The following is a 70,649-nucleotide window of genomic DNA, read 5'->3' as shown; positions in this document are numbered from 1 at the left end:
TCTAGCAGATTTCAAACTGTAATGAAATGCTAAAACACATTACATTTTAGCAGATTTCTTCATACATATTTTTTCAACTAGAGAATTGAATAATAAAAAGGAAAACCACATATGGCATCTTATCATTCTTCAAATTTGCATAAAAGTTAGCCATACTTATAAAACAAGTTCAGCCATAATATTCAGCCATAATATTCATAACTAATTATAAAATAAGTTCTTAAAATATTCAGCCATACTTAAATATGTTCATAAACCATCATTCCAATACTCTAGACATATGGATGTAGCATCTTGCAATTTGCATATTACACACATCAAAAGAAAGTTTGATGCTACATCTAGTTAACTACAGATATATATTATCCAAAGCAAAAGACACCAAAATGCAACATCCAGATTCAAAGACATATCTGGTTCCTGCATGTCCTTAATCAGATATTTCTGGAACACTTCTTCATATCCACCTCAAAACCTTGAGATGCTGATTGCAATCTTCATAGAATGGCATTTTCTTCACACTCCTCACTAGGTCAAAGAAGATCTTCTCTTGCCCAACTTAAACATAGCGACCATGAATGCCTTGTGCAATCTGACTACATAGCGACCATGAATGCCTTGTGCAATCTGACTATCTAGGCAAAGAATAAAACCAAACCTGCGACCTGAACAATAGAAAATTGTTAAAAACTCAGGACAAATAAATTTATTTTGCCAAATCAAACTCTAAAAATTGGTAAATAACGGAAGATTACCTGGATCCACTGCAATCTTGAACCTTGGAAGATTTTTATGACCAACCAGACTCTCCAAAGCACGGACTGTTGTCATCCACTTGTTCTTGTTCTCATCAGTTTGTGACCAAGCTAAAATCAGACAGTCTTGAGGATCATTAGTGATACCAAAGTAGCACAAATTGTGACGAGTCATAGGAACTTCTTCCCTTGCAAAAGCGTGAAAAGAAAGAGAACGATGCTGCAACAAATGTAAAGTGTGAAAATTCTAGAAGAACTTGTGCAAGAGCTAAGATAACAAATTGAACAGGAGGAAAAACCTAAAATCATATTAGAGCATGACCAATGGAAGAGTCTAGCAAAATCAAAATTCAATGTATTTATAAAAACTTAAAATTACACATTATACGAATTGAAATTACAGTAACACTGACACTGTAAGTTACTTACTAATATAGTGTAAATAATTAAGAATCCTAATGTATATAGAATTATGAATGTACATGGCATGCTAATGTAAACGGATAAACAAAATTTTACCTATAGACACTTATAGAATAAATTTAGACTTTTTGATAAAGCAAAACCTCATATTAAAATAAAACCACTGCATCACTAAATTTAGAATAAGTGCATGAATAAATGAAAGATAACAAATAGAACAATAGCATAAAGTATTATAACAGCTAAGATAACAGTTGCATAAACTTCCTGTCCTTTACAATTGTGGAAAGCTGAAACAGATTAACAAGAACTCTACAAATGTGCACTAGCTACAAACATTTGAAATTGAAAAAAGTCTCATATAAATAGCTAAGATAAGAAACTCAACAGTAGCATAAAAAAATATTAACAAGACAAAGCAAATTAAACAGCTAAACACATTTTCTCTATGGTTAGCCAAAGAACAAATAATTTGTTAGTGGAAACCCTAAAGATGCAAACACAACATGCAAATTTACACAAATTAAAAACTACAGAATATACAAATTGAAATTACAGGAACAATATCAGTGTAAATAATTAAGAAACCTAATGTATATGGAATTACAGTAGTAGTCGGATAACAAATTTATTTTTCCTATGAGAAACCCCTCAAATGTAAAAATACCATTCAAATTTGAAAATTAAAATTTTTAACTCGTTACGGAATATTTTTATACAATTGACAGGCACTAAAGCGTTGTAAATTAATGAAGTTTGAACGATAAATGGTACAAATGACTAAACTAAAATAATCTAAGTATATGTCTAATGATATCTAACTGATGGCATATAAACTTATGAATAGAATGGATGACAGATATATTGATGCAGATAATAGTCAAAAATTTACACAGATATATTGATGCAGATATATTGACACTATATGAATTTTTTGTATAGTTAGTGAAGGCACAAATAAATTTTTACTATTAGAAACCCCTAAATAGTTAATGATCTATGAACAATGCATACAAGTAAATAGTTAATGATGACTAAAATATATTACTGGAATCATATTTACTGGAACATATCAAGTTAGGGTTTACTGGAACATATCAAGTTACTAGAATATATCAAGTTAGTGGAATCAGACTTACTGGAACAATGCATAAAATACATCACTAGAATCAGACTTAATATTACTTACAGGAGCATACATCTATAGATTTACTAGAACATATCAAGTTAGGTTTTTAACACTGTAACTCATACATGTAGCATTAAAATATGATGAAATCAAAAGAACTGAAAATATTAAAGAAGATGTTGACGCCAGATTTTGACACGTGTGAAATTGGCATCAAGAAAGGAAGAAATCAGGAGATGCGGCAAGACACAGAGGTCACGATTGGAAATCGGCCGATTGATGCTACAGTTGAGGATCGACCGATTGGTGCTTCAGTGTTTCCGCGGATGGGGTTGGTGGAAATCGGCCGATTGGGAGGCTGGAGCAATTGGACCGATATGGGCTTAAAGTGAACTATGAAGATAAAGAGGTAGTACGGGTATCCCCAACCGGTACTACCTTTAGTACCGGTTATTTCAACCGGTACTAAAGCACCCCCTAGTACCGGATTGCCAGTACCGGTTGCACAACCCGTACTAGAGGGTGTTACGGACCGGTACCAGAAGCGATTTCTCCAGTAGTGCAAATACGAAATACTAATATAGAATAAAGAAATAGAAAAGAAAATGTGAAAAGAAATAGAAAAGAAAAAAGACCTTCAGTATTGGTTGTTTATACCAGTTAGTACTAAATTGGCTTCGGCCACGCGCGACGTGGCAGCCAATTTAGTACCGGTTGGTATAAACAACCGGTACTAGAGGCCCCCCTTTAGTACTGGTTATTTGATCCGGTACAAAAGGATCCCTTTAGTTCTAAAGTAGCAATACCGATTGCACAACTAGTACAACCGGTGCTAAAGGGGGTTAGGAACGGGTACTGAAGGCGCTTTTCCCATAGTATCTTGAGCAGCCGACATAGCCAATACAGATATGGGTCGACACAAGCGTGACGAAGACGGCGGTCACCCGCGCTACAATATTTTCATATTGCCATCACCAAGATTATATTATCGTAAGATTTGTCAGTGTTACTGTAGATTTTTGTGTCTGTCTCTGAGTTGTACACATGATAGATCTGGGGAGAAAGGTATTGACTGAACTAGGAGCCTGCTGGCATCGGATTTGGCGAGCAGCATCAGCGCTAGTTCATAGTCGGGAGTGAAGAAGGTGGCCAGGAAGATAGGGTTTAGTTGGAGAAGAACTAGGCTGTTAGATCAAGAATGAAGATGAATAAGCGAAAAAACATATACTTTTTTCCTTTTCAAAGTCGTGTTTTGTCCTACCAGTAACTATAGCGTTTAAACACTGCATTGAAGGTTCAACTAAAATACAACACACATGTTTTGAAATATGAATTATTCAGGCACCCATCACAGCCAAGCAAGAAGAGTACAAATGAATGGCTTGCACTGCCTCCGATCTGTACCTCATCACGGTAGGGTCAGACACCCGGTACGAGTGGCTGTGCACTTGCAACCGGCTCCTTTTTTCCATCCCTGACCCAGACCAATCGAGCAGCCTAGGGCTGATTGATTTGCACATATTTTACTATATAGTGAGCAGTTAGATTATATTAATCATAGCTGCAATTATTGGTTGTTGGCGACGATGCCCATATATAGTATCGAACACCTCCTACGTGGCAATCTTAGCTCCACATGTATGCAAGCCATGCCAACGGTATTGAACACCTCTGCGGCCACCCAATCCTCACTGCACGTCGGCGCAATGTGTATGGATCTCACCAGCCAATTCACGCTCGAGTAGCCACTCTACAAGCCTCACATGACGGCAGCGCGCACAGTCTAGTTGTTGCACAAGGCTTGAAAACATGTGGCTCGAGGCTGTGGATTTAGGAAGGCGAGAGTGGAGGGCAGAAATGCGCAATTGATGGAACATTATATTGTAGTCTAAACAAAAGTCACTCAACTGGGGTTAGAAAGAAAAGTGGATGATACGGTAGAGGCGAACATTATGGTGGTCCCAGATACTCCCTCCGTCCCAAATTAAGTCATTCCAAGAATCTTGGAGAGTCAAAGTATCTCAAGTTTGACCAAATTTGTATGATAATATAATAACATTTATAATATCAACTAAGTATTATTAGATTCTTCATCAATTATATTTTCATAGTATACCTATTTGATGTCATAAATTTTTATAATTTTTTCTATAATTTTGGTCAAACTTGAAATGCTTTGACTCTCCAAGATTCTTGGAATGACTTATAATTTGGAATGGAGGGAGTATGATTTATGTCTAGACATCATAGTTATAGAAAGTGGAGAGATGATAAGGTAAAGTATAAATAATGATAGTATTAAGGTGGCAGTACATTACAAAATTGTTAGATTTAACAGATGAATAATTAATTGTCCATACACGGGTAAACATTTCGTCGTTCAAGCAGTGGAAATGCACCTGAACAGTCCAGAGTTTAGAGTTCAGACTTGAGATGGAGCGGCAATGGCTTCTGCTGCACTTGCGCAGCATCACCACCGGCATCATCATCACCAGCACCACCAGCAGCAATGGCAGCTTCATATTGGGCACCAGCTAAGGAGAGCCATCTCTGAAAACCCTGATTGACGTTCTCACTGTAGTCGTCACGGTCCTGGAAGGTTTCGCGGTTGTCCTTCTTGTTCCCTAAGGTAGTCAATAACAGCTCCATCTTCCAATCCTCCATGTTTGGGAGGTCCGTGTACCTGTTGACGAACTCGAGGATCTCCTGACCCAAGATAGAATTAAACATATCAGCGCTACTATACAGAATAGCTCATTTGCATCTAAGCATAAAACTGTTCAAATTCTCTTGTATGTATCACAAGGTCAATTTTTTTTCTAAAAAATGTTTAATCCGTATCATACAAAGGTTGGTAAGAATGGTGCGTACACTGGTTTTGAAATTGCCGATGTCGTGCGAGTACCTCGCCGGGAAGCCGGCCATCTCCCTGGCGCGGTAGTCCTCCTGCACCGCCTGCAGCATGTCTTGCTCCGGCGGGAGCGCCGCCGTGCCGGACAGAACCCGCGCGATCCATCTGGCCTGCGCCTCCAGGAACCACGGCACGAACACCTTCATCGGTATTCCCACGAACGACAGCGACGGCGCCAGCGCCGGCGGGAAGGTGTGCTCGAACAGGGGGCCCACGCGGTTGTCGTCCACGGTGACCACCCCTCCCGTGTCGAGGAACGGGAACGAGTACAGGTACCCGGTGCTGTAGATGAAGGTGTCGGCGACGACGGACGAGCCGTCGGCGAACACCACCCGCCCGTCCTCGCACAGGCGGTGCACCTGCGGGTGCAGGTGCATGTCGGAGTGGTTGGCGAGGATCTTGGACACCGCCGGCGTCGTGGCGTCCCCCACGGTCTTGGCTGAGAGGTTAACCTCCTTGGCGACACCGGAGAGATCCAGGGCGATGTCCAGGCCGCTGTCCCCGCAGCCGACGATCACCACTGTCTGCGCTCCGTCGCCGGAGACGAAGACTATTGTCAGGCTGCCAAGCAAGCAGAGCATAAATAATGAATGGCTTTTGCTGTGGATTCTTCCTCCGTACCTCGTCGCGGTAGGGGTCCGGCACCCGGTAGGAGTGGCTGTGCAGTTGCCGCCGGCTCCATTCCCCCATTCCTGATCGAGATCGATCGAGCAGGCGAGAGTTGGTTTATTTGCAAATGTAATACTATGTAGTGAGCAGTTGGATTATATTGGTTTAGGTACCTTGTATCTTGGGCAATCTTGGCTGCGAATAATGGCCGTTGGCGACGACGACGGCGTCGAACACCTCCTCGGCGGCCACCCCGTCCTCGTTGCCGTCCGGCTGGACGTGTACGGATCTCACCAGCCATTTGACGTCGCCGCCGGAGGCTTCACGTGGCGCCGGCGCCGCCATGGCGACGCGCACGACGCGGGTGTTGAGCCTGACGGCGTCGGCGAGCCCGAACGCGGCGCAGAAGTCCTTGAGGTAGCAGTACACCTCGCGGCGTCCCGGGAAGCGGCGCGCGTCGCGACCGGCGGCGCCGGGCCTGGGCACGAACTGGAAGTCGGAGAAGCCCATGGTCTCGCGCGTGCTGAGCAGCCGCACGGACGCGTACATGCTGCTGTGCACATTCACCGGCACCGCGGCTCCGAGCGGGTCGTCGGCGTCGGTCCGAGGGTCGTAGAGCCACTGCCCGCCGATGTCGCCGCACTGCTCCAGGACCGTGACGGCGAGGCCCTCGCGCCGCAGCTCGCGCGCCGCCGCCAGCCCGGACATGCCCGCGCCGACGACGCATACCTTCTTGGGCTCAGCAGGCGGCCTCATGCTGGCCATGTCCATGACGATGGATCCAGGCATGCGCCCTGGACGTTCATCTATATTATGTACACTGTCGTAGTAGGTCCAAACTAGGATTAATTTGTTGCCCACGCGCAGCGCGAGCTTAAGAATAGGTTATTTTAATGTAATATTGTAATGTCTACCTAACTAAGGTGTACATCATGTTTTGCTCTAGTGATTTGCTAGGTGCACTTTTTCCCTTGGAGAGGAATAGATGCTACACCCAACCCACCTGAGGACAAAAGAAATTGCACTCTAACAGCTAAGTGCTCCATCTAGTTCATATAAATTATTTGAGAATTGAGATGCGCGATGAAGATAGCTGAAGTGTCCGTGCTACCCTCATTCATTAAGATGCGCGATGAATTGAGATCACGTCCCCGTCGCAGCTTCACCAGCCAGGGGCTAAGTGGCTAACACATTAAGGAACTGTTTGGTAAGACTTCTCCCAAAATGCCAAAACAGACTTTGCCTGTGTAGTTAAAATTGGTGAAGTAAAAAAAAAAACTGATTTCACTCGACTTCTAGTTCATTTTAGCTCTAATTTACAAAATAGCTTTACAAGATAGCCGAAATATACCCGCTAAATAGGACCTAAGATTGCTCACACTGCAGGAAACAGGAAGACCAATGTCGTTCTTACCGGTGACCTCACTTCCGCATCCTAGTATCACTGTTCTGTTCAGAAGGCAAAGCCCCACAGTCTACTGCAGTGATCGATCCTGCAGGAGAATGGTTGGGACTATATGCGAGACACCATGTCAATACGTAAATAAATAGTCTAGGTAAAAATAATTATGGATGTCAAGATGAAGGTAAATAGCCATTATGCAAGGGGATCCCAGTTTATGGAGGCCGAGCTGAACAAAAAACAACTAGGGACTACACGTGCTCAGGAAAAGCGGAAGTGCATTATTGGTGTTCATGAGGAAGACACCACGACAAAAACAACTTAACATATATGATGTAGATGTAGGTCATCATTGTTTGCCAAGAAAAAAAATATTTATTATTAGGATAATTAACATGACAGTTTGAAGTCATACTCATACCGGTTGTGTTATTGGCACAACCTACTTTTTAGTTTTATGTGCGTGGTTGATATTGAAGAGAAATCTATTACGGAAGTGTCTACTGCTAACCCGGATATTTCTTAGTCCACAATCACCCGGGTGATTTGAAGGTGAAAAACACCCTGTTTTGAGAGAAAAAAAAATCCAGATGCTACAAATACATCTGTCGCCTGAAAATTATGACCCTAGGATACTGATCAGACGATGCAGAAAGAAAACAACTACGCTGAGCACATATTAACCAAACTGATGAAGAAAAGACAAGGAAAAATAAAATGCAAAAATACATCTGAAAATGCTGAGCAAAATTAAAAACTGAAACAAATTTTTTCTATAGTCAGCCAGATAACAAATTATTTCTAACCATGAGAAACCCCTCAAATGCAAAAATACAAATCAGATTTACATGACAAAATTAAACAAGATTTACATGACAAGATTGAACAAACTACATGCACTAAAGCACTGTAAATTAATGAAATTCAATGTAATAGTCCGATTTCTAGCAGATTTCAAACTGTAATGAAATGCTAAAACACATTACATTCTGACAGATTTCTTCATACATATTTTTTTCAACCGGAGACTTGAATAATAAAAAGGAAAACCACATATGGCATCTTATCATTCTTCAAATTTGCATAAAAGTCAGCCATACTTATAAAACAAGTTCAGCCATAATATTCAGACATCATTTCAATAACTGATTATAAAACAAGTTCTTAAAATATTCAGCCATACTTAAAGATGTTCATAAACCATCATTCCAATACTCTAGACATATGGATGTAGCATCTTGCAATTTGCATATTACACACATCAAAAGAAAGCTTGATGCTACATCTAGTTAACTACAGATATATATTGTCCAAAGCAAAAGACAACAAAATGCAACATCCAGATTTAGAGACATATTTGGTTGCTGCATGTCCTTAATCAGATATTTCTGGAACACTTCTTCATACCCACCTCAAAACCTTGAGATGCTGATTGCAATCTTCATAGAATGGAATTTTCTTCACACTCCTCACCAGGTCAAAGAAGATCTTCTCTTGCCCAACTTCAACATAGCGACCATGAATGCCTTGTGCAATCTGACTATCTGGGCAAAGAATAAAACCAAACCTGCGACCTAAACAATAGAAAATTGTTAAAAACTCAGGACAAATAAATTTGTTTTGCCAAACCAAACTCTGAAAATTGGTAAATAACGGAAGATTACCTGGATCAACTGCAACCTTGAACCTTGGAAGATTGTTATGACCAACCAGACTCTCCAAAGCATGGACTATTGTCATCCACCTGTTCCTGTTCGCATCAGTTTGTGACCAAGCTAAAACCAGACAGTCCTGAGGACCATCAGTGATACCAAAGTAGCACAAATTTTCACAAGTCACAGGAACTTCTTCCCTTGCAAACGCGTGAAAAGAAAGATAACAATGCTGCAACAAATGTAAAGTGTGAAAATTCTAGAAGAACATGTGCAAGAGCTAAGATAACAAATTCAACAGGAGGAAAAACCTAAAATCATATTAGAGCATGACCAATGGAAGAGTCTAGCAAAATCAAAATTCAATGTATTTACAAAAACTTAAAATTACACATTATACGAATTGAAATTACAGTAATACTAACACTGTAAGTTACTTACTAATATAGTGTAAATAATCAAGAATCCTAATGTATATGGAATTATGAATGTATATGGCATGCTAATGTAAATGGATAAACAAAATTTTACCTATAGACACTTATAGAACAAATTTAGACCTTTTGATAAAGCAAAACCCTCATATTAAAACAAAACCACTGCATCACTGAATTTAGAATAAGTGCATGACAAAATGGAAGATAACAAATTGAACAATAGCATAAAGCATTATAACAGCTAAGATAATAGTAGCATAAACTTCCTGTCCTTTACAATTGTGGAAAGCTGAAACAGATTAACAAGAACTCTGCAAATGTGCACTAGCTACAAACATTTGCAATTGCAAAAAGCCTCATATAAACAGCTAAGATAAGAAACTCACCAGTAGTATAAAAAATATTAACAAGGAAAAGAAAATTAAACAGCTAAACAGATTTTCTCTATGGTTAGCCAAAGAACAAATAATTTTTGGTTAGTGGAAACCCTAAAGATGCAAACACAGTATGCAAATTTACACAGATTAAAAACTACAGAATATACAAATTGAAATTACAGTAACAATGTCATTGTAAATCATTAAGAAATCTAATGTATATGGAATTACAATAACACTATGTATAGTTAGTCGGATAACAAATTTATTTTTTCTATGAGAAACCCCTCAAATGCAAAAGTACCATTCAAATTTGAAAATTAAAAATTTTAACTCGTTTACGTGATATTTTTATACAATTGACAGGCACTAAAGCGCTATAAATTAATGAAGTTTAAACTATAAATGATATAGATGACTAAACTAAAATAATCTAAGTATATGTCTAATGATATCTAACTGGTGGCATATAAACTTATGAATAGATTGGATGGCAGATATATTGATACAGATAAAAGTCAAAAATTTACATAGATATATTGACACTATATGAATTTTTTGTATAGTTAGTGAAGGCACAAATAAATTTTTACTATTAGAAACCCCTAAATAGTTAATGATCTATGAATAATGCATCACTGATCTATGAACAATGCATACAAATAAATAGTTAATGATGACTAAAATATATTACTAGAATCAGACTTACTGGAACATATCAAGTTAGGGTTTCCTGGAACATATCAAGTTACTGAAATATATCAAGTTAGTGGAATCAGACTTACTGGAACAATGCATAAAATACATCACTAGAATCAGACTTAATATTACTTACAGGAGCATACATCTATAGATTTACTGGAACATATCAAGTTAGGTTTTTAACACTGTAACTCATACATGTAGCACTAAAATATGATGAAATCAAAAGAACTGAAAATATTAAAGAAGATATTAGCAAAGAACGTACCGGTGGGATCATCTTGGAAAACTTGAGAACCTAACAATTGAAAAAGAATGCAGATTAGATATCTGAGAAACTCAAGTACATAATATGTAACCAAACAAACCCACAAAAAACCCTAACTTGAACCTGGATTAGATAAACAGAAACCTAAGATGAACCTGTCTGTGTCTTCAGCAACTACAACAGGAAAAACCCAACTCAGCAAATGGAGATAGAACAAGGAGAGGAAAAGAAGAGTTTTAGATGGAATCAAAGATTTTGAAGCAAGAAAAAGAAAGGGAAGAGAAGAGAAGGGAAAAGTTACCTTGTGTTCTTCGGCTTCTCCAAAGAACAGCCAAGAAGACAGAATGGTGGCGTCAGAGGAGAAGGAATGAAATGTGTAGGCAGGGAACCGGTAGATATGCAGCCGCGGGAGTTAATTCGGCGCGTCTTTTGAGAAGTTGGAAAAAAAGAGACAAGCAGAAGTTGGAACAACCGGGAGGCCATGGGTCACCATGGGAGGCCATGGATCAAGTTTTCAGCTGGGAAGGCCATGGGCAAAAAAACTGACAGACTTATGGGCCAAAAAAACAACTAATTCAATGAAACGAGAAGGAAGCCCAAAGAAAGAACAAATCGGATACGGCCCAGAGAACACCTTGCACGGACACAATCACAAATTCAACGGTGGAAAACAAGGGTAAAAGAGGAAAGATAAAATAGGAAGCAAACTTGACAGCTAAGCAGCTTCTTCTCCTGCAGACGTGCTCCTTCAGAGCTCGTAGCAGATCGGGAGATTCAAAACAAGAAGCAAAAATAAGATAATGGTGACCCGAAAGGAAGGAGATAGCAATAGGAAAAGACTCAACATATCAGGAATTGCACAGGTAAGCAGATGAATTACTTGATCTCGTTTGCCTTCTGAAATCCTTGGATAAGTTTCTGGATCTGAATCTTTTGAGCAATTTTTTGACAACTGAAAAATAAATACAGAGTAGATGTACACAAAGTTGTACACAGAGTAGATGAATCTTTTGAGCAAGTTGTACATGTAAAATTATTTACTAACAAAGTGCAATGTAACATTTGATGAAACAGGAAGAAGAAAGGCAGAGTAGATGCAAATTTCAATCAAACTCATCGAAAAATTATGGCTCCAAGAACACAACAAATTCAGGGGTGGATTATACAGAACAGGTACATCAATATGACTAGATTCTATTCACTATTGTTAACACATAATTGAAAATGAAAGATAAATAACAGATGAAAGATCATAGTTGAATGTATATCTGAATATGATAAATATGGAATTATATCTGAATAGGACAACAAAGAGAAAAAGATGTTAAGTTGCTTCTATGGATAACATTGATATCATAAATTTTACAAATGCCTTGAACAACTAACCTTTGTGCTTTAACTTTAGGAAGAACGAGGGCAAGATAAAGGCAAACATGGTACCCTACATGTATCAGAAGAAAATTAGCAACTACAAATACATGATGGAGCCGGAGCTTCACAAGTAAAGCAAATATACTTTACTAAAATCTAGATATAAAGATTAATGAATTACATTAATACACAGTGAATCAATTGTCAAGTTGACAGAGTTGATGAAAGAGAAAATTATCATTACTATATGAACACAATGCTTAGCATTGAACATGTATTATTTTATTATAAACAAGTACATTTAAAGTAATTTATACAAGAACAAAATATGTTGAAAATAAAATTCTAACAACTAAATGATTTGCATTGATCAAAATAGGGAACATACACTGGATTATTGATGGAACAAATCGGGAACTCACAGGAGATGACAGCATATGATGATTCTCAATAGCAATATTTAGAAATAGTTATCTTAACAAAATTAATTACAAATGTATGGAAATATATTTTTACAACTTCTATTAACTAAAAGTATGATGCTATGATAGGAACAAAGTACATCATTCATGGATTTGTTGACTGGAAACTATCGATTCGAGGTACAAATATATCAACTTATATTCAGATTAGGACTTGAGACATGAAAAATGAGTTTCATACTCAATATATTTTTCTTCTTGCATAAACAAGAAATACGACTGCCAGATGAACTTTTACAAAACCCAATGGATGATGACAATGAACAAGTTGTGGTAAATCAGAATTGAGACATTGAAGAAATATATTCTTAACATCAAAGTATAGGAGGACTTACTAAAATTTAATTTTGAATGTAGATTACCATGATTAGCTTGCCCAGTGAAGACGATATGACAAATATAGAAGCAGCCAAGGAAACAAGTTTAGAAGTAAAAAGGTGAATTTATTTATTTTTATGTGTACTTATAACAGAATTATGAAATGAAAAGTACTTACAAACACAGGAAAATGAAGGAAGAAACCAAGCAATTGAAGAATTCAGTGCACAACCCTGCAATGAAACATCAGATTGCATAATAAAAAATAATGATGTAAGAAACGACGTATGGAAGGTTGAAGAGTGTGTGTGTATACATGCATATAATAAAACAAAATTATGAACAATTACAATATTTACCTTCTCTGTTGCAATTTGCAGAATTCAGTGCTGAGCAATCTGAATGAAGGTTCATCTAATAGTGAGGATACCAACTTGAGGGAGGAATTGTTCCTAAACATGGATGTTGAACAGGTAAGAATTAAATTCGAAATTGATATTTCTAGACTGCAGAAAACGGGTTCAGTAAGAAAAACTAAAAAAACTAAGAAAATTTACTGGTACAACAATTAGAAAATGGAGAAGAACATATAAATGCACAAAGAGAAGGTGCAGAGAACAAGGAAATCATTGAGGAAGAAGCTAATGAAAGCCAAGAACTTACTAAAGAATAGGTTGATAAATTTTTACGCAATGAGCAGCTAGCATCATCAAAAGGAAATAATGCAGATATAGATAGCAAATACACACCGCAAATAGGTATGCAGTTCAAAAATAGGGAAGATCCTCACCACTTCTTATTCTTTTATGGGTTCCTAGCTGGCTTTAAAGTAGTGACAACACATATATATAGAACATCTAGCAGAAAAAGAAATAATGAAGTTTACAAGGTGGAAATGAAATGTCACCGCTATGGAAAAGAGTTAGATCAGAAGCAGAATGAAGAAGAACCAGAACAAGAACCAATGCCAGTTGATGATGAACCCAATGAAGCAAATGCAGAAGAAGTTGAGAAAAGGAACACAAATGTGCAGATCAGAACTAACTGTCCAGTTGTTATGGTGGTGAAAGAGCAGAATGGGATTTGGAGAGTGATAAGGCTTCACCTTGATCACAACCATAAGTTGAGTCCAGGAAATAGAAATCAACTATTCAGCGGCAGGAAATACATGACAGATATGGAAAAAGCCATGATCCGAACATTGAATGACAACAATATCCCAACCAGGAAGATGATTGCAATTCTATCATATCTGAGAGGAGGTATCCTAGCTCTACCATACAAAAACAAGGATGTAGCAACCTACAGGACCAAAATCAACAAGGAAGTGAAAGGCAACGACATGAAAAAAGCTTTGGAATACTTCAGACAGAGAAAATCTGAAGATCCAACATTCTTCTATGAGTTCAGTTTTGATGAAGAAAAGAAAGTGAAAAATATATTCTGGAGGGAAGGATGTTCATTGAAGTACTATGCAGAATATGGAGACTGTGTGAGCTTTGATGCTACTTACATGACAAACAGATATAATCTACCATTTGCACCATTTGTTGGGGTCACAAGACATGGCCATACCTGCATGTTTGGTTGTGCATTCATTTCAGATGAATCAACTCTTTCCTTTGCTTGGATATTTGAAACATTCCTCAAATCAATGGGAGGCAAACAACCAAAAACAATAATTACAGATCAAGATAAAGCTATGAAGGCTGCCATAAAGATGATGTTTCCAAACATAGTTCATAGAAATTGCTTCTTCCACATCAAGTACAAGTGCTACAACAAAAATGGGATACAATTAGCAAAGAAGAAAGGGCTTGTACAGGAGTTTGAGGATATTGTGAACAACTTATTGACAAAACAAGAATTTGAGTTTCTATGACAGAGGATGATTAAAGATTATAGTTTGCAAGACAACAAATACTTGAACAAGATGTGGGAAGATAGAGCAAATTTCATACCTGTGTGGTTCAAGGATAACTTCTATCCATTCCTACAAAGCACAAGAAGAAGTGAGGGAAGTAATGCAAGGTTGAAAGAAAATGTAGGACTGACTTACAGCATAATCAATTTCTTAAAGGAGTTCCAAAGAATGGTAGATGCAACAAACATTAGGGAAGATGTGGAAGACAAGTATAGCAAGGAGAAAAGACCTAAACAACTATTGCATGGCTACAATGTAGAAAAACAAGCTAGTGAGCTATATAATAGAAACATTTTCAAGAAGTTTCAGTACCAACTTCAAATAACAGAGAGGCTGAAATTCAAGGAGATAGAGAAGGGAAAGTGCTTTGAAGTTTGACAAAAACTAACCAGATATACAAACCACACAGAATTAGAAAATATGTTGTGTTGACTAACCTGACAGAAGGAAGACAAGAATTTAGCTGCATTTGTGGGAAGTTCAACAAAGATGGGATATTATGTGCACACATCCTTAAAGTTATTCTGGAGGAGAAAATAAATCAGTTACCAGAAAAATATATAATAGACAGATGGAGGAAGAAGGACAATAAAATAAATTTGCAACTACGAGAAGAGGTTCCTAAAACAAATGAGATGCTGAGGTTCTAACATACTGTCAAGAAAATCAGTACAAATTAATTCAAAGGCATCAAAGAATGAAGAGGCAATGCAGTACCTTTCTGCGGAATTGGACAGGATAAACTACAACCTTGATTTGATCCTATCAGGTTCAGAGATAGGAGCAGCTTTATGTGGGTCAGTACAGGGGGTAGATAATGATGAGGGGCAGAGCAGCGCTGCAAACTTGGATGGAATTACAAGCACAAGTTAAGCAAAAGGGAAGACCAGCTCTACCAAAAAGACTAAAACCACTAATTGAAGAAATCAAGCAAAAGATTATAAGGCAAGAAAATAAGAAAATTGTCAAAGCAAAAAAGACAGGAGGTAAGCATTATGAATGAACAAATAATTTTTGAAATTAAAATAAATTAATATCAGCTATATATGAAAATGATTAACTATTTTTTTTCTCAGGTCCAAAGTCAAATACTAATAAGAAAATGAAGACAATGAAAGTGAAAGAAGGCAATGAGGAGGTTGTTTCTGCATGAGGAGGCAATGAAAGTGAAAGAAGGAATATTTTGATCCGAAAAAAACTTGAAATTTTGTTTTGTATTAATTTTAGCACCACAATTACAGCATGTATATGAACAAATCCATTACAGCATGGATGTGAACAAATCCAGAATTACTCTACTATTTGAGAACAAGCAGACTATATAGTTATATATTGCATGTTGTTGGACAATATGTTGAGTGTCTCCCTGCATGTGAAGAAAGGGAACTTTATAAACAAAAAATGTTTCTATAATTTAATTAATAAAAAAACATGTCTTACAACTAAATAAATGATAAATATAGTAATTACCTTAAACATCATATTCAAGAACACGACTCTTCATTCCAGAATTACCAGGGACGAAGATAAGATCATTTGCAATTTTGACTCTAATGCTTGGAATATCTGTAGAGTTAAAGACTTTGCACAGAACAGACCTAGGCGACTTCCAATGCTCGAGAAACATCATAGCATATATTCTAGAATCAACACTATGAATAAAAAGTTTGGAAAATATATAAAAATAATCAATGATTGAAAATCTTGATGCAGATTAACAGATGTACAGAAAAAAATGACAACATCAGAAAAAATTACAAAACATAATAATAATATTGATAGTAACTCCAACACTGTAACTGAGTGAACTTAAAACTGTAAATGCTAAAGCAAACCAATTCAGTTTTAAGTAAAATGAGAAGTACCAATAAAGGAAACCTAATAAAAATATATATGTGCAATTAATAGGGTAAAGGATAGGTAGCTAAATTAGGATATATGAAAACATCAGTGAAGTAGTGTTACCCCTGTATATAAATAGCAAAACCAAGCACACCAGAATTGTATTCAAACTATTAGATTTGAACAAATTAATTTATTTGTCTTTAAAATGATATACTTTAAAATTTTACAAAGACTGAAGCAAAGTAAATAAAAGGTACTGTTGGTCTAAAAATTAGTACATGAAATGAAATTAATTGACAAAAAAAGAACCATACGTGTTGTACAGTGGTTGCTGAGGAACAAGAGGAACACAATATCATATTCATCAAAATTCATATTCACTTGAACATACCGATCCCAATAAAGCTGAAATGTTGGAACCTAAATAATGGAAAGGAAATACATTTATTAGAAATTGTATTTTGAGTTATTAATAGTAAGAAAATAAAAACCAACTGAAACTATTTCAAGAAATTCATGATCTTTATGGTGTAGGAATCAAGAAAAACAAAATTATGATCTTTGATATTGACCACAAAGACAAACCAATGGTTGTTGTAGAGAGTTGGGAAAAAGAGCTGAGAAGACAAAATCAAAAGACAGTGAGCTTAAGAATTGTAAAAAAGAAATTATAGCAGAATATAATAAACATATATTTAAAAAATATACATTGTTTGAATGATGCCGAGGTCGATGGATTGATGATCATTTGAAAGGTCGAGCCAAAATTTTCTCATTCACCTGTTCCGATTCTTTTAACAGATTTTCCTATAATTGGGAAAAAAACTTATGTTAAAGAAGCATAAAATTCTAAAGAAATATAACAAAGAGTAGAAAATTTAAATGCATACTCACACCAATGTTGGCAAAGAAATGTGATTTTGAAGTATCAGAAGTACCGGTGGACTTCACATAGAGACTGTAGCAATATGTTGATATGATAAAAGGATTTACAAAACCTCCAGGCTTTAAGGACTCTCCAAGAGATAAGAAAGCACATCTAACTTTCCCAAGACATACAACATCCTCACTAATGTATAAAAGAAACATAGATTAATAAATAAATTACTGGATCATAGAAATAAATGAATTAATTAGTATGATACAGAAAAACTGATACAGGAAAAAACATACTTGCTGAACTTAGAAGAAGCCAATGAGCAAAGAGATTTATAATTCTTCAACTTTGAATTTGAAACAGAAATCTTTTGCTTGGCAGTTTGAAATTCTCCATGAAATAAAGTAGACGGCTTTACAACCCTTCTAGGACCATGCAAAGGTAATTTGCCACCAGTAGGGGAATCTCTTGAAAGATAAGGCTGACGAGCAGAAGGCTTGTCACTGCTTGATTCAGGTCCATGGAAATCAGAATCAACAACGCGAATTGGTGTCCTCAAAGAGGCACCAGAAGCACAAAACTTCAAATTGCACATCTCATCTAATTTTCTTATCATGTCACGAACATTTTGAGTTAATGTTTTTTCACCAAGTACTTTGATTTCTAGAGATTCCTAGAAGAGAATGGAACATAATAAAAAATTAAATTTAAGAACTATTGAATGAACCATGAAATCAAAATATTACTTGTGCTATGAAAAAAACTAATAAGAACAAAAAAAAATACATGATACATATTAAAAAATTAAAGGAGAAAAGTAATTGTAAATTTAGTATGAATCAATTGTAAATAACGATCAGTGACCATACATTTGAATTTTGAATCAAAGAAATAGAGTGAAAGCTCACATTACACTTGTTCGACAACTGAGAATGCTTCTGAGATAATTTTGGAGTAACCCTTAGCAGGGTACCCTAAAAAAATAAAATGATAGATGAGCTCATAAACATATGTAAATATGAGATGAAAAACCATCAAGTGTAGATAGAAAACTTAGACTCTGGATCAGCAAAGGTGAGTTGTTAAAAAGACCTTTATTGCTCTAGAAAAATTAAATATTAACTTAGTATTATAAAAAAATAGAATGGAAAATACAATTACTGATATGCATGAATAATAAAAAAAGTAAACAAAATAAGAGATGAGTATAATATCAGAAATAGCTTGAAAGCAAAAATGAAGAACATATACCTTATCAGATTTGGATCTTGAAAATGGAGAAAAGGAACCTGATAAATCATCTTCTTCACCATCATCAAGAGGTATAACATCATTGACAAACAAATTAGAAAAATTTCTCAACAGTGGCTTGGATTTTGAATTGGTCAGGGGCAAATCAACATTAGAAATATCAGAAAGAGGTTCTCGTACAGAAGCTATGTCTGTTTGAGTGACACATTTTTCAGAATCATTCAGCCTACACCTGGGTTTCTTATAAATAGGATCTGATAAAAAAACATACCTATAAGAAAAGAGTACATAAAAAAAGTTATGAAAATTAATAAAATGGAAAAATAATGAGGTAGATGCATACGATCTTTTGGATATCCACTTGCGGGCATAACAAATGATTTGTTTTTCTATATTCCAGTAGATGTAGTATGCTTTTGCAACTTTTCCATAACTCTATCAACTTGTTCCTGATTAGGCTGAAGGTAAACAAAACAATGACTAAAACCAATAGGGATTTTGTAAATAAAAAAATAAAATAAGAAATAGAATATAAATTGGACCTTGTGGGAATTGAAATTTGATGAAGATGGTAAAATATTTTCTTTGGTTGGAGCAATAGCATCATTGGATGATTTCAAACAAGATTTTAGGACAATAGGAGAAATCTGAAAAAATAGAAAAAAAGAGAATTTAGTAAAATGATATGTAATTACTATTTGTTGGAAACAATAACTTGTGAATAATGAACCTGTTTATTGTTAGAATAAGGATTAAACTCCTTAGATTGAGTAAGAAGTAGACCACCTTCATAATCAAAATCATCAAGAGAGCCATGAGCTGTAATTGGAAATTAAGGTAGAAAATTGTATTAGCTATGTATATAACTTAACAGCAATAAAGAGAATAGGCAGCATATTAAAAAATAGGAGAAGAAGAGAACACCTGTAGTATTGTCAAAATTCATAAGATTTTTTGTGAGGAGCAGTTTGAGTTATTTGGATTACTATTTTTCAGAGAAGAAACTTGGGGAGAAGCAGAAGCAGATTCATGAGGATATTCAGTAACAAGTTTGAGAACTTCCAAAACTATATTTTTTTATTCTAGATTCAACACTTGAAGCATGTTGCAGGAGCTTCGTGAAGAAATTGATGTGACATCCAAATTGACCTGCAATCCTAAATTGAAGGTATGCTTTTCAATGGCTTTGCAAATTGACGTCTTTAAATCAGTTGGAAGCTTACATCCAGAAACAGAATTAATCTTCTCCAAAAATTCAGAATCATCGGATATAGATGATTTAGAATTGAGAAGATGAATACTCTGCAGAGCATAAGAAAATAGTCATAAATAGACAAAAAAATTTTGACTTCGTAGGAACAATCTAGAGATAGGAGGTTCCAAACCTTTACATAACAGGTTTCAGAAAAGTCCAGAATTGGCCTAAAACCATAAACACCTGGAGATTTTAAGTCAAAATTAGAATAAGTTTGTATCATATTGCCTTTCCAAACAGTGATCCTAGGCAAAGTATCATCAACACATCGGAAACCAAAATCAACATGATCAAAATACATTACCTGGAATAACAAATAAAGAAAAATGGTATATAAATATTGATTTCTCTCACTAAATACTGATATAGAATAGGTAGTTGCAGAATAAAGAAAAACTTACAGCTAGGTAATAGAGACATCCACCAAGTGTTCCTGGTTGTTTACCAGCTTTAGTTTTACCCTCATTGAAAGTTTTAATGTGCTTAAGCAACCAGCTTAAAATATATCCACACCAATCCAACTCTTTGTAGTTGCTAATATCATCAAAAATACCAAAATATTTCTGACTTGGTATCAAAGAAGCATTGGAACATAGAAAGGAATTCAAAGCAATCAGGATGAAACAAATAAATGTGTCCTCATCAAACATAACTTCTTCTTTACTTTGAAGTTTGTTGGTAAAAAATTCAACACTAGGGATAGATTCCTTGTTAAACTTCTTCAAAACAACTGACTTGCCATTAGCTATATCAGTTGGAAAAGATCTCCCACCGAGTGGTATTCCAAGAATATTATGCATAGACTCCTTAGTGAGAGAAATGATTTTACCATTAACAACAATAACACCAGATTTATAATCAACAAGTCTTGCTACCCACTTGACAAAGTTGTTTGGAACAAAGCACTTGTCGAATAGCAAAAGAGATCCAAATCCATAATTTTCAATAACCTTCCTCTGATTAGAAGTCAAATTCTTAATAACCTTAGCAAAACCAGTTACTGAGAATCAAGTGAAAGCATATTTTGGCTTCTTGACATACTTTTTATTGATAAGCTACAATGGTGTATAATTACATAAATTAGGAGCTGGAGGTGCAGAATAGTATAATGAACATGTAAGATAATAAATAAGGCAAATGATACATACCTAGTTAGTCAATTTACTCTTCATTTTGTTTTGCAACATCTTAAATTTCTTGTACTGAATTTACAAAAAAAGAAAGTCATGATATAGCAAGTTAGATGAAAATTGAAGCTGCAAACAAAAAGGTTCAAATGCTTACATCAGCTATCACTTCTTGGTATAGATGGATGTTAAAGTCATTTTGATCATCACTTGAAATAGTATCCTAAAAAAATTCATGTGCAAAATTAAGAAGCAAAATTAATATAATAAAAATACTTAAATATATAAATCAGCTAACTAAATTAAATGTAACAGAAATAGGAAACAATGTAATCCACAATGAAACAATGCACTAAGAGATTAAAAAAACTAACTAATGAAGTAAAAAAAGCTTACATCAGAATGATTAGATTCATCATCAGTATCATCAGCGCTAGAAACCTCAATATATTGTGCTTCAGGTAAGTTCCCTTAAAAAATATGGGTATCATCATCTTCATCAGATTCACTAGAGATAAAATCATGTACACCTCTATGCCTCTTACCGGCCATCTACTTAACAAAGATAAGGACATATGTCATCAAATAACAATAAACATTAGCTAAAAAGTTTACAAGAAACAATGTTAACTAAGAAGTCAAAACTCAAGGGAAATAATGAATATCATGGCACTACAATTACTTATGATCGATGCTCAGGATAGACATTCACCAGGACAATGGATGAGATACAAAAGTTCAACATCATGTAACTAAATCACAAAAAAACATATTACCACAAATGCAAACCCTAAAACAAAGGAGCCGAGATAAATCAAATATTCAAACTTCACAGAAACAAAGGAGCCAAAATTTGACATACTTAACCTCAAAAGGGGATAAAACGAAGAGGGAAAACGGCAAGGGAAATCGAAAATCAAGCAACACTAAAGGGAATAAATCAAGAGTTCATCCAAATTCACGCGACAAACAAGCAACACTGGAGGAAAAAAACATTGAAATGCGTATATAAATCGAAGCGAAAGAGGGCGAATCCACTAACATCGGGAACTTGCCTGAAGAGAGCAAAACAGAGAGGGCAAATGAAATCCAGTAAAAACAAAGGAGAAAAACAGCAACTCATCCAAAAATCACAAAACAAAAACGCATAGGAATTGATGAATCAAAGGGGAAAGGGACGAATCGACTCACATCGCGTCATTGCATACAGAATGGAAAAATATAGAGGAAAATTGAAATCCAACAAATCAGGAGCAAATCAGCAGCTCATACAAAAGATCACACAACAAATAAGCAGGGGATCGATGAATCGAAGGGGGAAGAGCCGAATCGCCTTACCTCTAGACCTCCTGGCGAGCGCACCAACAGAAAAAGTGAGAGAGGAAAAGTGGAAGAATGCTTCAGACAAGCAGACAACGGGCAAATAAACAAAACGCGCGGTTAAATTACTCTCCAGGACAGCCTGTCAAGTGGGACCACGATATCAGCGAGACAAAAAAAACAACACCGCAGAGCAGACCAATCAGCAGATCGGACGGAGCAAATCTAACAAAACAGCAGATTGGCCAGCGCCAAAATAGGGTGACGGGAGAGCCAGAAACACCCGGGTAATGTATAGCTTTTCCCATCTATTAACACGTGATTAGTCTCTATCCACGTGATTACTTGCATCCTACCATTAATTTCCATGGTTACTTACATTTTAATACCACTCTATCTAAAAATCTTGTTGAGTGCCAAATGCAACAATAACATACACAAAATCGGCGCATGCGATCCACGAGCTTTAAAAAAAAAAACAAAGCTTATACCTAGCTACTGTCCCGAACACAATTCTGATAAAATGTCAGAGGCAATAGTTGCATGCATGTGTGAATCCATCAATCTCGTGGATCGATATGGCTACGGACAGGCCCAAGGAGAAGGTGTGCGTCGTCGGCGCGGGCATGTCCGGGCTGGCGGCAGCGCGCGAGCTGCGGCGCGAAGGCCTCGAAGTCACGGTGATGGAGCAGCGCGGCGACGTCGGCGGGCAGTGGCTCTACGACCCGCGCACCGACGCCGACGACCCGCTCGGGGCCACGGCGCCGGTGAAGGTGCACGGCAGCGTGTACGCGTCGGTGCGGCTGATCAGCCCGCGCGAGTGCATGGGCCTCTCCAACTTCCAGTTCGTGCCCAGGCCCGGCCGCGACGCCCGCCGCTTCCCGGGCCACCGCGAGGTCTACTGGTACCTCAAGGACTTCTGCGCCGCGTTCGGGCTCGAGGACGCCGTCAGGCTCAACACCCGCGTCGTGCGCGTCGCCATGGCGCCGCCGCGCGAGGCTTGCAGTGGCGACTTGAAATGGCTGGTGAGATCCGTGCACGTCGAGCCGAACGGCAGTGAAGACGGGGTGGCCGTGGAGGAGGTGTTCGACGCCGTGGTCGTCGCCAGCGGCCATTACTCGCAGCCACGGCTGCCAAGCATTAAAGGAATGGAGTCCTGGCGGCGGCGGCAGCTGCACACCCACTCGTACCGTGAGCCGGAGCCCTTCCGCGGCGAGGTGGTGGTGGTGGTGGTGGTCGGCTGCGGCGCGAGTGGCCTGGACATCGCGATGGAGCTCTGCGGCGTCGCCAACGAGGTCTACCTCGCGGCCAAGTCCGTGGAGGACGCCGCGAGGCCGCCGCCGGCGGTGTCGAAGATGCTGGCCAACCACGCCGACATCCGGCTGCACCCGCCGGTGGACCAGCTGTGCGACGACGGCACGACGGTGGCGTTCGCCGACGGCTCCCGCGCCGCCGCTGACGCCGTCATCTACTGCACCGGGTACAGGTACTCGTTCCCGTTCCTGGACACGGGCGGGATTGTCGCCGTCGACGACGGCAACCGCGTCGGCCCGCTGTACGAGCACACGTTCCCGCCGGCGCTGGCGCCGTCGCTGTCGTTCGTCGGCGTGCCGATGTGGGTGTTCGCGCCGTGGTTCTTCGAGGCGCAGGCGAGGTGGGTCGCCCTGGTACTCTCGGGAAAGGCGGCGCTGCTGCCGGAGGAGGAGATGCTGCGGGCGTTGCACGAGGACTACCGCGCCAGGGAGATCGCTGGCGTGCCGGCCTACCACGCGCACGCCATCACCGCCGTCGATTGAAGTGTATTGCATTCTGCATTTCTGCTACGAGTCACTGATGACGACGACTAGCCGTTCTCTGTTGCTAAACAATCTGTAGCTGACAAGAGCTTCTCGTACGTGTTTCAATTCTTTGGTCATCAGGAGGTGTGGGAGTTCGTGTACTGGCACTCGGACCTGCCGCGCATGGAGGACTGGAAGGTGGAGCTGTTCACGACCTCAATCCTGATGAACTTGAGGGAGGACCGCGAGACCTTCCGCGACCGCGACGACGACAGCGAGAGCGTCCGCGAGGGCCTGCGGAGGTGACGCCGCGTAGCTGGAGCTCAATACGAGGCTGCTCTTGCTGCTGCTTCCGGTGATCGCTTCCACGCTGAGGCTGACACCGCGCAGGTGAACAAGCCGCCATTGCCGGCTATTCCATGTCAAGTCTCGACTCTGATGACCTGAGCACGCAGTTAGCACCAGACAACATGGCACGATGGCAAATAAAAACGTTCCGGATTTGTTTTTTGAGACAACATTATTAATGTTATTACTATCGGAAATTGTTTGGGCTTGAAACTGTAATTTTGTCAAACATTTTATTAATGGGGTCATTTAGGTATATACTTGACAACTTAGTATCTCGGAATCAAAAAGATATTTTTATTTGTCAAATTTAAAATAGGCGGTGTTGAATTTACCAAATTTCTAGAGCTGAGCACGTTAATGTCCCTGGCTTATTCAATCATCCTTCAAAATGTGTTGCCCTCAGCCTTTCTCTCTGCTCGTCATACAATGTGATGAGAGCCTCTCTTTTTTGGGTTCTTTCATCAATGCCTGCATGCCTGAAAAATAAAACCTAGACGTGAACATTAGATAGTTGGGAGATATGATCGTTAGCTTCTGGTGGCCTTACACAGTTACACGTTAGCAGCTGATCGTGGCAATAATTAGCATGTAAATTGGCATTAGTCTCACGCCACAATTGTGAGGGCTTATAGGATCGAACCCTTTTGTTTTCCCCCTCGAGCCGATCCATACGGTCGCTTTTCCACGATTACGAAGTTTCGATGCACGGGTGAGCCGAAAGTTACGTCTCGGCAAACATCTGTAAAGGTTAACGCAGGCTAGCAACATCCACGAACGGCATTTGACACTGGTGCCTTAGTGGAAAGCAGACTCGATCTCGAGGTGTGAATGTGTCTGATTACGAACCGTGGACGCGGCAAGAACAGGGAACGGTGCTAAACGCGTATACTGGCACATGTTTTCTTCCACCTGCACTAAGTACGGATCGGGCATGACATGACGCCATCGGTGGGCCCTGCTCTTGTTGACACTTCAAGATATGTTCTGCTATCTCCACTTCTTCATCATCATCATCAGACCCCTGCTTGCAACAGCAACAAATTGTAATAATCAGAGGAACATCACACAATTTGAAATTCAACATTCAGAGGTTCATCACACAATAATAAAGTTCAACAAACATTCAGATGCTCCGCACACAAAAAAGGTTTCACATAGATTAAGCTACAACATCAAATCAATTAAAGTCATCACTCAGTCCTGTCATTGCACTATCTCTTCAACCACATGAACCTCTCTTCATTCTTATTAAACTGGTAAAAGACTTGTCGATTGTATTCAGAACTAAACAACTTAGTAGCCATGAAGTATTCCTCTGTATCCATATTTGCCCCACATTCCACAGCCAAGTTCAGACATCTTGCTATATCTTGTTTCATCTCTTCCTTCTGCCGGCTCTTCTTGTTTGTAATTTGAGCTAGTGTTTCTTCTTCCTTATTTATGGCAATTTGTAACTCTGTAATCAACCCCTGAAACATCTTCAACATTGGACTTTTGCTTTTCTTGGGTGGACTTTTGGCTATATCTATAGTGCTGCTTGCTCTCTTGCGGCTGTTACTACTCATTGGACTATTCAGAAAGCCTTCTCTATCTACATCTTCACCTTCCTCATCACCATATGCTCCTTCAGAGTCATGAGGTACTTGTCCAGGGATGCATGAGATGGATCCATCTACTGTCACCCCACGGAACATTTCAGCTAGTTGCTCAACGTACGTAGGTACGCCCCATTGGAACTTCTTACATTCTGGTTTTTTCTAAAACACACAAATAAATAGACAAAATAAAGATGAATTAGATCACAGACATGAAGACATAACCACAGCCATGAAGATATGATGACAAGGTTCAAAGATAAATTACCTCTGTTTCTTTTTTCCTGAAGGCAACCGATGCTATGATTGTTCCATCAGGTCTTCGGCCTGAAGTAGTATGATTATTAAGAAATACCTAGAAAGTATATAAGGTCTTGCATTAGGTCCATCTGTTCCTCAATTGTTTGGTTGAATGTTTGAGGCCGGTCTTTGTGAAAAATTGTTGTCGCATCTCGTTGTAACCTCTACTTAAAATCATCCTATTCAAGCAATTCCCTGCCCTTATTTGTTCAATAGCAAGATCACAGAATATGTGTGTTTTCTTCGGTCCAATTGACCTTGCCATGGCAAATCAACTCATGACAAAAGAGCAAAGCTAGAAATGGAACATCTTATCAGAGGAAATCAAAGCACGGATTTGGATCTTACCGACTGGAAACAGCCTTCAAAGCCGTTGTCATCTTCGTCCTCGATTGCACCGAGATGCAAGCCCCGGTTGCATGAACATCCTACGTGTTTTGCCAGACTTGCGCATGCCTTCTGCAACATGCTTGTGCATTTACGTATAGGAGTTGTGTGAAACCCTAGATGCATGACTTAGTCATCCCAATGATCTGAGTACTAGCTGTTGGACCGAGTAGTTGCATTGCTTAACTAGGAGACGGTAAAAGTCGAGTGATTGCCTGTCACTCGCGAGTTGTAGGAGTTGCATGTTTGCTCTCCTGTTATAACTATAAGAACGATGGACGGGGCAGGGTTTTGGTAACTCTTTGGTGGTTGGATGGTCGCCCCGTCTGTCTATGAAATCTTGCTAAGGCCCGACAGTGGTGGTGTTCGTGATCAAGTGTTTGAAAGTACTAGCCTCATACTTAGTATGGGATGAGGAAGCCTAGTACCGGATTGAACCTAGACGTGAGCGGTCGCCCCATTGTTCTTGGAACGGAGTTTCCCCTGCTGGTTGTCGCACGTGGTGGCAAGCGTGGTCACAGAACGGCAGAGGCCGGGTCTGTGGAACCTTGCACCAAAGGAAATGGGCCCGACACGGGTTAGGGGATTGATGGGGAAGGCCGACACAGGAAGCGACCTCCGGGTGCGCGGATGTCGTGAGGCTAGGTTCACCATGCATGGTTAAAGAACTCGAATCGATTCGTCTGCCTCTCACAGTCTGAGATTGCTTGATCGCTATGTCACCCTGAGTAAATGAGGAATCTGATGATGGCAATGTTTGTTGTTATATCTACACATCTTGTTTGGTTCTATGAATGCTTAGAATAAGTGGCACAACCTAGACTGGTAAATGAACCTAGAACCGGAGCTAAAACTTGAAAATAGGGTTACTTAGTGCTTTTGGCAAACAAACCCCTCAGCCAAAAAGCCCTGCATATCTAGAAGAAGGAGTAGTTTCACTCCTATCGGTTAAGTCTTGTTGAGCTTAGTAGCTCAGCCTTGTTGTGGCTCCTGTTTTTCAGGTGAGGTTGCTGTGCCCGACCCCTCTCTGGTTGGTGCTTGGCCGCCCCAGCTTCCGCCAGGCTGGACGGTCGAGTGGGATCCTTCCTCGGACGGCGAGGAGAGGAACCAGTGATATCCCGGTTGGCCTCACCAGGGATGTCCGACCCCGACGAAGTCTTCCGCTAGCGTTTTTCTCTGTTGTTTATTTTGAATCCTGTAAAACTCTAATGTTGGATTTTATGGCCGAACTAAATGGGTAAAACTTGTTTAACTCAGTGGACTTGTTGTATTCTCTGTAACCACTCACCTTCGTGTGGGTTTGCTAAACTCGATCCTGTTTAAGTGGTTAAATCGGATGAAATCCGACGGCACTTCGTATTAACTCGGTTTAGGCAGGAGTGTCGCATGTTAGGCGGCTTAACCCTGCTTAATCAAGCTAATCCGAAGTGGATCCGCCACACTAGAACTTCTAGATACACATCTAGCCAGGATTCATGAGATTGACAAGGGTTCATGACATTCTAGTCTTAACCGAGAGGGAGTGAGAGAAATAGGGGTACCTTCACCCCTAGGGGTGGAAGCAGCAGAGCTGCTGGCCATCGCGGGTTCGCTTGGGGAAGTCTGCGCAAGGCAGCGACGCGCAGTGCCGAGTCCGGTCGCCGGTGAGGTGGCGGTGGTACTTCCCGCCGCTACTGCGCAAAACCTAGATCGGTAGGTGTGTCGGTGGGGCGGCTGGCTGCGGCGAACCTCGTGAGCCGAGCCGTGTCCCCCACCCTGTTTATATAGCGCAGCGCGACAGGGGCCCACCACCCAATGCTAGGGTGAGCACCCCCGATCAGGGCGCGGATCAGGGTCCTGATGGGCCTTTGGGCCCATTGGGTAGGAGATCAATCTAACACAGCTGGCCTGCGATTACTCGCTTGCCAAAGTGTTATTTGGACAGTTATGTAACGAAAAAAGTTGAATATCTATTATAGTTGCTAAGAAGAAGAAGAAGAAGAGATGTTCTAATCACTGTACTGATAGTTTTCATTTCAGTCGCTAGCTAGGCAAAGCTAAGTTTCAGAAAACTCAGGTGACTGACAGAGGTAGCACTGAATTTAGGAAGCTGGAGGGTGGTATTTGTTGGAGTTGTTCCAAATTCACTCCAGGAAATAGGCCGACCTTCCCGACCCTTTACACTCAGGGTCTGGCGAGGCGGAGGATCTCCCGACCCCGGGACTCGGGGCCGGGCGAGGCGGAGCGTCTTCCGACCCCTGGACTTTGGGGTCGGGCGAGTCGGAGCATCTCCCGACCCCAGGACTCGGGGTCGGGCGAACCGGAGATCGACCCTCAAGGGGTCAGGCGCATCCGACCCCAGGCTTGAGGTCGGACGAGGCGAAGTCCCAGGCGCACCCGACTCCAGGACGAAGGACTCAAGGTCGGACAAGGAGGAGTTCCATCCTCACACGGGACCAAGAGTCCGTACCGCTCATTAACCCCTGTCTGGGTTTCGGTACTATATATACCGACACCCTTGCTAGGGTTTCATGCGACAGAAGAAACAGAAGAGAGAGAGATCATCAGATTCTCTTGTAAGCCGCCGTAGGCGTGTAACCCCAAACTCTTGATATAGTGAGATTGTTGCCGGCTGGTGCCCGTGGTTTTTCCCCTTCACATTGAAGGGGTTTTCCACGTAAATCGTGTGTCTCCTTGCGGTTTGATTCTTTACTTCATATTCCATACGCCGTTCGTTCCTAACAAGTGGTACCAGAGCTTTGGTTGCTGTTTGGATTTCATGTCGACGTCGATGAAGTTTGATCTACCGCTGCTGAACTACGACACGCGGTTCTCGCTATGGCAAGTCAAGATGAGGGGAATTCTGGCGCAAACTCATGATTATGATGAGGCGCTGGAAAGCTTCGGGAAGAAGACGAAGGCCGAGTGGACTCCAGAAGAGATCCGCAAGGATCAGAAGGCTCTCGCCTTAATACAATTGCATCTTCATAATGATATTTTGCAGGAGTGTCTGAAAGAAAAAACTGCTGCAGAACTATGGCTGAAACTGGAATCGATCTGTATGTCCAAGGATCTAACCAGTAAGATGCAGATGAAGATGAAGCTGTTCACCTTGAAGATGAAGGAAGAAGATTCAGTGATGAGCCACATCGCTGAGTTCAAAAAGATCGTCGCCGATCTAGTATCAATGGAGGAAGTTTATGAGGCTCTCCAATCAAGGGAGAAGATGAAAGGTATGGTGCAGAATGACAGGACGTCGTCCTCCAGGGGCGATGCTTTGCTCGTGAGAGGCAGAACTGATAACAGATCCTCCAATGATGATGGAAGAAAAAATTATGAAAGGAGAGGCCGTTCAAAGTCCAAGCCGCATGGTAATAAGAAATTCTGTGTTTATTGCAAGCTAACAAATCATAATGTTGAGGATTGCAGAAAAGTACAGAATAAGGAGAAGAAGAAAACCAAGTCGGCTGGTAAGGTCTCTGTTGCTGCTGCCGTGTCTGATGAAGAATCTGGAGATAGTCTGGTGGTATTTGCCGGTTGTGTTGCTGGTCATGATGAGTGGATTCTTGATTCCGCATGTTCATTTCATATTTGCATTAACAGAAATTGGTTTAGCTCTTATAAGTCTATGCCGAAAGGAGATGTTGTGCGGATGGGAGATAATACCCCGTGTGATATTGAGGGGATTGGATCGGTTCAGATCAAGACTCATGATGGCATGACACGCACTCTGCAAAACGTCAGGTACATACCAGGGATGTCCAGAAATCTCATTTCATTGAGCACGCTTGATGCAAAAGGCTACAAATATTCTGGTTCGGATGGTGTTCTGAAGGTATCAAAAGGTAATCTTGTCTGCTTAAAGGGTGATCTCAATTCTGCAAAGTTATATGTCCTTAGAGGGTGTACTTTAACTGGTTCTGATTCCGCTGTTGCTGCTGTTACTAATGAGGAACCTAGTAAAACTAACCTTTGGCATATGTGTCTGGGACATATGAGTCACCATGGTATGACCGAATTGATGAGAAGAAACCTACTGGATGGCTGCACTTCGAGTAAAATGAAGTTTTGTGAGCACTGTATTTTCGGGAAGCATAAAAGGGTACGTTTCAACACTTCTGTTCACACCACTAAAGGTACTCTTGATTATATTCATGCTGATTTATGGGGGCCTTCTCGTAAGCCCTCGCTTGGTGGTGCTCGTTACATGCTCACAATTATTGATGATTACTCTAGAAGGGTTTGGCCTTATTTTCTGAAACAGAAAGATGATACCTTTGCTGCATTTAAGGACTGGAAGGTCATGATAGAAAGGCAAACTGAAAGGAAGGTGAAATTGCTTCGCACTGATAATGGTGGAGAATTTTGTTCGCGTGAATTTAATGATTATTGCAGATCAGAAGGCATTGTAAGGCATCACACCATACCCCATACTCCACAACAGAATGGTGTGGCCGAACGCATGAACAGATCCATCATATCCAAGGCCCGTTGCATGCTGTCTAATGCCAGGATGAGCAAGCGTTTTTGGGCTGAAGCTGCTAATACTGCCTGTTACTTGATAAACAGGTCGCCTTCTATTCCACTAAATAAAAGAACTCCCATTGAGGTATGGTCTGGAACGCCTGCTGATTACTCACAGTTGAAAGTGTTTGGATGCACTGCATATGCTCATGTTGATAATGGAAAATTGGAGCCTAGAGCTGTTAAATGTCTTTTCCTTGGTTATGGTTCGGGTGTCAAAGGCTATAAATTGTGGAACCCGGAAACAGGAAAGACCTTTCTGAGCAGAAGTGTTATTTTCAATGAATCTGTGATGTTTACTGACAGCTTGCCGTCAGATAAAGTTCCAGAAAACGCACTGCAGCGTATGCGCTTGCAGGTGGAGCAAGCTCGTGATGACACTGATAACCCCGACCCCTTGGTCTCGGGGTCGGATGCGCCAGACCCCTTGGCTCCGGGGTCGGTTGTTTCTGATGCGCCAGACCCTTTGGCTCCAGGGTCGGCCAATGCTCAAGCGCTAGACCCCTTGGCTCCGGGGTCGGAAGTTGCTGCGCCAGACCCCTTGGCTCCGGGGTCGGCTGTTGCTGATGCGCTAGACCCCTTGGTCTCGGGGTCGGCTGATGCTCATGATGATGTCCAGCAAACTCCAGAGGAGGATCTACCCATTGCTAAACGCAAGTCCAAAAGGACTGTTGTCCCTCCTAACCGTCTTATTGAAGAATGTAATTTGTCTTACCATGCTTTGAGTTGTGCTGAACAGGTGGAGAATGTTCATGAGCCAGCAACCTATAAAGAAGCTATTCATTGTGATGATACTGAAAACTGGATTTCGGCTATGCATGAGGAGATGCAGTCTCTTGAGAAGAACAGTACATGGGAACTTGTACCTTTGCCTAAGAATAAGAAGGCCATCCGCTGCAAATGGATCTTCAAAAGAAAGGAGGGTTTATCTCCAAGTGAGCCTCCAAAGTATAAGGCAAGGTTAGTTGCTAAAGGCTACAGCCAAATTCCGGGTGTTGACTACAATGATGTGTTCTCTCCAGTGGTAAAACACAGTTCAATTCGCACTTTCCTTAGTGTTGTTGCTTCACATGATCTTGAGCTTGAGCAGTTAGATGTGAAGACTGCGTTTTTGCATGGAGAGCTCGAGGAGGACATATATATGGACCAACCAGAAGGTTTCATAGTGCCTGGCAAGGAGAAATATGTGTGCAAGTTGAAGAGATCCTTGTATGGTTTGAAACAGTCCCCTCGACAGTGGAACAAGAGGTTTGATTCATTTATGTTATCACACAGTTTTAAAAGATCTAAGTATGATAGCTGTGTTTATATCAAGCATGTTAATGGATCACCTATATACTTGCTGATATACGTTGATGATATGCTGATTGCGGCCAAGAGCAAGACTGAAATAAATAAGTTAAAGAAGCTATTGAGTAGCGGTTTTGATATGAAAGATCTTGGTAGTGCTAAGAAAATTCTTGGTATGGAAATTAGGAGAGACCGAAATTCTGGTTTGCTCTTCCTAAGTCAACAGAATTATATCAAGAAAGTTCTTCAGCGTTTCAACATGCAAGATGCCAAGGCTGTAAGTACTCCTATTGCACCTCATTTCAAGTTGTCAACTGCTCAGTGTCCTAGTACAGATGCAGAGGTCAAAGACATGTCAAAGGTTCCTTATTCAAGTGCTGTTGGGTCTTTGATGTATGCCATGGTTTGCTCTCGCCCAGATTTGTCATATGCTATGAGCCTTGTTAGTAGATATATGTCTAATCCCGGCAAAGAACATTGGAGGGCAGTTCAGTGGATTTTCAGATACCTCAAAGGCACAGCAAATTCCTGTTTAAAGTTTGGAAGAACTGATGAGGGTCTTGTTGGCTATGTGGACTCAGATTATGCTGCTGATCTGGACAGGCGAAGATCACTCACAGGCTATGTGTTTACTGTTGGCAGTTGTGCTGTGAGTTGGAAGGCTACTTTACAGTCAGTTGTTGCCTTGTCTACTACTGAAGCAGAATACATGGCGATTTGTGAAGCATGCAAAGAACTGATTTGGCTGAAAGGTTTGTACGCCGAGCTTTGTGGAGTTGAAGCTTGCATAAGTTTGCACTGTGACAGCCAAAGTGCAATTTACCTCACTAAAGATCAAATGTTCCATGAAAGAACTAAGCACATTGACATCAAGTATCATTTTGTGCGTGATGTGATCGAAGAAGGTAAGCTGAAGGTATGCAAGATCAGTACTCATGATAATCCTGCTGATATGATGACAAAGCCTGTTCCTGTTACTAAGTTTGAGCTGTGCTCGGGCTTAGTCGGTTTAATTGGATAGTCCAAGAGACTATTGTTGGCACCAGTGGTTTTCTTGTCTTTGTTCTATTCAGGATGAAGGGTTGATGATACAAGATGAATTTGTCTCAAGGTGGAGTTTGTTGGAGTTGTTTCAAATTCACTCCAGGAAATAGGCCGACCTTCCCGACCCTTTACACTCAGGGTCTGGCGAGGCGGAGGATCTCCCGACCCCGGGACTCGGGGCCGGGCGAGGCGGAGCGTCTTCCGACCCCTGGACTTTGGGGTCGGGCGAGTCGGAGCATCTCCCGACCCCAGGACTCGGGGTCGGGCGAACCGGAGATCGACCCTCAAGGGGTCAGGCGCATCCGACCCCAGGCTTGAGGTCGGACGAGGCGAAGTCCCAGGCGCACCCGACTCCAGGACGAAGGACTCAAGGTCGGACAAGGAGGAGTTCCATCCTCACACGGGACCAAGAGTCCGTACCGCTCATTAACCCCTGTCTGGGTTTCGGTACTATATATACCGACACCCTTGCTAGGGTTTCATGCGACAGAAGAAACAGAAGAGAGAGAGATCATCAGATTCTCTTGTAAGCCGCCGTAGGCGTGTAACCCCAAACTCTTGATATAGTGAGATTGTTGCCGGCTGGTGCCCGTGGTTTTTCCCCTTCACATTGAAGGGGTTTTCCACGTAAATCGTGTGTCTCCTTGCGGTTTGATTCTTTACTTCATATTCCATACGCCGTTCGTTCCTAACAGTATTGGTGTGGATGAGCACCTGACGATGGCTACTGTGGTGCCTGGCCAGCAATCTCTGAAGAAGCCATCTTACACAGCAAATCCTTTGCGATTCTAAAGTTGTTTTGTATTTCTGGGTCCTCAACAAGCCAACTGAGATTCATCAGAAAACAAGGGGATCATCTTACACACCTGCGTTCAGGAACAGCAGCGTCGGCGCGCCGCTGCGGCCACCTTGGCACCTTCACCGCGTTCGCCGCCTGCCCAGCCACGGCCAGCTCTGACTATGGCGCCTTCGCTGCCATTGGTGGCGATCGAGAGCCTCGGCGGCGGGGGTGAGCCCGACGGCGAGGGTGGAGAGGGACGGTGAGAGCGGGAGTGAGGTGGCTTTTTTATAAAATTATTAAGGATAATTTTTAATGTTCTGTCGTGGATTAATATATTTTTGGGGAAAATTTTTTTAACATAGCTTCCAATACCTCATTTTGGAAAAGAATTTTTTAGAAACTCTTGAAGTTGCTCTAATGCTATTATTCACGGAAGATCCAAATATCCAATCAGATTAGCTAACACCACATACCCCTAGAAAAGAGCACGTGTTCAATCTCCACTTCTCTTCACTCTGTAGCTCTAGCAACTAGCACTAGGCACTAGCTAGCAATGGAAGCACTCATCGTCGAGTGGTAACCAAGAATCAAGTCAACATCAGCCTACTTATCGTCGTCGTCATCATCGTCGCCGTCATCATCGTCGGTCTCGTCGGCCGCCACCTCCTTCGCCTTTCCTCCGGCCTTCTTCTTCGCCAGCGCCGCATCCTCCTTGGCCTTCTTCGCCAGCGCCTTCTCCTTGGCCTTCTCCAGCGCCTCCACCAGCGCGGCGAGGCACGAGTCGGCGTCCTCGCCGGGGCCCTTGGGCGTCAGGTTCTCCGCGACGTCGGCGGGGGTCATGTCCACCTCCCGGAGCAGCGCCGCCACGGCGTCGAACAGCGGGTGGGCATCCACGTCGAGATACACCCTGGCGAGGAACCTGAAGGACTCGAAGCAGCAGTAGGACATCTCGATGTGCTTGTCCATGCGCCCGCGCCGGATCAGAGCCGGGTCCAGCTTCTCGACGTGGTTGGTGGTGAACACGATGATGCGCTCGCCGCCGCACGCCGACCAGAGCCCGTCGATGAAGTTGAGAACGCCGGAGAGCGTCACCTTGCTGGCGCCCTTGTCGTCGGCCTTCTCCTCCTCCTCCTTGCCGGCCTCCGCGCCGTCCTTCTTCTCGCCGCCGTCCTTGCTCTGGCCGTCGCCGTCCGCCTTCTTCTTCTTCTTCTTGCGCTTGCCGGTGAGGTCGAGGGAGCAGTCGATGTCCTCGATGACGATGATGGACTTGCTGGTCGTCTCGATGAAGAGCTTGCGGAGGTCGGTGTTGGTGCGCACGGACGTCAGCTCGATGTCGTAGACGTCGTAGTCGAGGTAGTTGGCCATGGCCGCGATCATGGTGGACTTGCCGGTGCCCGGCGGGCCGTAGAGGAGGTACCCTCGCTTCCACGCCTTGCCGACGCGCGCGTAGTAGTCCTTCCCCTTGCGGAACGCGTCGAGGTCGTCCATGATCTCCTTCTTCCTCGCCGGGTCCATGGCCAGCGTCGCGAACGTCTTGGGGTGCTCGAACACCACGTGGCTCCACGAGCTGCCGGACCAGAAGCTGGAGCCATTAGTAGGAGATGATATCAGTGATAAGACCCGCGGGGATCACAAACAAGCTATGATTCATGGCGGTCGGTCGGGTGACTAACCCGTCGGAGTCCCAGGTGTCGCCGGAGATGTTGGTGAAGAGCTTGCGCTGGCGGTTCTCGACCATGACGGCACGTCCCTCGCGGCGGACGTGGGGGAGGTACTCGCCGAGGACGAGGTCGCGGTCGCGCTCGAGGAAGAAGAGGCGGTAGAACCTCCGCTCAGCGCGGGCGGCGCCGCGGCCCCAGAAGTAGGGGGAGCCACCGCCGTCCTCGCGCGGCGGAGCCGTGTAGGCGAGCCACCAGACGGTGGCGCCCTTGAACTCGTCGGCGACCTCCTCGTTGTCGTCCATGCTGAGCACGAGGCGGTCGGGGTCCTTGTCCGGCTCGGCCTTGAGGTGGCGCACCCCGCCGCCGGCCTCGCGGGTGGCGCGCTGCAGGTACGCCTGGGCCTCCTTGTACGCGTCGCTCCGCCGCATCCGGCCGCCGTCGTACTCGGCGACGGTGACGGTGAGGTAGGGGTCGAGGGCGGCGGCGAGGCGGCGCGAGATGCGGCGGGAGTGGCGGCCGAAGAGGTGCTGCAGCTGGAGGCCCTGCAGGCCCTGCCACAGCATGGTCCACACCACGGCGAGGAGGCTCAGCACGATGCCGGAGTTGAGGCCGCTCCACAGCGACGACGCCTCCATGGCTGCCTCCCTCTCTATCTCTCTCTCAGATGCTGCCTGTGAGCCTCACTCTCACTCGTATGGCTCTGTGATCAGAAGGGCTCTGGTGTTTATATAGAGCAGAGAGCAACAGAGACTTCATCGTCTTCGTGGGAGAGAAATTGCTGGGAAGCTTGGAATGTGCCGTGCAACACTATATCTTTGCCATGTTCATTTATAATTGTTTGGCAGACATTTGCTGAAGGTCTTTTATAAAACAAATGGGAAAAGGAGGTGAAAGGCATTCACAAATCACAGGTACTCTAGTTGTTTAGTGGGTGAATATGTACTCACTTTAAAGTTTAAACCAATGAAATCTCTCTTTTCTTTTTTGTTTGGTTTATGATGGGACATTAGTAGTTAGGACTTGATGAGAATGTATATTTCATTGCAAAAAGTAAAGTGAAAGAAAAAATTGGATGAACATTCCCATGAGATTGGATGGTTGGCACTTTGTTCGACCCAATGTTCTCTTTTGCACTTGAACCTGTTGCCTGCATAATCTACAGCGCACTTCCGATCCCGCGTAATGTGCTCTCCTGTCGCTGAGTCATACAAAGTTCAAAATGCGATACCTAACTTAAAAAAAAATACCCTACCCTTTTGTATTTTGTTCATAAAAGGGTGTTTCACTAGTGAAAGTGCTCCTAGCATTACAAAACCTACAAATTCTTCAAAATGCATATTTTTAGAAGTATTCAAAATTTGATAATTTTTTGAAGATTCTTCAAAATGCTTATTTAGACCTTTCAAAAATTTTGAGATGATTCTTGGTTTATATCCATACAAAATTCGAAGCCTAAATTTTAAATCCCATTAGGCGAGGTTATTTATTCGAATTTGCCAATTTTTTATCTCACAGATGGGTTCGAAAGTTTCTTTAACATGGATGTGAGCTCAACATATACTTTACGCACGATGAATATGCAAATAAATGCTCCAGTTGGGGCTTTTTTTCTGTTCAAGAAAAGATTCAAAGTCTAAAATTTAGTTGATATACAGCCCATGGAAGACAATTACTAGTTAATATAAATTTGAAAAAAAATGCAGAAGGAGAGTATATGCTTGTAATCTTATGTGTATGATGCTATTAGAAATTAGAATGCACATAATCAAATTTGATTGTTAATAAAGAAGATAGGAGCAGAGATTATCTTAACCTAGTGGAGACAAAAGATCAGTGAGACAAGAATCTCTAGACAGATCCAATAATGGACGGAAGCAATATATTCTAGTTCTCCTATGAACCTACCTAAAAGGAAAGATGATTAGGCTAGGCTCATTGATTTTGTGATTTTTTTCCATGAGTGGCAAATTGAACGAAAAAAACTGCATATTCCCAGCAGGTAGAATTTTCCTGGTAGATCAGCATTAGTAGTAACTAATTTGATATAAACCGAGTCAACAGAATTGGCCATGAGCATCATCACCGTTTTGGAAATTGGAACTTCATGTGTAAGGCTCCAAACCACCTCTGCACAAGTACTTTGCGATGCACCCCGACAAAATGCTTGTGTGCATATTACGCGAAAAATCGCTAAATGTTTAAAATTTTGCGAATTAGTTTAAAAACCCTACTTGATTATGATTACTTGCGCCTTTCAACACCTCATAAAACATCAAATACTTTGAGAAAGAAAATAAGAGTGGCACGAGATTTCATTTCTTGCCCACACGCACAAGCACGCACGTTCTGATTCGATCTGCTGGCGCGTTGGAAGGGGCATTTGGATCGTGTCAGTTGGATCAAAAGAGACGAAAAGGATGGCGTGGAAAGGCGTTGCAGACGATATTCTCCTTGGCTGGTCTCAGATTTTTCTTAAAGGAACCTTTTTACCTTGGCAGCCAAGATTGCTATTGCTAATTCAGGCTGGGTTCAAGTTGTTCAACCCAATACACGCACTAGTGAATCAGAAAGAAGAATGGAGACGATGTGGACGGCATGGAAAAGTAGCTACCAGCTAGTGTGGACCTAGTGTCACTCTCTCCCGAATTCGGTGCAAAAGACAAGTGGCCATTGTGCCACGAGCTGCTCGATCTCTCCCACAAACAGGTGTCGGACAAGGATTAAAAGAAAGCAGATCGAACGAAGTAAGAGCTTATGCATGCACGATCCCATGGCAGATCGACACGGCACGACCATGGATATGCATGGTTACGAGGCCGGCCAACTTTTTTCCCGGGCCACAGGAGTTTTAGGTCGTGGACCGCCGGACGCGACAAAAAGGTGGCGTGCACAAAGGTGATAGAGACCCTTGGCTTTTTCTTTCCTTGGCAACCAAGATTGCAATGTTTTTCGTCGCCAGTCAGGTGCGAGGGATTCCGGGCTCAGATTGGGTCCAGACCGATCGAGACATGTGCTGGTGGTGGTACAAGTGACACGCAGTCACGTTGCAATTGTTCCTTGCTGCATAGTATAACGTACTTCCCATATTACATGATGCTGTAAAAGTGTAAATTATACTGGACGGTGCAATTGTCTAATGTTAATTACCATCGTGATCCAGGTTAGATAAAGTGCGACGGATGCATGCATGCGCATGCTCCGGTGCACGTTGACGCATGTGAGCGACCGGCCGTCGTCTTGGACGTTATGGTCTTGCTGGATAATCACAGCTCGTCGATCGATACGATCCTACGCACACGTCATAGATGAGCCGAGGCATGACATCATGTAGCAATGGCCTGGTAGATGCTGCCAAGTGGACCAATCAGTCATCACTCACGAGCCTAATATTCTCGATCATATCCCTACTGCTTGATCGGAGAGACCATGACTGAACAATTTATGAATATATATAATAACCAAGCAATATATTACTTTTTGTGTGTGTATATATAAGTGTTTCTTTATGGCCAGCCATAGAATAAGTATTTTGTGGCCGCATCCAATAGACGCAACCGACCCCGACCTCCGTGTGGTCAGGCCTCACCCAACCAGCCGCCGCAATTACAGCACGCGCCCATCCATCCTATTGGCTCGGCTCAAGCAGCCTGTTAGCCGATGTCCAGCTCGACTTGAGCAACATCACCTCTGAACACGACGCAGGTGGAGTGAGCCGAGCGGCGACCCAAAAATTGCGCCTGAGTATATATGCAGTGCAGTATGTATTTAACTTCATCGATCGCTTCCAATATGCATGGTTCTGTTTGTTTTCGCCAGCCGATATTGTTGGGGCGTGATCATTTGCGACGTGGTGTCCTGGTCCCCCTAAAGATTCACCATGCCATAACACGACGACATAGGATAGAAGCATGGTACGATGTCTTTGAGAAGACACACCAAAAAGAAGCATGGTACGAAACCTTTAGCTCGAGAATAATATTTTATATCATTTTTTTCTATAAAGTTTCTCCATCTTTATCGATGAAATAGGGACAATCTCAATTCGATCCAAAAAAGATGCCTTTGGAAAAAACATCATTCTTTTCCACTTGGGTGGAAGTGGAAGACATGGAGTCGTACATCACGTCTCTCTCTACCACAGGGGCAACGGTGCATGACGACAAAAAGAGGTGATGTGTTGGGTGGCAAATCAAAGATTCCTTGGCAAGTTATTCGTCGCCGAGTTTTCAAGATTTTGGATGGGGACATGAGACGTGTGAACTTAAAAAAAAAGGGGAGTCTCCATTCGTATACGTGTTCTTCACTGTTCCTGGTCTTGCAGGTTGCAGCTAGGTCCACTGTTCGCCAAATCGCAATCAGTCACAACTCACAACTGATCCTGCTTTCCACTCACTCATCACGCACCAAAGTGAAACCACTGCCGTTCCTGGAAGTTGCTATAGTCAGCGTTGTTGTCTCTACAATCTGCACATTTTTTCTTTAGCTAGACTAGACTATCGATCAATCAAAAATCAACAAGTTTGAAATTTGAGCAACTCGAGTGGCCTTGCAAAGGGCAGGTATCATCAATTCTCCTCACGACCGAGATTAGTTGGTTGTCACAATTCGTCAGAGCGTAAGCTAATAAAATTGGGCTGATCATCATCCATCAGACATGCTGAGATTGACGTTTCGGCATGTCGTGGGCCAGCGCCAAGTTAACCAACGAGAGACTAGTGACCCAAAAGAATACTATATTACTAGGAATTTTTTTTTTCTTCCATGTAAATTGGAGTACACTTTTTTTTTAAAAAACGAGGCGAGTAGATTTCAGGTACGGTGGACCGGAAGAGATAAAAAAGGTGCGCGTCCACTTCCAAAATCAAAAGGTGACGGAGACCTTCTCCGATCCTTGGCAAACCAAGATTATTGCTTCGAGACTCCATTAGTCGTCACAGTCAGAGAAAGAGAGGATTCAGATTGGGTTCGTTCAGACCCATCGAGACACGAGACTTGTGCTGAATCAGAAAGCATAACTGAACACTTCATTGTTTATTCTTTGATGACTATCCTTACGAACGAAAGTACACAGGTCTAGCTGCAACTAATAACTGTATCCTTGCATGTAACTTGGGACGGAGGGAGTACCACTGCACGTACGCCGGTGCACGCTGCTGACGCATGTGGGCGCCGGGGCGGCCGGTCGTCGTCTTGGACGGAAGAAGACCTCGGATCCGGCGAGCACGGCGGACGACGTCGAATCCATCGGTTGGTCTCGGCGCCGGGTCTCTACTTCGAAATCTGCTCTGGGGCTTGCATTTCCCACCCGTCCTATCGCCATCAGATGATATATATCTCAGCTCGACTAGGTCGTTGCCCATCACTTCGATAACTTCAAAATGATGCCAACAACCTTTCTGTATCGACAAGTATGCTGCATGCATCGGTGGGTAGAAGCTGACAGGGTTTTGATACAGCAGGGATGTAATAACCCAAAATAGTTGATCATGTCATGGAGCATACATGTGCATCATCTCTAACATCATTGCATCTTTTGAGCCCAATTGATTTACCATTGGACTTGAAATTTAATTAAAAACTTGATTTTTGACATGTACCTTGTGAATAAACTTAGATTTCTACCATTGAACCTATGCTGGAAGATGACTTGATAAATTAGTGCTTCTCCAAACATAAATTTAGGTAACTTCTCCTAGAATTTTAGAGACCATCTTGAGACCAAACAGTTTACCTGAAAACTCCAAAATAGCCTCCTGGGAAGAATTTTTGTTTCAAACCTGCAATAGCTATGATGCTAGTTATGAGCAAAATGGGTTGACCTTGTTTTATACTACCTCCTTGATTTATTTCATGATTATTGGAGATCTCTAGGTGGTCCAATTTGAATCGACATATTTAATGCGTTCAGTCTATTTCATTTCAGTCCCGGCAACATGTTCTTCCTTTAAATCTTGAGAAATTCATGCAAAACTCTCAAATTAGTTGTTGATGATGTTTTGTGTGGAGTTTCCGCAATGTTTTGCGAAATTTCCACAGGTTTTTGCGGAGTATCCGGAGATTTTTGCGTATTCTTCGAAGTTTTCTCTTTTCTGGGAGAGTTGCAGAAACTCAGTAACTTTTTTCGGAAAACTCCGTAGTTATGGAAATCTCCGTAAAATTGTTTGGAGATCTCCACAGGTGTCGATTCCTCCTTGTTCCGTTCAGCTGACGTTGTTTTCTCCATGATGCGCTAGCCGTTTCCCGTACCACACGGCCTCCAGCCCGTCCGCCAAGCGCCTGACGTCGTCCGCACCCTCCCCACAAAACCCCTAAGGCTTCCTCGTGTTTTCTCTCTCCCTCACTCTTATTTCTTCCTCGAGCTTCTGCCACTCCTCCTGATGCTCGCCTCCGCTGTCACCCTAGGCAGGAGCTGGCTTGCCAAAGCTTGGCAAGGCCAAGGACAAGCTCCCGCTCCTCCACATCAACCTCCCCCACGCAAGAATCAGCCTGGAACAAGTTGTTCTTCGGGTTCTTCTTCCTCAACTCCGATGAAGCAAGTCCAAGCCTAATCTCCTCCATCACTGCTCTACTCCAACTTGCGACTCTCTAAATCATCATTTCCCATCCTTGGTGAGGTTCCCCTATGTTTTCCCCCTCCTCTCTCCTTCATTGGAAGCTCCTCCATTAACCTCCATGGAAGCTTATCTCCATTAATGTTGCATGTCGTCTAAACCTCTGTGCATGTTGTTGCTATGATCTAAAACTGAATCTCCATCACCTAAGAAAGCTCTACGATCAAACCCCACTGCAATCGGTCACTAGAATCACCGGCAATACCATTTTCGGGAACTTGACGAGTTATTTATAGTTATGCCATTGAGGAAAACCGTGAATATATCCTTGTTTTGTGTAGGATTTAAATGTTCTATCATGTATACTTGTATGATAAAAATAGTTGACATTCTTCTCTGCACTCATAATATCCTAAGATTTGCATTGCTATGTATGAGGTGTTAAAAACATGACTAATTCTCTAATGCTCTAAATATTAAGAAACAAATTCTACTAGTTTCGTCGTGATATTTAGTACCGGCTAAAAATATGTTTTCTCCAAAAATTATTACTTTAATCTCTAGTTTGATTAAATATATGCTTATCTTGTTATTTGCATAGTTAATTCTCTGTTAGTCTAAAACTTATGAAACCAACTTTGCTAGTTTCCATATGACATGTATCGTCTAGTAGAAGTGTTTGTTTGTATGAAGCATATGTAGATTGGTACAGCTGTAGCTATGTTTACTTAAACCTAGTTAATTAGTAAAATGCACAATAAGTACATATGTGTTCCAAAATTAAGAATCTAGTTGTGTTAGCCTTGGTGGACTCTTATATATTGTATAACATGGGTAATACTCATGAAGTAGTCATGTATTCATATAGTTTGCAATTTCCTAAATAAATGTGCTATGCCTTTGTGATTAGAAACCTCCATGTTATAAACTACTAGAATAATAATGCTTGCCTTAGTAAGTGTAACAAGATTAAATAGCTTCTCATTTAAAAAGTTATATTTTTACTCCTATTTCAGATGTGATGCTACAGCTTATCATTAATTCTTGAATTGTCTAATGTTGGTTAACTAGTGTTACTTGCTAGCTTACTTGAGCATTGTCAATTATTTAATATTGTTAACAATCAAGAAATACTCCAATTGATGCTTTATGTTGTGATAATTTAATTATATAATAGTTCATATGGCAACTAAAAAAGTAGCAAAACTAGTGTTAAATAACCTTCTTATACTACCACTTGTCTTAGAATGTTATATGCACATGTATGGCTTATTATTTTAGTACCTTCTCTCTATGTTGTGCTTGTGTGTCCTGCTTCTAACCTTTGATTGCTTGCTTGATGACCTGAAATCATCTTAGCTTTTACTTCCCATGAGTCATTGCATCTCATACACATGTGCATTCATAGCATCTTTTCCAATTCATGCATTCATATCTTTTTCTTAGAGAACGACGTCCAAGAGTGTTGCTTTCTTAGAGCACCAATCTCAGGCAGGCACCTATGTATCTCAACTCTATTTTCTAAATGTGAAAGCTATTATTTATTAATGATTGTGCACGAGCTTAGCTCTATCTAGATATATGCAATGTGTAGAACCTACTAAACATGTCAACTCTTGGAATTAGCTCAACTTATTTAGAGAAAGGGCGTGTTTGGGACTGCTCCGCTCAAGTTTTGCAACTCTGCTCCAGATTCATCTTGCCAGACATCTCCAGCTCCACTAACACCAACTCCAGAAAAAAGGTGGATCCAGGGACCAACTCCAAGGTTTTTCTAGAGCACCTCAAAGGGTGCTCCGAAAACACTAGTTTCAAACCTTCTCTTGGAGTTGGGTAGAAATTACCCACCAATGCCACAGGTTACACATACCGTTTCATAGAGGAAAAAAAGATCGAGGCTTTCCTCACCCCGCGCACCTGTTTCTCTTCTATCACCGCTGCCTCCCCTCCCTCTCGAACTCCTCTGTTCCACCACTACCGCCACCTTCTCCCCTTCCTCCGACACTCGAAAAATTGGCAAGATGGATGCCGAGGATGATCCTCAACTCCCCAATCCTAGCAAATCGGTGAATAATCCTCCAATTGGATCGACTTTGACCCAAGCCCATGCCGCCCAAAGAGTTCTTGCTGCCAACGCCACCTGTGTCTCTACCTCCGTCGGCCGGAGTCTGTTCCACTCACCGGCTCCCAGGGACGGGCACCCCTTGGCTGGTGGCAGCCACCCGGGTCTAGAAGAAGCCCTAGCCAACGGCCTGGCCGGGGGCGTCCATGGCTTGGCCTACGGCAGGCACCCCCTGGTTGGGGCTGAGCCTAGCCTGGAAGAGCCCCTGGCTGGAGGCCTGGCCAAGGGCGGCCACTCCCTGGTTGGGGCTGACCCTAGCGTGGATGACGCCTTTCTTGGTGCTGACGAAGGAAATGTTGGCCATGGTTGTGGCAAGAAGTGGCCAGGAAGAGGTCGAGGCCAAGAATAGAGCAAGAAGACCTTCAAGGCAGCCAAGAAGAATGAAGAAGAGGAGGTATGTAAATTGTCCTTGATGTATGTTCATCTATGTTAATAGATTTGCTATGCATATATGAATGTGTCATGAGTGTTGTGATATTTGAACAATTGCTAGTGTTCCAAATAGTTGAAAATATATGTGAATATCATGGTCAGGGCGATATGATGGACTGGACTGACACATACACTTCGATCGTTTGTAACTTGTTTTAATCGTGTTCACTCATCTATTCGCAATGTTATTGAGTGATCGTTTGGATTATTAAAAATGAAGTGGCAAATTCTCTACAAGATGCCACCGTACCCCGTGTACAAGCAAAAGATGATTGTTGTGGCTACTATGGTCCTTCACAATTATATTCGTGAACATGGAGGTGAAGACATTAACTTTGATTGGTTTGATCGTGATCCTAGTTACATACCTACTATCCCGTAAAGGTATAACAAATATAACAAATATGCAGTTTCTCCCTTGGCGTCCGACCGGTCTACTTCCGATGCTAATGCTCCAACTATGGATGTATTTCGTGATGAGTTGGCCAGTGCCCTTTCTCTTGCTTGGAACTAGTTAATGTTGGTGTGGTTGATTTTGTAATATCATTTGGTGCTACCTATTAGGTATATTAAATTTTTATTGGAACAATGTTGTCTATATTCTCCAATATGTAAATTTTTCATGGGTAAAAATAAGATGAAGCATAGTAGAAATGTGTACAGTAGCGCCTCATGTATTGTAGTGGCAAGGGTATTGTAGCACCACGTGGTACTGTAGCTAGCAGGAAAAAAATCACCCAAGAGTAAGAGTGACTATTCCCACTAGTTCCTACAATTTTTGGAGTTGGATTTGCATCCGGTAGCCAAACAGGTACATAGCTCCCTATTTTCCTAGAGTTGGTGGAGTGGAGCTATTTTTTTTTTGGAGCGGAGCAGTCCCAAATAGGCCCAAAGTATGGATGCTAGAAATCTCGATATATTTGCTTAGTCATGCTTAGTTCTCGGTAGAAGTCGAGGGGTGGTAATGTCACCACCACTCGCGAGAATTTGGATGTTTGCTTAATTATACTTGAGTAGTTGAGAAAGCATAAAAGATGAGCAACATGAATGATGATTCAAGACTTGAGCAAGTGTGTTAGGCCATGTTGAAAGTGAAATCCAAGTGGCATAGGCTTGCTTGAGTTGGTTAAGGCCTGGTCGTTATCACTGTGATACTTGAGCACTATTTCGTACAAACCGCATACTTAATATGGGAAGGGTAAGCCAAGTAGCATAAGTCGCACCTTGCCTTGACCGGATTCGGCGCGGGATGTGATGAGGTGTGAGCGGCCGTGTCCAGTGCATCTATACATTTCCGGCCATTCGTTCATAGTTGGGTGCGGGTATGTGAACAGTCGGGGGCATGAATCAACACTTATCCTAGGCCAATGGTATGGTCGTTGGTCTTGCGCCTCGTGTGGGAAAAGTTACACCCTGCAGGGTTATAATCTATTGTAATAGCCCCGTTCCCGGTCAAAGAGCACACTCATGTACTTGGACTTTAACATAGAGTTTCGTGAAGAGCTTGTGGAAGATTAGGCTCATGACTACATGATCACTTTACTACTTATGCAATTGTATTGGTGCTTGATAGAGAAAGTAGAGGCCATGTCTTTTGCTTATTCACTTGATAAATTATGCTCGCATTTTTTTATGGTCTAATGTTCAAACTTGACAAGCCTCATGCATCCACCAAATGTATAGTATTATGGATAAGTCCTGCAAGTACGCAATGTACTTACGGTGCTGCCGTTAAGTTGTTTTACAGGTTTCCTTTTTATAAGTGATTGCCACATTCAGTCCACCTAAGCTAGCAATATGGATGAATGATGGATATCACTCTAATCTTGTGCAGGTGGTGTCTTATGGGCAAGGACATCATTATTGCACATTATTACTTTATATCTCCGCTGCGTTTTAACTCTCGATCTAAGAAAAACATGTTAGGATAGCCACTTAGACCTAAGCTAAATCTAAGTTTGTTACAAACCTCACTTTAATTGGTGAAACTCTTATGTTCTAATTGCTTATATATTGTAATTATAATTTATAAATTTTTATAAGATGATCAAGACTTGTAAACAAGTTTTAAAATTTGCTCTCATATGTATCCTTGTGATGATTGCCATGATGTAAAAATGGTATGCGGGACGATGCTCAAGGCGTATACCGGGGACTACCGAAATTATTTCGAGTAAGTCGGGTCGATCAATGGATGATAACCTGATTTAGTTGAGATAATTTGGGCAGTTCCTTACAAGAGACCTGGCGTTTTGGCAATGCGATGCGTACATATTATCTAATGTGAGGACTGTCATATCATATCATATACGAAGAAGACAACATCGGGTCGCTCTCTATCGCGGGTGGGAGATGGAATTGGAAAGGTGGTATGCGAAAATAAAGCCGGAGCTAGCTAGAGTTTACTTCTCTTTGGCGGCGCGATGACTTGTTGGGATGCTGTTGGCTCGAAAGTTTGGAGGTTGGATTGAGACCCGAGACGAGGAAACCACTGAGTAGATGGCAGGTGCATTTTGGCAGCGCGATGTGTACAGATTGCTCGCTATCTTTGTGTACCGTGTGGATCGGGGGAGGTCTATATATATGTTGCTAGCATCAAGTCACCCTTTTTCTTTGTCGATGTCGGCTGGAACTTTCGCCGCATCTTCTTAGGTGAGGAGCGCTCCACAATTTGGCTAATCGCAGCCGCGCGCGCACGTCACAGCAGGGCCCACCACCGATGGCGTCATGTCATGCCCGATCCGTACTTAGTGCAGGTGGAAGAAAACATGTGCCAGTATACGCGCTCAGCACCGTTCCCTGTGCTTGCCGCGTCCACGGTTCGTAATCAGACACATTCACACATCGGGATCGAGTCTGCTTTCCACTAAGGCACCAGTGTCAAATGCCGTTCGTGGATGTTGCTAGCCTGCGTTAACCTTTACAGATGTTTGCCGAGACGTATCTTTCGGCTCACCCGTGCATCGAAACTTCATAATCGTGGAAAAGCGACCGTAGCCACGGCATGTTATTTATAACGCCCCAGGGATCGGCTCGAGGGGGAAAACAAAAGGGTTCGATCCTATAAGCCCTCACAATTGTGGCGTGAGACTAATGCCAATTTACATGCTAATTATTGCCACGATCAGCTGCTAACGTGTAACTGTGTAAGGCCACCAGAAGCTAACGATCATATCTCCCATTGTTCACATCCGCACCTACAGAGTCTAAAACCCGGGCGGGCAAATCAGTAGAAGTCCAACACACCAGATATGGTGATGGGAGGCTCGATCGGCACCCGCGTCGCTTTTCCTTCCGCGGCCAGCTGCGGCAGCGTGTTGGCCTCCTTGGGCGCGACGCCTGCAGCCGTCCACAGGGTGGCGTGCGGCCACTCGTTCCTGGACTCGATCTGCTCGCCGTTCACGGCCCCGAGCTGCGCCTCCAGGGCGGCCATCTTGTCGGTGTAGTACAAGGCGTTAAACGACACGGGGACCTCCTGGTGCTGGTAGACTCCGTAGCTCGCGACTGCAGCCACACCATGGCCTCGTTTGTGGGCGAGGGTGACGTGGGCCTTGGTTAGGCTGTCCTCCAGTTTTATCTCGTTGAGGAAAGTGTTTACGGCAGTGTCCTTCTCTGACACCTGTCACAGTAATGCAATGTACCACAAGTGTTAAGATACATCATCATCGACAATACAAAACCTACTGGCACTACATGCCTATACAAAAGGGATGGATTCCAACAAGCATGCAAGCAGAGTTTGTAACTGCAAATTTGGAGCAAACTTAAGGCGGGGCAATCGAGCATGCTGTTCTCACCTTACGGAGAAGGCCCACTATATCAGCTGGGGTTAATCTAACAGCAGCAAAGATGATATTTCCAAACTTCCGCTTCCCAGTATCAGGTGTTTTGATATCACCTTTTGCAACAGCTTTTAACTGTTCCAGTACTTCTTTCACAGCAAACTCAAACGGAACCTACAAAAAAGTTTTGTGATTAAACAAGAACTGAATCATCATTAGTATCGTTAAAGCAAGTAGTCCATTGTGGTTTTAGTACGAAGGATGGGACTAGTGTATAGCAGACCATAGAACTTCCTAATTACACATCACAGGATACTTCAAAGTGTTCATTTGACGCTACTGCTAAAGCAGAGCTAAAAGGAAACCTTAGCATTTGAAAATAGTGCTCCTATTCCTGAAACATTATATGAAGGGAGACTTAAGGTGAAGGATAGATTGAACGAACAGCCTTTCTAATAACCTAATAATCCTTGCTGATATTCACATAAATAAGAAGCATAGGGAAATGACCCCCTAAGTAAATTATACAGTATTTCCAGATTAGCAGTTGGCCCCACAGGTTAAAACATTACTGTCTATAGCATTCAATAACAACAGAATATGGATGATGATTGATTTATCTATGAAATAGTTACCTGAATGGCATTAATATAATCAGCATTCCCAAACAAGGTCACACGCAACCTCTGCTCCCACTGTGTCCATTCTTTAGCATATGAACCTTTTGATGGATCCACTCTGGTTTGACATTGTTTTGTAAAAATCAGCCAGTATATAGACATGCAAATTTAGAAATGAAGCTCTGGTTTTGTCAACATTATTAGACAAAGTGACACTCTAAATTAGATCAACTGTTTCTGGGAGAAGTGTTTTGTACAGCATGTTCCATTACTATGTATTCAAGAGCTTGCTATAGTACAAAGGCAATTTTTGCCCTACAAAACTTATTGATAGATTTCTTGTCTGTACAATGTGCTCAGATAAGGTGGGGATTATATATCGAAGGGGCTAACATCTTCATACCTTCCATGCCTGCTCTGATGCAGTCTGAACAAGCTAATCCCCTCATCTAACACCGCTTTCACAGCACCAGGTAATGGAGCTCTGAAATCAAAGGAAGATCGAGTTACTAGTTTAGACAAGTCACCTCATCATGATTTTTTTTCTTGCCCATGATATGAAAAGCCGTCTTTTTCTTGGAAAATAAGTGGATCGAACATCTGCCTGAACATTTTCTCTAATTGCATAGCTCAATCTGGGATTCACGGTATTTCTAGAAAGAACAAAGGAAAAAACAATTCAAGAAAACCCCCTACCTATCTGGCTTAAGGAGAGGCATCTTAACCAGGGAGCCAAAACGCTCATACAGTTCATTTTCAAATTCTCTTCGACTCTGAAATTGAGAGTATCAGTGATTTGGTGAATTCAAAGAGCCGGAAACAGATTTACGTGACATGTACATACCTTGCCATCATATAGGTGGTAAAACATTAGCAAAACATAGCCCGCGTTGGGTGATGCCTTATCCAGATTTCCCTTTGAAATTAAAGGCTAACAAATGTCAGGCATTTCACAATATATATGCAAGTGATAATGACACATTTGCATGGGTGACTACACACCGGATGATTGACCCGCTGGAGGACACGAAACATGAAAACAGCAAGAGCATCAAGAGAAAATGGATTTGAATCTGTGCCTGCAAAAACAAGAAACCAGAACAAAAGTTACACAACATGATCAACTTAACAATGCAAGAAAACATGGGCCAAAGATAAGCAATTTTCTTCTATAATCTGCAAATTCTCCTTGGATCAAGGCCATAACAACTGTAATTTGGAAGCTCCAGATTCATAGGTGCCATACATTGCACCTCTGTCAAAAATTTGAAGTGCAGCACACAACTTTCAGAAGACAAGGGAGTTACTGGTGAAGTAAAGAAGAAAGAAGGGAGTGATAAATCAAGAAGCATATCTACCTTCAGAGTCTGGAACCACAGGAACAGCGGCTGCCTTTGTGCTCCCACACATGTCCTCAATCTGGAAAAGATGATTTATCAGTTCTATCTCTATTTTCTACCATCAAACGAGCCTTAAAGTCGAAACATGAAGCATTCAGAAAACTGTTTTCTATCAATACTATGATGTCAATCTTGCCTGCCTCCACACTTCTTCGTTTGGTGCATTTTTGTCAGCAAGGGTTATTCTAGCCGGTTTCTTTCTTCGCTCATCAGCAACCTTTTGCCAGTATCTTCCTGTAATCACAGTTAACAAAATAGTTAAATATACCAATAACTCTAGAAGCCTAACAAATTTTTGTGATAAGTTGAATATAATCACAGGACCTAAAACCAGGAAGAAATTTTACAGAACAAGCATGTGTATAAATGGAAGTTACGCCAAACAAAACTGATACTGATATACAGCAATGCTAACACAAATGCCAAACAATATCATTTAATTGGCCACATTTTTTTTTGGCAAAATGCCACTTTAGCAGGTCTCCACCATACTTGTGTTCTGGACAGAAAGTATGGGCTTAAGTATCAGAGGGATGCAAATAATACAGGCTTGAATGTGCCTGGATCATCAACCAAATAGGATTCAGGTGAGACTACAGCCAGTGAGATATCCATGATTTAGCCAGTCCAGCACCTCTTGTATCAAGGCAGCCAAGTCTTTGTTTAGGAATCAAAGCAAGCAATAAAAGACAGTAAAGGGCTTTTCCAAACTAAATAATTCAATCTGAACCTCCAAACCAGAACTTTGTGTAAGAATGGAAGGACTCAGATGAGAGTTTCTCTCTTACAGATACATAGTTGGCACTTAAGTTTATACCAATTGTACAGAGTAACGTAGCACATGAATGAAATATGACTAGGCACCAGCATAATGAACAAGATAGTAAAATCAAGGCTCTCAGTTGATACAGCAGACCATAATGCAAAGACAGTATATTGGCAGGAACAAAGCATATATCGGTAAGCCCATAACCATTGTGCACAATAGGATGGTCCTAAAGAAGGTGCAAAAGCACTGTCCATCACGGTTTGAAGCCACGTTATACTCCAGTAAACAAAGTAACCATACAGCATAAATAATGTTGAAAATGCTCCATACCTTTAATAAGATCACCCATCAAGCTATGGAGAGGACGATTATCACCCAGGCCACCAGGTGTGTCTAATATTTCCTTACATAGAGCTGACTTTGCACAACCAGGTATACCTGAAACGAAAGTACAAAATCAGCATCAAGATCCCCCCCCCCCCCCCCCACACACACACACAATTTTTTTAATATAAAACAATACTGTTTGATAGGAGAAATATTTTATTTTAACAGTTTCAAGTATGAACAGGATGAAGATTGGTAAGAAAAATACCAATAAGAACACTGTACCAACATAATTTTTGTCGATTACTTAGTTTATCTGGTCCAAGGGCTATAAGCTTGATTGGCTATCGTTTGTGTGTTGGATAAGCAAGTGGACACTACAACTTTTGTATGTTTAGATGGATTAAGAAAACCTAAAGCTTACCTTAAGACCTAGTATTATTTAAGATTAAGAGATGGTTCGACCAGAGTGGCACATCAGTAACCCAGCTGAAAGTCAAGATATACCGTATACCCACAAACCAGTGGAATAATATAAACTTTTTTCGTACTTTTCAATTCAGATTAGTGAAAAGACACCCAGTGTCTCAGTTATCCTAATGCAACTCAAAAGTTGTTAAGCACATGTCAGAAGTTACTTTACCCGGGAAGAAGACAATAAGGCCCTCTGTTTTGGGAACCACATCAGCAGACGTTGATGCAGGACTAGAAGGTGCTGCCCCATGTTCTGCCCGAAGATCACCCTCTTCATCTTTCTCTGCATCAAGTATGGCCAAGAAATTTTCTGTCTGCACTAGGTTACCAGCAGCCCCAATCAAAGCTTGGTTTGAAGGGCTGCGTTTAGCGTATTGTTCAAGGAAAGGCTCTGCTTCACTAAGATATGTTGAGGATGACAGTGGCTTATTCCCATACTTCCTTCTAATGTAGACAGCCCTGAATGGGTAAGGCAATCAAATTAAATGAACGAATATGCACAGTTCTGTAAGCGAAAGGAGGTGGTAATAGTACCATTCATCCAACATTCTGCTAAGCTCTGTCTGTTTGCTTGGTGATGTTCCCCAAATCTTCATTTGCCTATCAACACATATAGGGGTATTAACATCAGAGATGGCATATTTTCTATTTAATAGAGAGCACAGAAGATTATATGACTAAAATCTCCAAGAATTACTTCTATTATTACAGCAAAATAAAACTATATATATAGTACAGAACTTAAAATAAAAACTTTACAGCTATAAGAATAAAATATTCGAATTATTGTGTGATGAAGAAAAGAACTTGAATGCCAGAAAAGGCTCTATCCGGCCTTTGCATGGCTACACTTGAAAGATATTAGCATTGCTCATCAACACAGTATTAAACAGGCATAGGTCTAGAAGAAGCATTAGCACTGTTTTTCTAGCATTACATAATTATGGAGACATCTTAAATAGAACAGTTGTACCAGAAAGTAGCAAACTGAATATGTTTTCATTTCAATTCTTCATTAATACCCTATCTGTTGCAGAAATATGACAGAAACTGAAAATTTGCATGCATAGCATACCTTAAGTAATAAGTTCTATAAGCTAACGGTCCATCTTTGAAAAGGGTAGACAGGCCATTACGAATTAAAAATGTCCTTAACTGTCAAATAGAAAAATAAGAACTGTTAGAGGATTCAGAATACAACAAAGTCTATGGGTTTAGTCCTTAACACATTCAAAAACAAAATAGCTTCAAAGGGAAATGAAGTGCAACAGAAATACCAAAAGTAGATTAGATGGCAATAAAGGAATAGCACAACCATGCATAACCGTAGGCGTAGCAGTAACATTTCAAAAGTTAATTTAGAAGCACAGCAAAATGAGCATGAACAATCCAACATAACCATTAACCTTTAATGCTGGTAGTGGTATCTCAAGAAGTGACCAATAACACCAAAAAGAAAGCTGAAAACACTGATAGAAAGTACCTTATATGTCAAGAATTTAAGCTTAACCATTAGATTTGAATCCTCATCAGCCAGACCATCCACAGTTGAAGAACTTGAGTCCATGGCACCGTTGATATTTTTCAGTAAAGCATCGCCATTTTTGGCAAGTTCAGCTGCCTTCTTATTCGTCGCCTTGAACAGGTTTACATCAACAAAGAAACCTAACCATGGAATACATGTCAGTGAATGGAACCATAGCTCATATCTGAATTACAATTGGCTCAGCTTACCTCTATATAGAGGCCACAACCCTTTGTTTTTTCCTAAAAATAGCAGCATACGTTTAGAGTTAATAAAAGAGATATCAAGGTAAAATGCAAGGCTTGCCCTAAAAAAAAGGTAAAGCACAAGGCTGACTTCACAAAGCTCACCTCATCTCTTGCTGATAACGTTTAAAAACAGAATCGTGATGCACATGTACAACCATCCTGTAACACAAGTTGTCATTTGAAAGAGAATCAGTTTTGTGGTAGTTCAGGTAACATTTGAAAGCTGCTGAGAAGTGCCTCTGCTTCATCAAGCGAATCATCTCCTGCAACAGTCAACAAAATAAACATATAATGTCTGTATAGTTACTGATACATTGTTGTAGCAACTTTATTTATAACAAAACCCTGCCCATTCCAGTTGAGAAATACAGCTACCAACCTGCAGTTTCTTAGTTGCATAGTCTGTAGGATGTGCTTGCAAAAATTTAGGGACAACTGATTTATCAGTACTTTTCGACTGAGCATCAAGTCCACTATGTCCAAACCAATCTGAAAAGTCTGGACACATCGAAGCTCCAACATTTTCAAGAAGTGCTTTAATTTGCTGGTCAAATAATTGCAAAGAGGTTATAGCAAGGTTGAACAACATGGAGCACATATCATAAAGCATAAAAAACCACATGACAAAATTAATACCTGTTTTTCATCTGACCTATTAGCAGCACATATTTCTCGTAAACTTGGTCCCAAATCTAAATCAACTGAACGAGAAAGGAAAACCTGAATGTGAGCTCATAACTGAAATGCATCATGAGATAATCTCATAAGTTAGAACAAACCCACATGCATCCAAAAGTTTTCCTCAAATAACCACCTAAACCAAAACTTCTTGTTTCTTGTAAAGCTCACGTAATCTGCTCTTAACAATGAGATAAGATATAGGATTCTAGTTCAGCAGCTTACCGCCGTCTATTGGAGGCTGTGGAAAGTTTCTCAAAACTTCTTCCATTTGAGCTGAACTTTCACGAGTCACAATACGAGCAACCAGACCTTCAAGGATCTCACCCTGCACCTTTACATGATCTTTTGACCCTGCAACAGAATTAACCTAGCATGAGTTCCCAACTTCTAACCACAGGTGGTACTTAACTGACCAGACCTAACAGTGGTGAAAAAGAACAAGATTGATTTAGACATCAGTCAGTATAACAATCAGTCGAGATATTTTTACCTGGTGCCGATATATCAGCTATTTCATCAAGGGCTTTGCAAACAGGTGTTGCAGTTCCTTCTTCACATAATGCATCGTAAGCAGCAAAGAATGAACTGGCCGATTTCCTACCGAATGATGCAAATAGAGAGCATAGTAATGTTATGATCAGAATCAGCGGTGAACGCATAACTCCTGTAAGTTGCTCCTGCAATTACATGCAAAATTGTGCCTGCAGGCCATCCGATGGATGAATGCAAGCATGAAAAAAAATAGCATTATGCAATAACAAGCTAGCAGTTGAACATGTTTTTAGCAGTATAAACATGGTACATCAACTTAAGAGATACAAAAGTCTATACTCCTTGATAACGCACATGTACTAATTGATAGTGCAGAGGAAAAATTATGCATGCATCAGCATAAACCATCAGTAAACGCAACGATCCATTGTGACAGGAAAAAAAGCAAAAGATGGCAGAGGGCAAGCAAGAACAACACCACCAACAACAACCAAGCCTTTCAGTCCCAAGCAAGTTGGGGTAGGTTAGAGTCGAAACCCAACAAGATCGGCAAATGGCGGAGGTTATCAGCCATGCTTAGCATGAAAAAAGTGAGCATGCTTAGCATAGGTTATCAGCCAATGCAACAAACCATTGTGACAAGAACTAAGCATAAGACAATTTTGGCAGAGGGCATGCATAGTAATGCAAGTTGCCGAAACACCACAAGATTGGAAAATATGAAAGTAGATGACACAATCGACAAGTGTATTATTAGAAGATCTTACGTCCATCTCTAAACAACCTATACAAGGTTGTCATCATTTCACACTCAATTTTAAAAAGGATGTAAATGTATCTCACATGAAACAAAGCAGCCAAATTCTTTATAATGCAATGTTCCTGAGCATAAAGTTATTGGTGGATACCTTGTAGAAAATAGCCAGACATGGTTCGTAGGAAGGCGCCATTTCCGACAAAATGCGATCACCTCCGGAGTAGAATAGAATTTTGGCTTGCCATGACCCAACTCCGTTACAGCTGTAACCACAGCTGCATAGCGCCCAAAACAAAAATGAATAAATATACACATAGCGATAACAGTGAAAGTAATGAAATAAACAAGTGCAGCAAACAACTCAATAGTAAAGTAATGGTGCAGGAGAAGTAGCACGCAAAATTAATTGCCCTAAAGTACCAGCAGAGTCATATCCAAAGGCAATATAAATTATAAATAGAAAGAAAAAAGATAAATAGTTGGTGCTGATTTTACATTACAATTTTACAAGACAAATAGAACTTTCCAAATGTACCACTGCAGGAAATAAACTGTTGAAGTTTCGATGTCCATGTAAACTAGGGGCAAATTGGTGATTACCATACAAATGCAACATTTTACAAGCTTTTAACAGTCAACGATGGGAAAGAAAAAAAATGGCTTTGCAATCCGGTGACATAAGGAAACAAAGAAATAATCAGTGACACATAAGGAATCTATCCAATAAAGATATTTCAACAGTTGTGACACAACAAAATGGTAGATTTTGTGAGTGTAAAGAAAACCACTGAAATCAAAATCTGACCCTTTTTTATTCTTTAAAAATTACCGAAATCAATAAATATCTAAAAAAGTTGAACGAACTATAAGTAGATTACTAATTGCCTTGGACAGAAGAAAGGACGTACCATAATCATCCTTAGGCCTTTGCCCATGGTCTCCTAACACAGCTGTCACAAGTTCCATTGAAATGCTTATACGGTTTCTCTAGAAGCAGAAAACAGGTAAAAATTAGGAACTGCGAGAAATATGCAGAGCCAGAAACCCTCCATTACCCAGAAAGCAAAAAAGTAGCAGAGCTAAAATGATGAGTTTTAATGTAATAGTAATTTAATAAGTAGATTATATTAACTAGCACTGCAATGAAAGCACATACACTTCCTGATTTTTTCATCGACTTGTTAGCTAAAAGCATTTTTTTTTTGGAGCTGTAACAGTAAAAACTTACTCTTACTAACAAAGTTTCCAACATCCAACTAGATCCCACATTGCAAAATATGCAAAACAGCTAAGCAAGCCTAGGGTTGCTCCTCTAACTTCCTAGGCTACTTAAGAAAGATGCAATGTTAAGATGTTATACTGAAACCACAACAGAAAATAAACAAAATTAATTCTCCTTAGTTCAAGGCTATATTCCACTGCTATATGAATTACTCCACAAACAAGAAAATCATGATGTTCTTGAGAAACATTGCCCTAAACATTGAATACCTCAAGGAAATCATTGAATTCTGCTTGCATTTTAGGGGCCTCCTTCCCCCAAGCTTCACGAAACAAACGCCCCAGAACAAAAACACCAACAGCAGTGTATCTAAAAGCAAAAGTTGAAAACTTCAATCATCACATAAATTGATCTTAAAATAATGAGGAGAGATGAACAAAACATACACATTCCCAAAGCTGTTTTTTGCATATGCACCACCATGGTGACCAGCATACATGAAGAGTGACCCAGAATGCTTGAGTGTAACCTGGAGGAATAATGTTCTTATACTATATTAGGAGGGAATTCATCATCACTATGATCACTGATTAGTTCACTCAAGGTTTTCTAATTAGTTCACTAATTGATTAAAAGGCAAAACAAAATATCAGACATACCTCAAGGTTTGCTAAGCCGTGCGATACCATCTCAATCATTCTGGTTCTTGTCTGTCATCGCAAATGTGAGTGTAAGCTTCTCAATAAAACTAAAATTATTATTCCACTGACTGAATGGCAACAACAGAAAAACGAAGACAGAATAATCTACAACCACAAGAATTTATTGCACAGTGAGCTCATTAAGCGTTGCCTTATGAGAGGCTAATTATGGCCACATCAAAGTCACCAAGAGCTATACAGCTACAGTAAAAATTGAAAATTGAGTAGAGATGCAAATTAAATGTTTATTAGGAGAAAGATTAAATGGTTATATCCTTTAACTGATGAAAATTTAGATGACTTCATCAAGTCCTGGAACGAGCTCTACAGCTACAATACCATGTTCGAGTGTGCAACTGCTCAAATCATCACAGAATGTACAAATGCTAATTTCAGTCGAAGTACTCTGCAAATCCTCTAGGAATTCCAATAGTCAATTTCGCCAATCACCACAATGCATAGGAAACAGGCAGCAATTGTTGGTTAACCTATGCCCACCAAAAACTACTGAACTAACCCCAGCCAACCCACAATGTGACAGCAATCTATAAGCATCAGATTATCAGAACCAGCCTACCAATCACAGGGTGAATCCTCCACGATTTTTGGGTAAAACACTTGTCATTGTCAGTCACAAGTCAGAAATGGTAGGGACGATGACAAATTGAACAGCAGCAGCAGCAGACCAAGCACTCACCTCTTGATCGGACTTCTCGTTCTCGAACTTGGGGTAGAACGTGGCCCTGATCTGGGCCTCGGTGAAGGTGTTGTTGTCCACCTTGAAGAGGTTCGAGAGCATCCCACTCGCAGCACCGCCCTGCTCCGCCGTGACCGCCGCGGAGGCCGAGGTGGACGCGGAGGCGACGCCGGGGGCGTCCGCCGCGGAGGTCGCGTAGCCCCTCGGCACCCACATCTGCGCCGCCCCCGCTCGCGGCGGCTCCTGCGAGGCGAGGGTCATCCTCCCGACGGGCTCGGCGATCCCGGCCGCGGCGGAGGCGGAGGACGAGGAGAAGGAGGCGTCGGTGGCCTTGGGCTTCCATTTGCGCGGCGGCGGCTTGGTCTGCGTGGAAGAGAGAGAGAGAGTGTGAGGCAGGGTTAGGGTTTAGAGGGTTTATCGGCGGAGGGAGGGCAGGAGAACGTACACCGTCGCGTCGGGGAGGCATTGGCGCGGAGGCGGCGGAGGAGGAGGAGGAGAGGCGGAGGGGGAGGAGGAGCGGGAGGATTCGCCGGGGGGCGTGCGGGGAGAGGAGGGAGGAGGCGGGCGACATAAAATGGCGAGGTCGAGGTGGCGCGCGGCGGCGGAGTGGAGGGGTTGATGGCGCCGCCGACCCGCGGCGGTTGTGTGATGTGGAAGCGAGGACTTGCCGGCGCGGCTGGAAGGGCTGCGAGGAAGTCGGCGAGATTTGGTGGGCTTGGTCTTTTAAAAAAAATAGATTAGGTGGGCTTGCGTCTTTGGGTTGGTTTGGCCCACGGGCTCATGTCGTTGGGTTGGTTTGGCTCACGGGCTCATGTCGTTGGGCTGGGTTGGTTTGGCCCACGGGCTGGACGCGACATGTATTGACCCACAGGAATAAAGTTTACTACAGCTCGAACACTCAGAACAAAACATACACGTCATATATTCACTACAATACAGTACTGTCCACACCTAGAATAAAAAACTATATAATCATGACAAACTTTATGGACTTAAAAATTATTTTAAAAAATGGAAAACGTGTTAGCACAAATATAAACGCGTGGAAAAAAAGTTATATCGGGAGTTTTGGGTCCGATGCGTGCTCCCTTTTCCATCTATCTCCGATCTTGAGCTCTCGTGAACAAAACGGCCACACATGCTTCCATGGCAACAAGAGATGAAAAAGAAAGATAGAGATAGCAAAGAGGCTTGAAGAACTGGTATACAAGTTTGATTAAAGAAAATATTAGCTTCTGACTGCTCATCACTCATCCCAGATCGATTTATATAGTATCTTTGGCACAAAAGTTATTTAAATAACGGAACATCTTGATCTTATCTCCCAACTCAGGGATACGCGTCCAAGCAGCTTATTTACTGGAATATTCTAGTAAGTAATAACCGATTTAAAAAAAACAAAATACTGTTGTCAATGGTACATCCTGCCAAACAAGTCGTGGTTTTAATAAAACTGGAAAAAAAGTCTAGTTTCAAAATACTGTGATATTGTACAACCTGCTACTCTACCTTTTAGCTCTCTTGTTTCGCTTATCTTCACTATTGTCGTCCCTAGCCTCCTTGTCTTCCCCTGTTGCCTTGGATTGCCCAATGGTCTCTACAGGTTCCTTCTCGCTGGACAAGGCTTCATTGGAAAGCACCTCAGGTGCCATCTCGCAGATGGAAGCGCCCACTTTATTCGAGAGGGCTGCTGGCTCGCCACTTCTTGGATCCTCATCTCCGGCCATTGGCAGTGCTGCAGAAAATTTGAAAATAACATTAGCTAACTAAAGAACTGATATGCTCTCTCAGCAACCACATGGATCAACAAATTGCTCCTAATGATCACTACCTTAGAGATAGAGATGCATGCAAGTCCAAGATAGGAAATGACTTGCATGTTTCTTGTTTTATGTTTTGTGCAAGGCTGCCACTGTATGTCAAATAACACTCCAATATGCATGAGCATGACTGAATTAACTGAATGTTCTCCAAATTTTTTATTGAATAAACTTTGAGTTCTTATTGAGTGCTACTCTCATAAGATTTGCTTCTTGTTTTCATTGCTGTTAGGTGATCTTGGCTGTAATATTTTTCATGCGACCTCCATCATAGCATTACTTGCTCCATGATGCATCCCTAAGGCAAGCTTATATACACTGCAATCTACATCAATATCTAGTTGAGCAATTGGATTACACAGATTAAACTCCCTCTCCACTGAGAGTTAGTGAACGAGCAAGTCTCGAGTTCACAGTCTTTGCAATGGATCTAACATATATAGGGTGCCTTTGGTTGGGCTTTCCAACCTGCTTTTGCTTTTCCAAAAGCCAAAAGCCAACCAAAGGGTCTAAAAGCTCTACGTGCTTTTGCCCAAAAGCTACTTTTGCTCTAGTACAAAATCAAAAGCACCTTCCCCCTGCTTTCAAGTGCTTTTAGGGTAAAAAATTACCCACCTGCCACTGATTATGAAGGTAACGATTCGTTTTTTGCGCCGATCTATTTCTCTCGATGCGTCCGTCCGCCCGTCGCCGCCCGCACCCCGCCGCCTGCCGCCCACTGCCCGTCGCACCCCGCCGCCCGCGTCCGTCCGCCCGCCGCCCGTCACCGCCGGACGCCATCGGTCCGCTTCCCGCCGACCCGGCGCCCCCAACCGCCCACCACACCCCACCCCCGGACGGCCGCCGCCGCCCGTCGCCCCAAGTCGCCGGCTACTGGCCAGCCGTCCGCCATCCGCCGGCCCGCCGTCCGCCGCCCTCGGTCGCCAGCCCGCTTCCCAGCGCCCCCGGTCGCCAGCCCGCCGCCCCCGGCCGCCCGCCCCACCCCGCCCCCCGGACGGCCGCCGGCCCGACGCCCCCGGCCGCCCGCCACACCCCGCCCTCCCGGACGGCCGCCGTCCAACGACCCCGGCCGCCGCAACCCGCCGCCCGTCGCCCCCGGTTGCCGGCCGCCGGCCCGCCGTCCGCCGCTCCCTGCTCATCCATGTTGAAGGATGGCGTCCTTGTATAGAACTTTTGATGGATATAATTCTATTTATGTGGACCAATCACTTTAATGGATGAAAAATATATAAAATTTATTTTGTTATGAGCAATTTGCATATAAACACACTCACAGACCTTTAGGGACATTACAGATATTTCTTACACAGCCTACAGTTTCACAGCTCCTCTAACCAAACAGTCTTCTGCTTTTCCCACAGCTGCTTTCTCACAGCTGCTTTTCCACAGCCCACAGCTCACAGCAGCTTTTCCAAAAGCCACAGCCCAACCAAACACACCCATAGACGACATGAGGTATAATAATTGTAATTTGTAAACAATGGAAAACTAGAAATTTTTGCCTTCAACCATCAAACATATACATCACCTCTTATCGAGTTAAAAACATGTGTATAACTTCTTATATGCTTTGTGAACAATAATCCAAATGAAAGAAATGCACATTTCAGTAACACTATTTGGGCCTTTTGGGATATTTTTCTGATTACTGTTATGTACTTATAAGTTTCAGTTTCAAACTTGATGCTATTTTCCAATAGTGAACGTACCAAACAGGCATGTGTCACATGAGACTGGGAAAACCATTGGTTAGGATTAGCTGTTTGAAATAATTTTAGAAGAAAAGAAATCATGCATGTTTTTTATTCTGATTTAATCGACATCCTGAAAAGATAGGATGTTATTGGCAATCTTTGGATAGATTACTGCTGTCTATTCAATATTTCGATGTGCCTGGATAATAGGGTGGGTTATGTCATGGTATACACAAATTCTCATTTCCTTGTTCTATAAGTCTGATTCAAATTTGCTGACCCAGAAAAAACTACCAATTGTAGACATTCAAAACCTTACATGTTTTATTGATGGATGGTTATGTACCAAGCCAGTTTCAAGAATGTGGTCAATAACATTTAGAAGCAAACAAAAATTAACTAGAAGTAACATTTTATATGGCATCATATTATCATAATATCCCACTTCTTTAAAGAGAAAATAAGTAGAACTAATCAAGTAACACTGTCTCATGCGCAGCATATAGCATTCCCCATATACAAATTCACGTCATGGACCAAAATACTATTATGCGGAATTATGGGAAATGAAAGACTAAGCAAAGCCGTACCTGGTGTATAGAAGCTCATATATGGAATACTCTTGCCCCGGTGACTGTCCCACAGCTTACCTGCTTGAAGCACCCGGACTTCAAATTAGTAGCGAGTGCCTCCCCTCGATCCATCCTGACAAAAACGACAGCACCACCATCCACAGAGCCAACTACATCAAGTACATCACGCATGGAACGACCAGCGGGCATGAGCGTGCTTAACCTAATAGCTTTGCCTAGTGCCCATCTGCTATCGCCGTCGGGAACAACCTCTCTTGACCACAGGCAGAGTTCGGACCCCTCCACGGTGGCGCATCCCAGCCCACCGCCGTCGGCGGTCATGAGCACAATGCGAGTATTGGTCATTGGTGGTGCATCAACCAGAGTCACTTCTCGCGTTCCCAGATTGTATCTGAGGATTCTTGGAGTGATCTCGAGCACAAGGTAGAGCGAGTTCTCCTTCTCCACAAGGGCGCCGCGCGTCGACTGGCAAAGTTTACCCAAGCACGGAGCCGAAGTCGATTCACTCCACGCATCAGCTTCCGACGAGTATACGTAGGAGAACATCCTCTCACCGTTAGTGGCGACGAAGACCACGAGGAAGGGTCCGCGGTGGTGGCAGTCGAGGTGGTCGCAGCCGCCGCCCTCACCGCCGCCACCAGCGCAGAGCACGGCTGCGTTGAAGATGGACATGCGGCAAGGGAGCCGCCACAGCGAGGTCAGATTCCGTAGCTCGTCCGTGATGGGGTTCCATACGGCGAAGTTGTGGAAAGGGAGCCGCCACAGCGAGGTCAGATTCCGTAGCTCGTCCGTGATGGGGTTCCATACGGCGAAGGTGTGGAAGTATCCCCCGACGGCGTCCGCAAGTGGAGCAGGACGCGGCCGTGGCGGGAGTCGATCGCCCGAAAGGCGCGGCAGTCGCCGCGGGCCGTGCGGAGGAAGGAGCAGGCGGGGGAGAAGCTGACGGTGGGCATGCCTCGAGGCCTGCTGTTGCGGAGGACGCCCAGCACGGGGGGCGTCCGGTGGGCGCGGCGGAAACCGCGGCGGAAGGCGGGGCCGGTGACGAGGCGGCGCCAGCGCTTGCACGCGACGGCGGCGCGCATCAGACGCGCGGGGTAGTCTGGAGGGATGCGGAGGAGGATGGCCTCCACGAGCTCGTCGGGCAGCGACGGACGCGGCCGCGAAGCCATGACGCGTGGCCGGACTCGGAACCCCCGGCCGGCGGGCGGCGGCGGAGCGAAAGGTTTCTGGTTGCCTGGTTGGCTTGCCTGGTGCGGTAGTTTCGGCGTCTGCCATGTGGACCCGCAATTCGGACAGCAAATTTGGCCGAGTTAGGTTAACTAGGTGGACCCGTGGTGATTCGGTGCTTGCTGAGTCGACCTGAGACTTCAGCTCTGTTTATCCAAATGTTTGCGTTCGTTAGCGGAAGGACAGCAACTTTGCAAGGACCGTAATTTCCAATCCAAATTCTGATAAAAATGTTTGAACAAGTCCGAAAATTTTATATCTTTTTACAAGTAAGAACGGGCAAACACTTGAGCTTCGATACTTGTTTCTGCTCTTTGTGTCGAATGCCAATCCGTAGTCAGGGAACTCCTCCCTGTCTCTGACGAGTCTCTGGTGAAGATAGGGCTCTATGGTGTGGTTTGGGTTGATGTTAGTTGGAGTTCACCGGAGTCCAGCGTGCTGCCTGCGTTGGCCGGGCGGCTGTACTGATGACACAAGGTTTGTGCGGCGGCGGATCGGTTGGCTTGGAGCTACAGGAGATGGAAGGATATGGGAGAAGCACTGGATGGGCTCGCCGGACCAGAAGAAGATAACAGTGACAAAGAACGGCAGGAGGTCAGGGGGCACGGCCGGATGAACGATGGGGTCTCAATTGGGCAGACGAAATGCTCGAGTGTCCATTGCAACGTAATAATATCGGGTTTATATGCAGAAATTTCATTGTTGAGATCGGATTTATTTCCTTAATCTAAAAAAATATGCAGAAATTTCAGCTTTCCCCTCCTTGCTGGCGTTATCCTCTATGTTAGCAGTAAATTGGAGCAAAACAAAGGGAGCAGTAGTGTAAACTTTGCATTGCGCAAGCGACGAGTCATTATAACACATATTCAGAGGATGAAACTCAAGTGAAAATAGGATATTTTTTTTGAAAAAGTCCATGTAAAACCCAATCTATTTTAAACCCTGCGACCTACAAAACCAGGTATTTTAAACCCTCAGCTTTGTAAAGCCAGGTATTTCCTAGTGGTATCATCGGCAAAACGCTGCACGCACAATTCGTGCTGATCATTGGACCCTGGGAACCCCATTCCGAAAGTGCCATGAGGAGGGAGATGCAGGAAATTAAAATGCAGGGCCGGCCAGCAGTTGCTTTATTCCTGGCTTTTGATCCTTTCACAACGATTCCCCCCTCTTCCCCGTTGGTAACTTTAGAATGGGTGGGTCATGGCGGCACGACGGCCACACAGCCACACAGCTAGTCGTCCTTATAGTCGCCGTTGCAGCTTCATTCATTCGCCAGCGGCTCAGGAGAAACAAAAACAAAGTGGCCTTCACGAATTCATACAGTAGCTACAAATAAAAAATCAGCCATCTGAAAATAAGATAGTGTAGCGACGAACAAATTACATGAAGCCGAAAGCAACACAGGTCTCCTCAAAATGTTTTCCAGAAAAAGAAGGAAAAGTAAACGGGTAAAACCAACTCATCGAAACTCCATACAGGCAGCAGCAGTAAGCAGGATGAACTTAATTACATACACATGCATACATGAGTCCAGGTCTCCAGGAAGAAGAACAAATCATGCATACATCACACTGTTGATACAATCACGGTCATGGAAGAACACACTACACGAAAACCAAAGCTGCCCGCCGCGTACTTGCATTGCACCCTTGGGCGCTAGCTGCAGGGTGTCGAACGAAGTCTCAGCTGGGTCGTCTCTGCAGCCTCTCTGGATCAGGAGACGAAGATGATGGAGGGGTCGCAGCAGCACTCGTCGAGGAGACAGCAGCAGCACAGCGCCGCCAGGCTGCGAAATTTAGTCAGAGCCAAGACACGGAAAACAATTGGTGAGAACGAACCGGATCGGAGTTCGCCGATGATCGAAATGATGGCGGCTGGTGGGAACAAGCCCAAGCGCCCCAGCGGTGTAAGTTATTGTCAAGAAGATGGTAGCACGCGTACCAGCCCTCGAGGAAGCCCGGCGACCTGCGCGGCGGCGGCGGGCCGTACTGGTACTGCGGCGGCGCCATCACCGGCGGGCCCTGGTACGGCCCTTGGTAGTAACCTTTTGGAGGCAAGAACACCACAGGAATTAAAGAGTAATCAGAGCAGGAGAGGGCTGATCGCGAGCTGATCTCTAGCTGTCGGAGCAGTGTAGCTAGCTAGCGGCATAAAAAACAACACGTACCTTGCGCCGGGTAAGGGTAGCTGGCGTACCTCGGGTCGCTCATCCTCGACGACCGTGCTCGAGATGAGCGGGTGGTGGATTTGCTGATTGGTTTTGGTTTAGGCGGATGGGGGAAAGCGTCGAAGGCGACGGGATCGGAGAGGACCGGTGCTTAGCTAGAGTAGTGAGTGGTTCGGCGGCCTCATCTCGTTTACTGCTAGAGCGCTTGTGCGCATTTATACGGAGAAGGAAGCTGAGGCCGTCGACGCCGACCGATGAGGCCGAATCTGCCGGCCCCGTCAGCGCCGGCGCGGATCGGTTATTCCCCGGCCCGGCCGCCGCCACCGTTGGCAGCGAGCTTTCCACGAGGCCCGAGCACGTTTATTTATGCTTCGAATAATCTTCTTCCCCAGAAATCAAAAACCGCAGGCATCCGGGAACGAAGGAATCGGCGCACGAACCAAGTTGCACTACTGTCATCCGTTGGTTCCGTCTACACGGACGACCGGAGCCTTTTCGTTGCCGGTAACCAGCTACACGGATCGTATCATATTCTTGGTAGTAGAATATAATCGTCTTCAGAAGTTCAGATTGACATGCATGACATGGGTTTCACAGAGCTTGGACAATTGGGCTAGCTGGTGAAGCAGTTGGGAGATCGTCGAGGTGAGGTGACGCTCCACGGATACCTAAACCACTCCACCCAGGCCCTGCTTTTCGCTAGCTCTACCAACTCAGGAGCTAGCTCACGGGAGAAGAGTTGGTCAGGCCTCCCGGTCTGGATCCATGCATGCTCTCGTAAAGTAGTTGAGCTTCAAGCTCAAGCAAGCAGCTAGCGGAAGTATATAATAACAAAAGAAAAATGTGTTGTGCAGCGAATAATGGATCCGCGGCGACTCATGCTGCCTGCTTGCTGTATGATTGACATACGATTCTGAATGCGCGTCGGGAATGGAATCCGGTTCAAAGTGCAGGCGTTTCTTTACAGCAGCAACCGTGCAAAAGCGTTTCGCAGAAAGGCAGACGGAAGAAGATCAGCGCAGGGAAACTTGTGTCCCCGCTGTGGATGAAACTTTGCTCCCGTACTGACCAAAACCGTATTAGAAAAATTTGGAATCATGCGAAATCGGGAGAAAATCCGGAAAACCCCAAGCGAAATCGGGGGTAGAAATCAGTTGAGGGGTTTTGTGATCCAATCCGCGGCTTCCGTCAAGTTACCGCCTCGGCTTCCCCGTAATTATCCCAGCTTTAAATCTTGTATTTGGCGTTGATCAGAATATCAGAAGAAGCACAGACCGCCTCTTTTTATAACCTTCCCCTCGCACTCTCTTCTCTGAGGCTCCACGAGGTGGGACTAAACCTATAGCAGCATGCAGCTGCGGAGCCGGCGCCTGCCGTGCTTTGCTTCCTAATTGGGCCACAACCAAAGCAAAAGCCCAGTATGCAGGATTGGATGGACTCACCTAGCCAGCCCAGTATGCTAATTGGCCACATGAACCAGCCACCTCTGCTTTTGTTTTTTCTTTTTCAATTCGTTCCTGCAGAGCTAGGTTTGGCCTCTTTTCATTTCTTTTCTTTTTCCACTTTATTTTTTTATTCATAATTATCTCCTTCTGTTCGTTTCAAGTATTTCATGACAATTAAAAAGTTAATTCCCTGCATTGATCTATTTGTATATGCCATGTGAAATGTCACATGTCAACTACTCATGCATGAATATGTGCATGGCAAACATCAATACATCACATGTCATAATTTCAAGGGTCTTAATTTCAGCTACAAAGATCACTCTGACTCCTGAGAATGATAGAGTACATAACTACATGTAAAACAAATACTTAGATGAATGAGAACCACGGGTTATTTTTAGACAGTGGAACCGGGTATAAGTATAACCATAAAGTCAATATATACATACACATAACAGATGCACAAAATTCTGCATTTGACCCAAGCTAGCCTTGCAGCCACCATCTTCAAATTTTGTGAACCGATCGAAAGGTCATGCAAAAGTTTTTGCCACTGAAAGTCACAACGCGGTTGAAAAAACAGAACCCCATTAGAGAGCATACATCACATTTTGCTCTTGTGCACAAACAGTCATCAACGAGATAAAAAGCCCTCAATCCAATGTAAAACATCATGTGACAAGTAATGATATTAACATTCCAAGTTACTATTATATCCATCATATTGCTAATTCCTTTTCGGCCCATAATGCAAACTATATTTGTGGCAGCAGGAGCACCAATTTTTATATGTCGATGTTCAACAGTAGGGAAGTAGCTTCACGATACATTAGTACCTCCAGTATTTTTCTTAGGTGGCAAGAATAAGTGTATTAACAAATAATAATAATAAAAGTATGATTAGTTAAATAATTGTCCATTCAAGGGTTCATATCTCAATGGTAGAGCATTTGACTGCAGATCAAGCGGTCAACATTTCGAAACTGGTTGGGCCCTCTAATTTTTATTTTATTTTTTCGGTTCAAACAACACCAGCTGAACTCTAAAGCACAATATATGTTTTGCAAATCTACTGTTGACCATTTTTTTTAAAAAAAATATTCAGAGTCTGCTTAATGGAGATGCTTGGGATGTAAAATTTGACGTGTGATCATGAGCTCCATTCCACAACTATTTTGTATCAGGAAGTTGGTGACGTCAGTTATGGCTCAGCTAACATAAGATGATTTTGTTTTTTTTCCAACAAGAAAAGATGTTAATGCAAAAAGAAAGAGGAATCAACAGTAGATATGTCATATCAAAGGCATTTAGTTCATTGAAGAAAACAAAAAAAAGGGGTTCGTGAGAATGTGGAATCAAATGATGCAAACATCAATTGAAGACGATGATGAAGAGATCGCACCTTTCGACGACTCCCGCACGAGCACGATGTGCACGGCGGCGTTGTTGGGCGGCAGCTGCAGGTGGAGCGGCAGGAGCTTCCCGTTGATGGGGCTGCGCGAGCACATTATCACGTCCTCGAGCCCCGATTCTTCCTTGAGCCTCTCCAGCAGCTCCTCCAAGCTCGTCCCGTTGAACGTGAAGTGGCGCGGCTCCTCGTCCGGGCTGACGTACCCGTCGTCGTCGTCGCCGACGTGGTAGTGGATCGACCGCCCCTCCACCTTGTGCAGCGGCACCGAGAAGGACTCCGTCGACTGCACGCACGCACGCACGCGTAGATTAATGGCGAATCGATCACCGTGGCCGTCACCGGCGATATATATCTGCGTGCGTTCGCTAGCTAGCTAGCTAGCTTGGCCGGTTAATTCGTCGAACAGACGGACCTCGAGCCGGTACAGGCCGGGCGCGGGCGGCGCGATGTAGCCCGGCGGCGGCGGCGGCGGCTGCGCTCTGAACGGGGCCGTGTTCTCCTCCCGGTGGTGCGGCGGCGGTGGCGGCGGCCGCAGCGCCGACGTCGGCAAGGGAGGGGGAGACAGGGACGACGAACAGGAGGGAGGTTTGTACGACGGCGGCGCTGGTGAGTCGTCGACGGAGGCAGAGGAGTCGGGTCTGGGGAGGACGGCCTGGACGACCTCGACGTCCCAGACGACCCAGCCGGCGTGCCGGTGCGGGGTGTCGTGGGTGACGGAGTTCCGCCATGGCGGGAGGCCCGCGTTGGCGCGGAGGAAGTTGCCGTACCGCGTGCGAAGGCGCGCGCCGCCGCGGGCGCGGCCGGCCTCGTCGCGGACGGGGACCCACTCGACGGAGGAGTCGAGGCGGTGGGGCAGCGTCTGGAGCACCTTGCGGCCGGTGACGCCGAGGAGGAAGGGCTCGTTGGAGGCGGAGAGGTAGCGGCCGTAGCGGCTGCGGAGGCGGAGCACGCCGGGGGAGTGCGGGACGGGCTCCACCACCCACCGCGCGTTCGGAGACGCCGCGTTCCGGTCCTGGATCACGTGCGACTCGTCCTCGTCCGCGTACAGGTACTTGTCGTGGTGGCTCCGCAGCCGCACCGTCCGGGCGCGCTCGAACAGCTCCATTGTTGGTGGTGCCGGTGCTCGTCGGCGGCGGCGGCGCACCACGGCGTCGTTCCTGTTGCGTACGGTGGCGGCTGCCGGATGCCAGCCGGTGGTACGCGTGGGAGTGGACCGGACGTGCTCCGAGCGTTGCGCGCTCGGCGTGGCTATTCTGAGAGGGAGAGGAGCGGCGCGGCATGCCGGCATGGTGCGTGGCGCGCGGGAGTTTTGAGCGGTGGTGACGGTTGGGCGCTTGGGGTGTTTCACCGTGTCGACGGTA

General features: G+C 43.2%; 6 protein-coding genes and 1 long non-coding RNA gene across 8 annotated transcripts; 2 read left to right on the top strand and 5 right to left on the bottom strand.

Annotated features, from left to right (window-relative positions):
- Positions 1-4,575: 4,575 nt before the first annotated feature.
- LOC101772912 (flavin-containing monooxygenase FMO GS-OX-like 8) lies at positions 4,576-6,647 on the bottom strand. The gene is made up of 4 exons (XM_004958984.3): positions 6,001-6,647; positions 5,840-5,910; positions 5,179-5,742; positions 4,576-5,013 (listed from the first exon to the last, which is right to left on the bottom strand). Exons 1-4 carry the CDS (start codon positions 6,614-6,616, stop codon positions 4,723-4,725), a joined length of 1,542 nt encoding a protein of 513 aa, XP_004959041.3. The 5' UTR covers positions 6,617-6,647; the 3' UTR covers positions 4,576-4,722.
- A 4,818-nt stretch (positions 6,648-11,465) lies between these two features.
- Positions 11,466-14,718, top strand: LOC101772506 (protein FAR1-RELATED SEQUENCE 5-like). Its single transcript, XM_004958983.2, has 3 exons — positions 11,466-11,528; positions 13,217-13,309; positions 13,537-14,718. Exons 1-3 carry the CDS (start codon positions 11,466-11,468, stop codon positions 14,716-14,718), a joined length of 1,338 nt encoding a protein of 445 aa, XP_004959040.2.
- An 8,295-nt stretch (positions 14,719-23,013) lies between these two features.
- Positions 23,014-24,519, top strand: LOC101772097 (flavin-containing monooxygenase FMO GS-OX-like 9). Its single transcript, XM_012843937.1, has 2 exons — positions 23,014-24,227; positions 24,345-24,519. The coding sequence occupies exons 1-2, from the start codon at positions 23,014-23,016 to the stop codon at positions 24,517-24,519; spliced, it is 1,389 nt and encodes a 462-aa protein (XP_012699391.1).
- Positions 24,520-34,853: 10,334 nt separating this feature from the next.
- Positions 34,854-36,920, bottom strand: LOC101764795 (AAA-ATPase At3g28580). 2 transcript variants are annotated; one of them, XM_004955668.3, is made up of 2 exons: positions 36,138-36,920; positions 34,854-36,046 (listed from the first exon to the last, which is right to left on the bottom strand). In XM_004955668.3, the coding sequence occupies exons 1-2, from the start codon at positions 36,758-36,760 to the stop codon at positions 35,068-35,070; spliced, it is 1,602 nt and encodes a 533-aa protein (XP_004955725.1). In that variant the 5' UTR covers positions 36,761-36,920; the 3' UTR covers positions 34,854-35,067. The 2 variants fall into 2 exon arrangements, with proteins under 2 accessions (XP_004955725.1, XP_004955726.1); XM_004955669.3 differs by having other exon boundaries at positions 34,854-36,031.
- An 11,286-nt stretch (positions 36,921-48,206) lies between these two features.
- Positions 48,207-59,601, bottom strand: LOC101764394 (tRNA ligase 1). Its single transcript, XM_012844207.2, has 27 exons — positions 59,371-59,601; positions 58,926-59,288; positions 58,187-58,237; positions 57,974-58,056; positions 57,797-57,896; positions 57,214-57,292; positions 56,457-56,580; positions 55,547-55,653; positions 55,279-55,407; positions 55,012-55,076; positions 54,755-54,919; positions 54,477-54,638; positions 54,337-54,367; positions 54,086-54,267; positions 53,678-53,757; positions 53,137-53,202; positions 52,772-53,061; positions 52,132-52,239; positions 51,169-51,266; positions 50,991-51,051; positions 50,635-50,711; positions 50,477-50,548; positions 50,329-50,405; positions 50,036-50,116; positions 49,648-49,750; positions 49,028-49,186; positions 48,207-48,849 (listed from the first exon to the last, which is right to left on the bottom strand). Exons 1-27 carry the CDS (start codon positions 59,494-59,496, stop codon positions 48,457-48,459), a joined length of 3,432 nt encoding a protein of 1,143 aa, XP_012699661.1. The 5' UTR covers positions 59,497-59,601; the 3' UTR covers positions 48,207-48,456.
- A 5,988-nt stretch (positions 59,602-65,589) lies between these two features.
- Positions 65,590-66,710, bottom strand: LOC111256266. Its single transcript, XR_002676283.1, has 3 exons — positions 66,430-66,710; positions 66,204-66,306; positions 65,590-66,048 (listed from the first exon to the last, which is right to left on the bottom strand). It is a non-coding gene; the product is annotated as an uncharacterized LOC111256266 (long non-coding RNA).
- Positions 66,711-68,193: 1,483 nt separating this feature from the next.
- On the bottom strand, positions 68,194-70,393 carry LOC101771299. Its single transcript, XM_012843944.2, is given in 4 exon segments — positions 68,194-68,205; positions 68,327-68,430; positions 69,280-69,571; positions 69,701-70,393. Coding segments are annotated over 4 exon segments (1,101 nt in total).
- Positions 70,394-70,649: the final 256 nt, after the last annotated feature.

Source organism: Setaria italica, chromosome II (assembly GCF_000263155.2).
Source record: "Setaria italica strain Yugu1 chromosome II, Setaria_italica_v2.0, whole genome shotgun sequence".
Classification (NCBI taxonomy): Eukaryota; Viridiplantae; Streptophyta; class Magnoliopsida; order Poales; family Poaceae; genus Setaria; species Setaria italica.
The sequence above is the reverse complement of the archived record's forward strand: the minus strand, read 5'-3'. Positions and strand labels throughout refer to the sequence as shown.

Coding starts and splice junctions, on each gene's coding strand:
- LOC101772097 (XM_012843937.1), top strand. CDS start 23,014: ATGGCTACGGACAGGCCCAAGGAGAAGGTGTGCGTCGTCGGCGCGGGC. Junction 24,228..24,344: donor CACGCCATCACCGCCGTCGA/TTGAAGTGTATT, acceptor GTTTCAATTCTT/TGGTCATCAGGAGGTGTGGG.
- LOC101772506 (XM_004958983.2), top strand. CDS start 11,466: ATGGTGACCCGAAAGGAAGGAGATAGCAATAGGAAAAGACTCAACATA. Junction 11,529..13,216: donor ACATATCAGGAATTGCACAG/GTAAGCAGATGA, acceptor TGCAATTTGCAG/AATTCAGTGCTGAGCAATCT. Junction 13,310..13,536: donor TAAACATGGATGTTGAACAG/GTAAGAATTAAA, acceptor CGCAATGAGCAG/CTAGCATCATCAAAAGGAAA.
- LOC101772912 (XM_004958984.3), bottom strand. CDS start 6,616: ATGCCTGGATCCATCGTCATGGACATGGCCAGCATGAGGCCGCCTGCT. Junction 5,743..5,839: donor CGGACCCCTACCGCGACGAG/GTACGGAGGAAG, acceptor GACGGAGCGCAG/ACAGTGGTGATCGTCGGCTG. Junction 5,014..5,178: donor TCGGCAATTTCAAAACCAGT/GTACGCACCATT, acceptor ATCTTGGGTCAG/GAGATCCTCGAGTTCGTCAA.
- LOC101764795 (XM_004955668.3), bottom strand. CDS start 36,760: ATGGAGGCGTCGTCGCTGTGGAGCGGCCTCAACTCCGGCATCGTGCTG. Junction 36,047..36,137: donor GACACCTGGGACTCCGACGG/GTTAGTCACCCG, acceptor TAATGGCTCCAG/CTTCTGGTCCGGCAGCTCGT.
- LOC101764394 (XM_012844207.2), bottom strand. CDS start 59,496: ATGTCGCCCGCCTCCTCCCTCCTCTCCCCGCACGCCCCCCGGCGAATC. Junction 53,758..54,085: donor TTAAATTCTTGACATATAAG/GTACTTTCTATC, acceptor TCTATTTGACAG/TTAAGGACATTTTTAATTCG. Junction 49,187..49,647: donor ATTATATTAATGCCATTCAG/GTAACTATTTCA, acceptor ACTTTTTTGTAG/GTTCCGTTTGAGTTTGCTGT.